The sequence below is a fragment of the Aythya marila genome (assembly GCF_965140915.1).
Source record: "Aythya marila genome assembly, contig: HAP1_HAP1_SCAFFOLD_182, whole genome shotgun sequence".
Lineage (NCBI taxonomy): Eukaryota > Metazoa > Chordata > Aves > Anseriformes > Anatidae > Aythya > Aythya marila.
Window position 1 is genome coordinate 438,763 of NW_028137536.1, and position 72,089 is coordinate 510,851.

Below are 72,089 nucleotides of genomic sequence, written 5' to 3' on the forward strand. Positions count from 1 at the left end.
TTAATGCGTCCTAACTGTGTTCTAGAGAAGTTATTTGTAGCCATAGTTGATTATTGACTTGCATGTATCATCAGGTGGTTTTTTAAGGAGTGACTCCGTTTTCAGGCTTCCAGATGTGCTCCAGGTCATATTATTGAGGATGTGGAAGAGAACGCTTGCTGACAAAGCTCCTGGCAGCTTTACAGAACTTTAATATTTAGTTAGTTCATGTAACAGCTGATTTCAAGGCTTTGCTCTCTTTGAGAGACTGATAACTTGATTTGATTAACTGAAGAAAGCTGGAAAAATGTTTGTTCCTCATTATTTTTCACTTGTTACTTTCTTTCGGGTTACTTTTAAAAAGAAGATTTCACTGATCACAAGCCAGTAGAAGACTTTCAGCCCAAGCAAGGGTGAAGACAGCTCTCTCCAAGAGCAGAGGAAGTCCCTGTGGAGAGAACCCGAGCTTGTTAGCAGAACTCGTCGGCATGTCTAAACAAGGAGACGATTGCTACTTCTATTTCTATTCTACCTGTAGCAAGGTATGGCTGGCTTTCCTTTACTTTGCTTTTTTTCCCCCTTTTTTTCAGGAAGGAGTAGATTAGGAGGAGGAAGCACACTGGTCTTTGGTTAACTTGAGAACCAGATAGATTGTGAATTCAGTTGTAGCACCATTAGGCAGCAGCATGGCCATTTTTGAGGCTGTACTCTATTTTCCTTGTTGGTTTCCTTTTGGTTCCAGGGAGACAAATGTGCCTACCGCCACTGCGAAGCTGCTCTGGGCAATGAGACGGTCTGCAAGCTGTGGCAGGAGGGTCGTTGTTTCAGGAATGTCTGCCGATTCAGACACATGGAAATTGACGTGAGTGCCTAACAATGTGTTCTCAAAATAAATCCACAAAAGCATTTTTCAGTGCCGTAGGTGTACTGATTGCGCTTTTGCAGGATAGATTTGTTTGCTTCAAAATCATACTGGTTTCTGTTACCAAGAGAGGGGGTGGGAGGAAGCAGAGGGAAATAAAATCAATGCCTTAGGTATGTCTTAGCAAGATATTTTTTTATTTTTTTTTTATTAGATGCTGACAGTTTTCTCAAGAGATGCAGAATAGCTGTTAAATAGACTGCTAAAACGTGCTGGAGCAGGGGGGTAATAAACAGGCTGTTCTATCCTCATGGGAGCAGGCTTGATAATGCACTATCAGGTGTCTTCTGACCCACAGTCCTTCAGATAACGCTGTTGTAGCTGCCTGGGGTAGGAAGTGGGGAAAGTTAAAGGTGCAGCAGAACTAAGTCTCCAAGAAGTAGTTCTAGACAGGGTTAACCTAGGCAATTTCAGATGTTCTTTTTCCCTCTGAATAATCCTAGTATAATCCTAGGTGTATTAGTTTAAGCCACCCTCAAGTGATGTCTGAGAGTGCCTGTCTTCTCAAACTGAGTGATGACCAAACTAAATGTGCATAGTGGTTACAGCTTATGCAAACTTTGTGAATATGCCCAGAAATACTACACTTAACTGAGAAACTGACCTTTGGAATGCTGTTTCAGCACTGTGTTGTGACAGCTGTCACGATCTGGAGCTGTGCATCTCTTTGCAAGCCTCAGGTGCATGTTATCACGAGCTTTTCTTTCTTTCTGTCTTCAGAAAAAGCGCAGTGAGATTCCTTGCTACTGGGAGAACCAGCCGGGAGGCTGTCAGAAAGCCAACTGTGCTTTTCATCATGCAAAGGGACGTTACATCGATGGACAATTCTTACCACCAAGCAAGAGTGAGTTTAGGTCCTTTTTCTTTAAGCGCTGAAGAATTAATTTTGAGTATTACTTAGTGGGTGCCAATCCTGTAGGGGGCGTCAGGTAACTGTTCATTTGTGAGGGCAGGAAAAGGTCTGCAGTCATAGGTGTACTGCACCGAGTGTACTGCTGGTGTTTGTTTTCTGCTTTCGTGCTCAGCTTCTCTTTGCTTTGTGTGATGTTTGCCTTGCAGTTTGCTTCCTGTTGTTTCCTCTTTTGCTGGGTGGTAGGGAGATGTGTTGTTGTTGGAAGGGAAATCATTGTTCACGGTGTAAGCAGTGATGGGATGGGCAAAAGGAGATGCTGAATTCGTTGTCTGTGCGGGTTATCTGCCTTTGCTACCATCTCTTTGCATTGTGGTCAAAGTTTTAAACTGCCATATTACCGATGATCCTCCTCTTCCTCTAGCTACACTGCCAAGTCCGCCTGAGTGCGCGGATGATGATCTGAAAGTGGCTCAGATGTCACTGCAGCAAAACAAACTTTCTGTCCAGTCAAATCCCTCTCCACAGCTAAGGGGGTGACGAAAGTGGAAAACTCTGAAAATGTCCCAAGCCCTACACACCCTCCAGTTGTAATCAATGCTGCAGATGATGATGAAGATGATGATGGTGAGCATGTTTTGGTTCTTGGAAGGAATTTGTGCTGTAAATGATTGTGTAAATCTTTGTTTCTTGAAGGAATTTGTGCTGTAAATGAATGTGTTAAATCTTTGGTTCTTGGAAGGAATCTGTGCTGTAAATGAGTGTATAAATCACAGATGACCTGAGGTCTGACTAGCGATAGGGCAGGCAGTCTGGCCAGGTCACTGGTGGCTTTGTCTGGCAGTCAGTGGACAGAAGCTGAAACGTTGGAGGAAAGCTTAGAACCACTCCTGGCTTTAGCTGGTCTTTTCTGTAAAATTCTATGTGAAACTAGGAAGGAAATTTCTTTTTTCTGTCTGAAGAGCAATGTGTTGTGTAGTAGTTAAAGCTGCAGAGAGAATCTAGAGTCCTAGATGTTTTGTCCTAGTGTATTCTACTTAGGAGTTCATCAGGTCAGTGTAGCTGTTTAAAAACAAACAAACAAACAAAAAAAAAAAAACAAAACAGCAACAAAGTTTTTTGTATGAACCATGGGCTGAAGTGTCACTGCATGAGCTACGTAATCATGACCAACCTGGTCTATGCATAACTGAATCGATTTTTCCCCTTCAGACCAACTTTCTGAGGAAGGAGAAGAAACTAAAACTCCCGTCCAGCATCCAGCTGCGGAAGGCAAAAATGGATTACGGGTGATTTCCACTCGGAAAGGCAGTTCTATTACTACTAAACAAGGTATGCCAGCACCTTAGTAGGATAAATCAGAAGAACTTGACAGTTAAGTCAAAAGCAGCGTGGTGTAAAAACACAACAAAATGTAGGGGTGCTGAATGGAGTCGGTTATTTCCATGATCTCATTTCTGCCATTAATACCATCATGTGCCCATTGGGTCAGAAAGGTGAACTCCTTTTCTTTACTTTTGGAGAACAAAACAGGGCCACAGCATGGAGTTTAAATGGCTGCACGTGCAGCCTTGCAACCACTGTTGATAAGCCATATCTAACGATAGAGGGATCTAATATTGTGTAAATGGATTAAAATTAAAACTACATTTTGAACCCTGAAGGATGAAAGGAGGGGCAAAATGCCATTGGTTCTATGGCTCTTTCACTTGTGAGGAGTGTTGACAGGCTTTATTCGAAATACTTCAGAAAGTTCCTGAGCGCTAAGAAGCCTGAGGATCTGTGGTCCTCAGTGAGTGCCTCTAAGCCTGTCTCATGAACTGTTTCCTGTTTTCAGAGGGCAATCTGAATTTTGGAATAAAAACACTTGAGGAAATCAAATGGCAGAAGATGAAGGAAAAAAATAAGAGACACGGTGGTGAGTTAATATTGCCTACTTTCTTATCCTGTTCACGGCAGGTGATGGTGACTGGGAGCTGCTTGAGGGACAGACTTCCATTTTTAGCTGGGGGCATAAAGCAACCTGATTCTCAGCCAGCTGGTATTCTAAATGGGAGTTCAAAGGGCAACCAGAGGCAAATTAGTCACCTCTCTTCTTTACATGCTCTGCTTGCTGTATTTTTGACAGTAACAAATCATTTAAAGTTTTTTGTTCTTTGTGATAGTTTTTTATGTTGGGTAAACTTCCTTATGTTTTGGTTGCTCTGAACAGAAGGTTCTTCAAGATCTTCTCTTCGTCCCGTTGATTCTATGATTTTTCCTGCTCCAGAAGAGGAAAATGTCCGGACAGTGGTGAGAACTGTGACAGTGTCTTCCAAGAAAGGTAATAATGAATGCTTTTGTTTTGATTTCATTACTCCTAAACTGGAGGGTTAAGCAATAATTAAAACAATTCACCCATGTTAGCCTTCTGGTGCTGCCTTCTGTTCAAAACGTGCTTTTATGCTTAAAGTCCCTGGTTGTACTGGAAAGATTTGGTGCTCAGGTTAAGTGCAGTGGCAGGAGAAAAAAAAAAGTGTCAGTATGCCAATAGGGGGGTAACTGAAAAACAGAAGAGTAACGAGAAGAGCGAGCTGTAGAAGCCAGTGCTATATAAGAAGCAATTTCTGAAGCATTAAAGAGGCGTACAGTGGCAGGTGTGGACACAGTATGACAGGAGTTTGTGTATAAATTGTTTAGAGCTGTGCAAATGCCTTTTAAAGGGAAAAAAGTGTGGAAGTACTTTTACTTGTAGACATTCACCTTAGAAAGGAATATTTCTCAGCATTTGCACCTAAGAATATTCTGCTTGCTTATGCAGCTTTGTTCTGCACAAAGTATAGGTGTCAAGCAGACTCAGATTCACTCTCTACTATCTCAGCTGGAATTTGAAGCAAGCACTGAGACTATTAATATTTTTTTTCCATGTTAATTATAGTTAAAATATGAGTTTGTGTGGTTTAGCTGTCAAAACAGTGTCTGACTAGGGTTTTTTGGACATGGGCTAACAGGATAATATTTCTGTTGGCTACTGGTTTCTGTGAAATAGAAAAAAAAATTCCCTTTTGTTTTAGGGGAGGAACCTGTGGTTCGAGTAGATCTTGCTGATAGACAAGGAAAACGGAAAGCCTCCGCAGGTGAGAACTTTTTACGCGCTGTTACGTAGGTGCTGCCTTCTATATATGACTGCATTAAAGAGTATTTGTGATGTATGAAAGGAAAATACATTGCAGTGGAGATCTGTGTTGACGGCAGAAATGGAAAAAAAAAAAAAAAATAAATCATTTAGCAGCTGAAAGGCAATTCTATGAAAATATGCTTGAAAAAGAGAAGCTTATTGTTGACTGTTCTCAAACCTTCCTGCAAAGAAAAGTTCTTACAATATTCCTTGTTTTCTCTGAAGATGATGTAGGCAGCCTTCCAGTGAAGCGCAGCCTTGCTGAAAGGCTGGGGAAGAAGGTAGAGGCTCCGGGAAATGCTGACAAGGCACCCAAGAGAGAGACAGGTACTAAACGGGCATCTGGATTGGATTCCTGGGTTTCGTATTTAGTCTTTCTGTTTGTCCTTTTCCAGTGATGTTTCTTTTTGCATGTTGGCTGAGGTCGTAATCACTGGGATTCAAAGTTACCTTTCCTGTCTTGTTTTGAAATGTGAACCTGAAGTTGACATTATGCAGCCTCCCTAATTCGTTCTTTTTCTGTTTTGCAGTTCGAGTTCCCAAGTCTCTGAAGGACAGGCTGGGATTACCTCCTAAACAGACCAGTACTGAGAGAGGTAACAGCTAGATCTTAAATATGCTTTCTCCTCCTTCCTTTCCACGAACTTGGACTGCTTTCATACATCCCTACAAACTAATTTAAACGAAAACAAAGAACTGACGCCTCTTGGTTGAGTGCTGAAGCTCTTCTGACAGCCACTATCAGAACTCTGGCTCTAGGTGTGTGTTTATTTTCTACTTGTGCCTTGTCGAGGTTTTTAGCTGCTTCTGTGAACCGTTACGTACAATTAGAATAGAACCACTGCCAGGAGCAGGAATTTGAAATGCAGTCTGAAAAAGTAATAAAGTAAAGCAGCATTTCTGTGTAGCAGTTCTCTCTGGATAGGGCTGGTCTTCAAAATACAAGTGGCTCAGAGGAGGAGGAGAATGTTGTTCTAAGGATATTGTTCTAAGATGCATTATTGGGAACGCTCAAGATGAGTTTTCCTTAGTGCTCTGACAAATTTTGGAGACTTAAAATATTGCTGGACTCTCTTTAAATGTTGGTGCTTCTCCTCATTTCTTGATGATGACAGGGAAGGCTGCTAAGCCGATGGGAGAGATCCATGTGAAAACACTGGAGGAAATCCGTCGTGAGAAAGCTCTTCAGAGACGCGAACCTCAAGCCAAAGCCGAGGCTGAAGGGCACGGTAAAACTGAAGATTCCAGCGCAGGGGCAAGAGCTGCTCGTGCAGGTCGCATGCAAACTTTCTCTGAAGCCTTGTCTGAAAAAAAGAATAATCGCTTGGTAGAAGAGAAGAAAAAAGCAGGAGAATGCCATAGCAAGAGCAAAATTCAGGGTGAGTCCAAGAAGCAGCTCGCTCTGTCCGGGCCCAGCAAAGGGCAGGCGAAGGAGCCGGCAGGAAAAGTCAAGCCAGAAGGAGAAGTGCGTGTTAAAACCTTGGAAGAAATAAAGCGTGAGAAAGCTCTGCGGATGCAGCAGAGTGAAGGAGATGTGCCAGCTCCCTCAGCACAACCCGGACCTGCCCCAGCAGAGCAGAAATCTTTATGGAGCACAAAACTAACAGGTAATAAGATGCTTTAATGCCTGCCCCAGTGAGGTGCTTCCCATATTGAGCAAGTTCAGTTTGCTCAGGATCTGCTTCATGGATAAATGCTGAATGGCTTGCACATTGTAGCCTTTCTCTCTCTCTCTCATGGGACACAAGGAAATAAATGCACAAAGGAAACAAGTACCCAGCTTTCTTTATTTCTGCCGTTGACAACACTTTTTTTTGTCTTTTTTTAAAGCACCTGAAAAAGAAGAAAAGAAGGCAGTGGAATTGAACCGGCCTTTTCCTAAACTTTCCTCTGGACCTGATGTACAGGTGAGTCCTCTGTGAAGACACACATACATTCGTACAATTTCTGATAATTCTGACAAGTTTTGTTACTCACCGTGTGCCACCCTCTTGAGTGTGTTCTTACCCTTCAGCAGCTGGTAGGAGCTGCAGTGCAGTCTAAATCCTATCGCCAGCAGCATTTCCAGACAACTCTGTAATCCTCAAACTTGGAATCAGTCTGTTTATACCACAGCAAGAAAGAAACCCTGTTAGCACCAGCTGAAATCTACACAGTTAACGTGGAGGGAATTCTTTTTGTTCTTACTGACTTGATCTGTCAGACATGAAGGATTTAATACAGAAGGCCAGAGTTCTGTGTTCAAGGAAATCAATCTGTCAGTGGATACTGTATAGGGGAACTTGTATGACTTTCTGCTGCTTAAAAAGAATGTGATAAATAGATGTACAGCAGAACACCCTAGCTGTTTAAAGAAGCTTGCCATAGTGGATATTGCAGATATGTGAGACTGCGTCCATAGTAAAGCATGGCTCTTGTTACAGGCAGAATTTTATGGGAAAACAAACAAACAAACAAACAAAGAAAAAAACCAACAGTAACCTGAACGAGATTAATATGCTGTTCCACATCAAGACCATTTTGGAGGGATTGCTGATCAGATTTTCTTAACGAAATCTCCACGGATTTTATTTATTTTTTTTTGTCCTATTCATGCACTACTTTTCTTTCCTTCTAGCCCACTCAGCAGAGTGGAACTCGTAAATGTCCAGAGAAGAGCTTTGAAGAGAGACGGTGGGAGAAGTGGCAACAGAGAGAACAACAAGAGAAGCTTCGGCAGGAGGAAGCTGCTGTCAAATCTACTGCTGGCTTCTTTAATACTGAACCAGCAGGGAAAGTGGCAGCTCAATTTCAGGGCCAGGAAGCTAAAAGTAAGTGTTGAAGGTTAAGAGTTACTTAGGTTGTCTTCTGAAATACAGACAGAAGATGACAATTCTCATGCTGTAACTCTGGCTGGGTGCATTTTGCCACGCAGTGCTACGAAGCGAAGGGTGTACTTTCTTTTTCTTAGTTTGTTTCTTTTCCTGCCAGCCAGATGTTAGGTAAGGAACGGGAGACTAGAAAATGCCACTACAAATGTGGACTTTGTAGAACAACTTAACTGTGGGACATCACTGCAAGGGAGAGGAAGCTGGTACAAGAGTTGCATACACTCTTGTCCTACTATAACTGCTGCTTTTTCCTTTCCTAGCGGGAGCAGGACTTTAAATATAAAAGCTGTCTATATTTGTGAACCTAGCTTGCACTTAGGATTGCTATGTGTCTGAGGTTTCCCTTGTCCTGGATTATTATTTACTGTAGCTCTTCGGTTTCTTTGTTCCTTTGTATGGCTTGTTGGTAGACAGAGTTTACTATGTGGAAAAGATTCCTGAGAATCCAGGCAATGGCGGTGTAATTGTGCTGGCCAAATGCATTTAAGTGTGTAGAAGGACTGTGGAAATGATTAAGAGAACCTGGATTTTTCCTGAGGCAGAGCAAGACTGTATCAGTTCTCTCTTCCTTTTACTCTAGCCAACTTTATGACATCTGCGAAGCCTTCGCGTGGGAAAGTCACTTTCCCCAAGAAGAAGGCACTGAAACGTAAGGCACCTGGGAGTTACCCGTCTGCCATAGCAGCTGTGGAACTACAGACTGCCTTTGATGCTGACATGATGGGACCTCCAGCCAGAAAAGCAGCCATGGTAAGGCCAGGGGCTAATGCAGCGATGGATCCCTTGTTAAATTTCTACCCTCCTCTATTTGAAAAGGTGGAAAACTCAAACGTTCTGCAGGCCTTCTGTTTCCTTTGAAATCCAGTAGCTGTCTCCAGGATGCTTGTAGAACCCTTCTGTATTTATGAGATGAATGGCACTCTTTAACCGGTACTCTGATGCTGTGATTTCTCTGGTGTGGGGGATTTTGTCCATTAATGCCATGTTCTTAAAAGACACCAGATCATGAGTAACCTCCAGGTGAATGTGAACTTTCTTCAGGAGCACCTTGGTTTTGTATTTTGGCCACGGCTCCGCAATGCCAGAGGAGAAGCAGTGTGGAGGAAAAAGCTATTAAGGAATCTTTTACCCATGTGTCATAAATACTGTTTTGCTGCTTTCTAGGGTGTTTCAGACGTGCCGGAGCACGTCCCAGCCATCAGACTTGAAGAAAATCCCCAAAACAGGTGACAACCCCAACTTGTTCTTTTTCTTAATCAGTGTATATCCCCAGGGAAACATAAGTTCTGTCACATGTGGGAAAAAATGAGGGTTCTGAGATAATTGAAGCCAAAATCCATCAAAGGAATAAGTCACCTGAAACCACTTTCTAGCAGCTAGCAGGATTGCTTAATTAGGCTTTCTTGAAATGCTGCAAGTCAGCACAGCTTTCCGGTGACTTCTTGGGTTGTCTGAATACCTGAACGAGGATGAGGTGAAGTTCTACTTCCTCGTGAGGTGATAGATGATGAGTAGTGTCCTCTGCCTTTTGGTCCTCAAGAATGCCACCTCAACTCCAGGTGCCCTGGCTTCACAGATAAACCCCCAGACTGAAAAATGTACCTGGTAACACATCGGGCTCTAAATGTAGCCCTGGGTTGATTGATAACAATCCCTGTGTAAGATTGAAGCATAGGAGGGCTTGCCTACAGTTTTAAGAGCCGGTTTGCAGGAAAAGGATTTCCCGTTAAGAAATGGCATATCCTGATTGTTCTTTCTTGCTCTCCCAAGACCTGAAGTGCGTCTTGGAAGCCCGGAACGATTTGAGGAGCAGATGGAGATGGATCTCGAGACCTCGACCTCAGCTTCTTCCCAGCCAGAAGAGGCACGGACACGCTGGCTGAGTTCCACAGGGAACGTGCCCTTATCTGCGGATGAAGATTTTGAGAAGCTACTTTGGGAAATCTCAGGAGGCAGACTGGAAGCCGAAATCGACTTAGACCCAGGGAAGGACGAGGATGACCTCCTCCTTGAACTCTCCGAGATGATTGACAGTTGAACTGCGTAGTCCTAGGGTATAATTAAAAAAAAAAAAAAAAATTAAAACTGTTCTTCTTGTTGGATACCCCGAGGTGATCCTTTTTCTAACTGAGGCTTTGCAATGAGACTTAAAGCACAGTCCGAAGTGGTAGAAATTGGCAGGATCTGCGCTCAGTTGTCCTAAATTTCCCTGCTGGTCAGAGTTAAGGTCTTGTGCATCCATTCTGTAACTATAGGTGGTTACCTTCGATATCGAGAGGACAAAGCACTTCTTTTGGCACAGAAAGATCTCCATTGGCACGCCATGGTGGCTGCAAATCGATCTTCTGATGGAGCGATGCTCTGAAGGCTTAAATGTAAAGCTTCTTCCTTCCTCTGCCCTTGGCACAACTCGATGTTGGGCACATTGTGAAGCTTCGGTGTTCTGATTTCTCGGACAGTTGATAGCCAAATCCTGGAGTTACTATGTCAACTCTTGACTTTTACTCGTGTATGCCATTGTTTTGACTGTACCCGTGTCAGATGATGAAGCTGTAGGGGTGGGAGGGAGCAGAATCGTTGTTCCAGTGTGTTGTGGACCAAACTTGCTGCCAGGAATGGGGGTGGGGGTCAGCCCACCCAGCCTTCCTTTCAATTATCAGGGAGGATCAAATGGTGAAAAGCAGCAGCTCTGCCATGCGGCTCCACTACCCCCACTCCCTTCTCTTGTGCTATACCAAAGTTCCCCCAGGCTTTGGTTGGTGCTTTTTGCCTGTGTGAGGACTCCGGGGCGAGCAGTCGGGACTCTGCCGCAGTCACAGGGTCGATGAAGGGTTGTTTAAGTGCCTCTTGGTTTTAAAACTTGCTCCCCTGAGCTGCTGGCTCTGCTGCCTGCTACAGCAAATGTTCGGGTGCCATCAGCATCGCACTTGGGCGTGGGCACTGACCCTGCGGAGGACAGAGCTGAGATTCGGGTGTATTGTGTACCCTGCCACCAGCCATCGTTTTTTTTCCCCTAGCAGATCAATTTTGAATTATTTTCTGAACTTTTCGCGGCACGGTAGGCACTTCCCGCTATGATTTGTGAAGCTGTGGGGGCCCTCAGGCATTTGCTGCTGGCAGAGGAAAAGCGCTTGTCGAATTTGTTGTAAATACTTAATGTTTGGACAAAACCACGCGTCTCTGTGTGTGTGTGTGTGTGTGTGTGCTGTGACGCCCCGGCCCCACCAGGGAAAACCTCCGCCAACGAAACTGCTGCTGGAGCTCACGCAGGCCTTCATCGTGCCGAAGGACTTCACGGGGACTTCTGGCGGCTCAGAAATGGGGGAGAAAAAGCAAACTCAGGAGGAGGAGAGCTCAGAGACTGCGCCCACCTGCCCTCGCTTTCCCTTCACCCCAAGAAGCCCTGTTCTACCATCAGCCTTCGCCTCTTCTGGCTGCGGTGCTGGGAGCGGGAGCGGCGAGGCGGCAGCAGCCATGGCGTACCGCGGGCAGGGCCAGAAGGTGCAGAAGGTGATGGTGCAGCCCATCGTATCCTTCCTGCGGCTGGGGGGTGCCGGGGAGGTGGGTGGGGGGCGGCTCGGACCTCAGGGGGCTCGGCCCGGGCCTTGAGGCCTTGTCGCGGGGCCCTGAGGCCTCGCTGTGGGGTTTGGGGCCTTGTCCCGAGCCCGGAACTGTCGTCCCCGTGCTGAGCCCTTAACGCAGCGCCCCAGAACCTCATCTTCCGCTACCTGCAGAACGTGAGTACCGCGGGGAGGGGGCGGGGATGGGGATTTGGGGAGTGTGGGGGGAGTGGGGAGGGTCTGGGGATTCCCCTCGGTGAGTTTTCGGCTCCTGGCTGTGTCCCGGGATGGGTTTGTGGGGGATGGAGAGCTGTGCGGTGTGCTGGTGGGCACAAGGAGCCCGGCATTTCCCCCTCGTGTAGCCGGGCGTGCAGGGGTGTTCCCTTGTGACTGGAAACGTGTTCTTCACCAAACGTGTAGTATTCACCCGATGGTATAACGCTCAAATGTCAGATTGCACATTGGAACTGCCCCTGAGAGTTGCTCCTCGGAGCGTTTGGGAGCTGTCGTGGCTGTGGCTAGCAGGTATTTCTGAACACATGAGAGAACAAAAGTGCTCAGTGTTTGTGGCCCGACTTACTCTCCTCCTTCGTTCTGCAGAGGTCGAGGATCCAGGTGTGGCTCTATGAGCAGGTGAACATGCGGATAGAAGGCTGCATCATCGTGAGTATCCGCACGTCCCCATGTTACATCTTTCATTTTGCCTCATTCACAGTCGTGTTTTTTGGTCAAGAAAAGTTATCACAAGGAAAAAGAGATTTGTACTTCTCTGCCTTTCCCCTCGCCCTGCCCTTCCCTCCCGCTCCTGAGCCCTTCGTCAGGCCTTGCTGGGCCCTCTGTCCGGCTGTCTGTCCGTCCATCCGAACCTCTGGCCATCTGTCCCACCACCCTGCCCCGTCCCTGCCCTCTCCCTAAGGAAGCAAAGAGTCCCCGGTCTGCCTTCATGGGGGGGGTTGGGGGGGGGGGGAGGGAGAGGGGAGGTTCTGCTGAGAAAAAAATGAAAGATTTCCCCCTTAACGGGCGCCTTGCTAGTTCTTTCGAGTTCCAACCTTCTGCCTTCCTTCCGTAGCAGTGCCTCTAAGGGGTGCGCTGTAAGGCAGCCCTCATCTGGCGCGTTGCTCCTCCGTTCCCCCAAGGAACTGCCTTCAGGATCTGACTAACTCTGGATGCACCCGGTTGTCGCCTTAATTTCTCCTTTAGCTTGCTGAAAACAAGCCGGTTGGGTGACCTTTTGCGTTTCTCGCTTAAAATTTGGATCGAGGAGGTCTGTGTTTCCTTACGCTGATGTCCACGCTGAAGGTGCAGAAGGGTTCCGTGCTGTTGCTTGGGTCAGCCTTGTTGCCAGGTTTGGAATGTTTAGCCTACCGGTGCTTCGGTGCTGTTGGGCTGCACTCAGAGTGTGAGCTCTGGGCGTTATTTCTCAAATACTGCGTTATTTGAGCGTACAGACCCGAGATATTCTGCGGAGAGGTGATTTAAGGCACGTCAGAACCACCGCTGCGGCGTGTGCCAGCGTCGGACGCCCGTTCGAGTGATCGGGCGGAGCAGGTGAGTTGAATTTGGTGCTGGGTGGCGAGGTGGTGTTGGGGGAAGAGCTAGGCTAAGGAGAGCTTCCTCTTGCTCTGCCCCTTCCCATCTCAAATGGCCGCTTCCTGGGGAGATGGGTTCGTTGGGAGGTTAACTACAACGTTACAGTGAGGATGAGGAATCACCTTTAGTCCCGTAGGTATTTGCTGCCAGGCCGCAGCGTTGATTTCAGAAATTGTATTTAAAAAAGGGAAAAGAAAGGAAAGATGTATTCTTTAACATACTCTCTTTTCTCGGAGAGTAGATGGAGGAGCTTCAGCCGTGCCCTTCCTCCGGAAACGATTCCCAGTGTCTGCTCAGACACTGAGGAGGAAAATGGAGGAGAGCCACCCGATAGAAATAAAGGAAAGAAGGGGTCATGGATTAAGGGAAAAGCACTACTTAAAAAATTGGTGCTCTCTAAAAACGGGTTAAGGGTTTGGGACCTGCAGGTGCTGCCTACACCTGTGTGCGTTGCAGTCGTGCCTGTTGCCACTGAGCAAAACGGGGAGAGCTGCTTTGTCGAACGCGGCGTGTTAAAGCACGTGCCACTGCCTGGAAGAAAAGCACGGACTTCCCTCGTGTGGGCCTTCTTCCCTAGCGATCTGTGGTTTACCTGATGGTTTCCCATAAGCTGAGAATGTTTAAAAGAAAAAAAAAAAAAAAACAAAAATCAAAAACCAACACCAACGTTGAGAGTGGTGAAGCAGATCCTCACGTGGGGACTCAGAATCAGCGGTGACATCACCATGCGAAGCATTGTGTGTGCTTCGGGTTGGGGCTGCTGCGAGCCTCGCAGCGGGGAGGGAGAGCGGATCCGGGGTGCCTCTGTGTCAGCCCTCTGCCCTGGTGGCTTTGTGAGCACTGAGAGTTTGACTCCTGTGTTCCCAGCTTTCGCTTCCGCACCTGCGGTGTGGCAGAGCCAGCGAGCTGCTTGCTCAGCTGGAGGAGGAAGAGGAGTGACCTCAACATTGCCGAGGTAAAGCACAATTATTGAAAAGATTTGGCAAAGATGTGGGTTGTACCAGCGCGGCTGCTGCAGCTGCAGCAGATCCTGGAGCATTGGAGAAGATAGAGAGGGTTTTCTTCATGAAAAGAATGCTGTTAAAAGTGTTTTCATGCCAGAAATTAGGATAAACGCCTCTGTTGTTTGACATCCTCTATTGAGCTGGCACATTGGCATTACAGCGTACCTGGCACGCTGTTTGTATTAAAAAAAAAAGGTATTTTATTCAGGGCAGGCCAGAAACCTGCCTTGGCACTTGCACATCGCAGCAATGCTTACAGACCCTGCATCCTGGCTGCCAGGCCAGGATCTAAATCCGATGGTGCTGTTGGTAAACTGAAGCTCAGGAAGCGCTTCTGGGTTTTTTTGTCCTTCCATGTGAATTTTTACCCTGTGAAGATGGTGTATTAAGCTATTTTCGTAACAACAAATAGGTTTAAAAGCAGTTTCAGTTTAACATCTACACGCTTGGGTGTTATTAACAGAGCTTTGTATACTGAGCTGGTGCTTGGTAGGAGAAAAACCATCAATCTTACCTGGGAAACCTGGACCCCCTCAGCTACATACTGCTATGAGGAAACTCAGATGTAAGAACACACTTAAATAACACCTCACCAGAGCTGTTGTGCTCCTGACCACCAAAGGCACCTTTTTCCAACACCGTCGTACTGGAAGTTGATGCAGCTGGTTCCATCCGTAACGTGTGACTGTACAGTGCTGTAAAAGAACTATTTTTTCACAGCTTTGGAGAAAGTGAAGCAGAGAAAACCACGCATAACCACTGATACCTGGACCCCAAACTGCCACAGGCTGACGGTGATGCCCACTGGATATCTCCTGATACCCTGCTGCCTTCTGACTGCTCCAGCAGAAGTCCTGTTTTAATTAGCCAGCAGGTCCCTCTGAGGGAGGGACTTTGCTAAAACTCCTGCCGTAGGAAGTATCCTACGGGAGCCAAGTTGCTAAACTGATGTGTGGTTTTCCCTTAACCCCCTCACCCCTGACTTTCCAGCTCCTGACAGCACTGCCCACGTGTGCAGTGTCACCGTGTGCCATCTAGGTGCCAGCTGCCATGGTTTATATATTGTAAAATTAGTGATTTGGGACTCGTGAGCACTGAGGAGAGGCTAGCAATTGCTTAAGAGCTTTCCTTGTGTCGCTCTGGGGCAGGGAGATGGGTGAAACATCTTAGGCTTGAAAGTGATTCCCTGCAGAGTGACGTGCTCAGATCTGCACAACAGATCTGTCGTTTTGGTCACCTTATTAGATCCCTGCTTGAGAGGTTGCTTGCAAGAATCGATTCCTCTTCACCTTGATGTGTCAAGCTAAAGACAAATCTGTGCCGAAGCACTGTTTGATCAGACGAGTGCCTCAGTTCAGGATTGTTCTTTGACAGCTACAGAAACAGCAGGACGATCAGCGCCTTCAGGAACAGATGAATTTGATCTTGAGGCTGTCGTAAAACAGGTCCCTGAAGTCTGAAGACTCTTCAAATAGTTTGGGCCAGCAAGGAGCAGCTGTACGTGGCGGCTGCGGTAACTCGGGGCTCCGAGTCTCAGAGAGCGTGGTGAAAGGTGACCCCCAGCTGGCTGCTGGAGGAAGCTGAGGCAGCGTTCAGCTCTAACCTTTGCCTTCTTGGCTGGCATCTTTGCACTCCTGCTGTCAGTGGGTGTTGAGTGTCCTTCCCGGCAGCCTCAGAACGTGCCCTCAGATGTAGGCAGCATTTAGCAGCTAGAATTCCCTCAAATAGAAAGAGTACAAATGATGCGTTTTCTGCTTTTGCTTTGGAACTCTTAGCTTGAGGTTTTCCTGCAGGCCATGAGGTTTCTTGCAGCAGCAGGGATGAGTTGTGTTAGCAAGAGGCTGTTCTGTGCTTCGACTGTGGGAAGATGAATGGTTACGTGTGCACCGTTAAATATAACTTGACACCTAGCACACCGCACTTGCAGCCTATGGGGTGCTTTAACAAGCAGGTAAATCAGCAGAGGCTGTTTTGCAGCCGGGGTGATGCTGGGTGATTAAAAAGCAGGGGCAGAACAAGGAGTTTCTAGTGTTTGTTCTTGCTTGTCATCCGACTCTCCACTTCCACTGTTCTTTAAAAAAAACAAAAACAAACAAACAAACAAATAAAAAAAAAAAAAACAAGCAAGGGGTAAGCATCTTAATATCTTTATTATAAATGGAAGGCACAAAAGAGGCCAGCAACAGAGACTGTCCAAGAGAAATGCTTTGTGCTTTATAAACAAACAAGGAAGTACCCTTAGGTGGGTGTGATAATCCTCCTCTAATGCGTTTTTGGGGTGCAAAAATAGATTTGTTCCTTTCTTGCTCTTCTCTGCAGGACAAAGGCAGAATAGGCACTGCAAAGTTAGACCAGGGAGGTCAGTTTGTTCCGTACTGAGAAAGACAAGCCTGTAAAACAAACTAGACAGATTTTCTTTGTACTATTCATCTTCCTTCAGCAAAGGCAAAGCTTATGACACTTGTTGGTGTGTATTTCCAGACCCCCAGCTACTGGCACTGTAGCGCATCTCTAATTCTTTGGTACAAAAGGTTCAAAATCTCTTAATGCAAAAATTTTACCAGCACCCTGGAGCAAAAAAAAAGAAATCTAAAACCCTTACCAACTTCTATTACAGACCTGCTGAGTGCACCAGAGTTACTCATTTTTATTCAGGCTTTCAGGGGCAACTTCAGTTGGTTTAGCGCTTGGATTGCTATGTTGGCAGATGTCAGTTTAAAAAAAAAAAAAGCTTTTGAGGTCCTTTTTAAAATGAGACTGCTTTTTTGGAATTTGGAATACTGCAAGGTATCGTTGGTTTTGCTTTCTTCCCATTCCTTAGACCAGATCCATTCAGATTCTGAACAGCGTTCCCGGTGTGTTCAGGAAAATGGAAGGCAACAAGCAAAATGATGAGCTCCTTGGGCAGTCAAAAGAGCTAAATCTGGAGAGTGTTTTGAGTCAAACTTCCATGCTAAGGAGCACCAGTAATTGTTAGAAGTAGCTGCAGAGGAACCTGCATGGCACTGGGTGTGTTTCTGAAGGTGCTAAAGGTCCGAAGTGACGATTCCTATCCATACTAAAGAAGAGAAGGAAACCTTGCACTTAACTACTGTTTTTATTCCCTTTGTCCAGCAGTCAAAAGCAGTAACTAATATGAGAACCCAACTTTTCCTCTCTTTATTTTAGATTTGGGAAAATTCCCTGCCAAAACAATATTTCCTGGAAAATTCACTAGTGTTTGTGTGAGTAAAAGCTTCCAACCTTTTATTATTAATTTGTAAGAACTATTTCATCCACTTTTGTCCAGAAGAGTCAGAAATAATTTGCACAGAAATGTGCAGCGTTTTAATGAAAGGATTCAGAATCACTCTGAATTGAACTTTATCTGGTCTGGTTGCAGGTTTTGTGACATTTAGTGTCTTTAAAAAAAAAAAAAAATCAAAATTTCTGACTTCATATCAGAAAAAAAGAAAAAAAAATGCTTGTGGCGAAATAAAATCTGTTGCAGCTCTGCTCATCGAAAACTCATTGGCTGTTAAATTGGACCTAAGTCGTCTTCTCTAACCTTTCATGATCCTGCAGCAATGGATGATGATGGATATATGGATTAGGGAACAGCACGTGATGGCAAACCTGTGGTATTTGCTACTGTACTGGGTCTGGCTGGAATGTTTACTTTCCCTGCAGCAGCCCATACAGTGCCGTACTCTGTACTTGTAGCTGGAACAGCAGTGTTATCACACCAGTGTTGTGTGTACTGCTGAGCAGCAGTGGCACAGCATTGGGCCTTTCTCTAACCCTCCTAGGGGGTGGGCAAAAAGGTGAGGAGAGAAACATCACTAGGGCAGCTGACCTAAACCAATCAAAGGGATATTCCATACCATGTGATGTCCCACTCAGCAATAAAAGGTGGAAACAGGAAGAAGAGGGGAGGGGTGGGCTCTCGTTGGGAAAACGTCGGTCCTCCTCTCGAACACCGGCTGCGTGCGTTGAGGCCTTGCTTCAAGGACGTGGTCAATCATGGCTCATTTGTGGGAAGTAGAGAGTAATTTCTTTCCTCTGCACTTCCATATAGCCTTCATTTATTTTGTTTGTTTGTTTTCCTCCCTTCTTTTTATTTTTCCTTTTCCCCTCCCTTTTCCCCTTTCCCTTTTTATTTCCCCTTAGTTAAATTGTTTAGTTCATGGTAGTCTTTATTTAATTATTATAATTTTTTCCCTTTAATTAAATTATCCTTATCTCAACCCGTGAGTTGTTCTTTGCTTTACTTCTCCCCCTCCTCATCTAAAGGAGGGGGAGTGAGAGAGCGGTTGTGGGGTTTAGCTGCCCAGCACGGTAAAACCACCACAGCTACAGCGCAGAAAGAAAAACCAAATTGCTTCCAAAAAATCAAAGTAATTCAAAATCCTTGGTATCATGCAGCCGTGCCACTGGCAAAGTGAGCATTCCCCTGCCTCTCAAAGCTTGCTGTACCCTTGATCTGCTGTCTTGCTGCTGTTAATTGATTGCAACTCTACATGTCTGATCAGGGCTACGAGTTGTTCTCGATATGGAGATCATACAACATCTACTGTGCACGCTTGTGTGTATAGATATGTTTATCCTGTATGCATGTACATCCGTATGCATATTTGTGTGCTGGCCCCCAGATCCCTCATGTTACAAAGCATCGGCCTCGAAGGCATACTCATCAAAATCTTTTGCAGAGCCTCCATTTTTTTCTAGTTCCCTCAAAATGAGAGAATTTTTACGCGCTCTCTGTGTCGAAAAGGCAAAAATTCTGATTTTCACTGTCGCTCTCGCTAACTTTCTCTCACTCCCTCCTCGTGTGTGTATAAACACAGATGTGTGTATGCGTATGCACATCTGTGGATTTAGATGCACTGGTATGTTTTTTGCTGTACAGGTAATAAAGACGGGGAAAGGTTTTTGTGTTTTCTTAATAGGTGAAGAAATCTTGAAGACCAGAGATTGGAACATGCTGAATTTTAAATTAAAAAAAAAAAAAAGAAAAAAAAAGTTAAATTGTCCGGCTGTGGAAGATGGAGCCTCATTTTTGCAGCCACTTTGAATCACGAGTTCATCTCTAAATGCGCTGTTTTTTTTTTGTTTTTGTTTTGTTTTGGTTTTTGTTTTTTATTTTTTTGAAGAGCTAACTAACCGTGGCTGCATCCAGTCTGAGAGAGCATTCAAATGGACTTGCTTCCTCTCTTAGTTATAAGCTGTTTAAAAGCGCATCCTATGTTTGAATTGTGGATGAGAGGTTCCCTTGGCAAAGTGAGGAGGAAAATTCTTCCTACCCCTTTATTATTAATTCACGGATTCAGTCTTGGTTCGGCCTACAGGAGCAGTTAACTGGAAGCCTTTGAAGATCGATAACTTTGCTGAGGTTGTCCAGGTAGGTGAAATCGAAGACCCACAGGGCCTGGAACGTGCTGTTTAATGCGTCCTAACTGTGTTCTAGAGAAGTTATTTGTAGCCATAGTTGATTATTGACTTGCATGTATCATCAGGTGGTTTTTTAAGGAGTGACTCTGTTTTCAGGCTTCCAGATGTGCTCCAGGTCATATTATTGAGGATGTGGAAGAGAACGCTTGCTGACAAAGCTCCTGGCAGCTTTACAGAACTTTAATATTTAGTTAGTTCATGTAACAGCTGATTTCAAGGCTTTGCTCTCTTTGAGAGACTGATAACTTGATTTGATTAACTGAAGAAAGCTGGAAAAATGTTTGTTCCTCATTATTTTTCACTTGTTACTTTCTTTCGGGTTACTTTTAAAAAGAAGATTTCACTGATCACAAGCCAGTAGAAGACTTTCAGCCCAAGCAAGGGTGAAGACAGCTCTCTCCAAGAGCAGAGGAAGTCCCTGTGGAGAGAACCCGAGCTTGTTAGCAGAACTCGTCGGCATGTCTAAACAAGGAGACGATTGCTACTTCTATTTCTATTCTACCTGTAGCAAGGTATGGCTGGCTTTCCTTTGCTTTGCTTTTTTTCCCCCTTTTTTTCAGGAAGGAGTAGATTAGGAGGAGGAAGCACACTGGTCTTTGGTTAACTTGAGAACCAGATAGATTGTGAATTCAGTTGTAGCACCATTAGGCAGCAGCATGGCCATTTTTGAGGCTGTACTCTATTTTCCTTGTTGGTTTCCTTTTGGTTCCAGGGAGACAAATGTGCCTACCGCCACTGCGAAGCTGCTCTGGGCAATGAGACGGTCTGCAAGCTGTGGCAGGAGGGTCGTTGTTTCAGGAATGTCTGCCGATTCAGACACATGGAAATTGACGTGAGTGCCTAACAATGTGTTCTCAAAATAAATCCACAAAAGCATTTTTCAGTGCCGTAGGTGTACTGATTGCGCTTTTGCAGGATAGATTTGTTTGCTTCAAAATCATACTGGTTTCTGTTACCAAGAGAGGGGGTGGGAGGAAGCAGAGGGAAATAAAATCAATGCCTTAGGTATGTCTTAGCAAGATATTTGTTTATTTTTTTTTATTAGATGCTGACAGTTTTCTCAAGAGATGCAGAATAGCTGTTAAATAGACTGCTAAAATGTGCTGGAGCAGGGGGGTAATAAACAGGCTGTTCTATCCTCATGGGAGCAGGCTTGATAATGAACTATCAGGTGTCTTCTGACCCACAGTCCTTCAGATAACGCTGTTGTAGCTGCCTGGGGTAGGAAGTGGGGAAAGTTAAAGGTGCAGCAGAACTAAGTCTCCAAGAAGTAGTTCTAGACAGGGTTAACCTAGGCAATTTCAGATGTTCTTTTTCCCTCTGAATAATCCTAGTATAATCCTAGGTGTATTAGTTTAAGCCACCCTCAAGTGATGTCTGAGAGTGCCTGTCTTCTCAAACTGAGTGATGACCAAACTAAATGTGCATAGTGGTTACAGCTTATGCAAACTTTGTGAATATGCCCAGAAATACTACACTTAACTGAGAAACTGACCTTTGGAATGCTGTTTCAGCACTGTGTTGTGACAGCTGTCACGATCTGGAGCTGTGCATCTCTTTGCAAGCCTCAGGTGCATGTTATCACGAGCTTTTCTTTCTTTCTGTCTTCAGAAAAAGCGCAGTGAGATTCCTTGCTACTGGGAGAACCAGCCGGGAGGCTGTCAGAAAGCCAACTGTGCTTTTCATCATGCAAAGGGACGTTACATCGATGGACAATTCTTACCACCAAGCAAGAGTGAGTTTAGGTCCTTTTTCTTTAAGCGCTGAAGAATTAATTTTGAGTATTACTTAGTGGGTGCCAATCCTGTAGGGGGCGTCAGGTAACTGTTCATTTGTGAGGGCAGGAAAAGGTCTGCAGTCATAGGTGTACTGCACCGAGTGTACTGCTGGTGTTTGTTTTCTGCTTTCGTGCTCAGCTTCTCTTTGCTTTGTGTGATGTTTGCCTTGCAGTTTGCTTCCTGTTGTTTCCTCTTTTGCTGGGTGGTAGGGAGATGTGTTGTTGTTGGAAGGGAAATCATTGTTCACGGTGTAAGCAGTGATGGGATGGGCAAAAGGAGATGCTGAATTCGTTGTCTGTGCGGGTTATCTGCCTTTGCTACCATCTCTTTGCATTGTGGTCAAAGTTTTAAACTGCCATATTACCGATGATCCTCCTCTTCCTCTAGCTACACTGCCAAGTCCGCCTGAGTGCGCGGACGATGATCTGAAAGTGGCTCAGATGTCACTGCAGCAAAACAAACTTTCTGTCCAGTCAAATCCCTCTCCACAGCTAAGGGGGTGACGAAAGTGGAAAACTCTGAAAATGTCCCAAGCCCTACACACCCTCCAGTTGTAATCAATGCTGCAGATGATGATGAAGATGATGATGGTGAGCATGTTTTGGTTCTTGGAAGGAATTTGTGCTGTAAATGATTGTGTAAATCTTTGTTTCTTGAAGGAATTTGTGCTGTAAATGAATGTGTTAAATCTTTGGTTCTTGAAGGAATTTGTGCTGTAAATGAATGTGTTAAATCTTTGGTTCTTGAAGGAATTTGTGCTGTAAATGAATGTGTTAAATCTTTGGTTCTTGGAAGGAATCTGTGCTGTAAATGAGTGTATAAATCACAGATGACCTGAGGTCTGACTAGCGATAGGGCAGGCAGTCTGGCCAGGTCACTGGTGGCTTTGTCTGGCAGTCAGTGGACAGAAGCTGAAACGTTGGAGGAAAGCTTAGAACCACTCCTGGCTTTAGCTGGTCTTTTGTGTAAAGTTCTATGTGAAACTAGGAAGGAAATTTCTTTTTTCTGTCTGAAGAGCAATGTGTTGTGTAGTAGTTAAAGCTGCAGAGAGAATCTAGAGTCCTAGATGTTTTGTCCTAGTGTATTCTACTTAGGAGTTCATCAGGTCAGTGTAGCTGTTTAAAAACAAACAAACAAACAAACAAAAAAAAACAAAACAGCAACAAAGTTTTTTGTATGAACCATGGGCTGAAGTGTCACTGCATGAGCTACGTAATCATGACCAACCTGGTCTATGCATAACTGAATCGATTTTTCCCCTTCAGACCAACTTTCTGAGGAAGGAGAAGAAACTAAAACTCCCGTCCAGCATCCAGCTGCGGAAGGCAAAAATGGATTACGGGTGATTTCCACTCGGAAAGGCAGTTCTATTACTACTAAACAAGGTATGCCAGCACCTTAGTAGGATAAATCAGAAGAACTTGACAGTTAAGTCAAAAGCAGCGTGGTGTAAAAACACAACAAAATGTAGGGGTGCTGAATGGAGTCGGTTATTTCCATGATCTCATTTCTGCCATTAATACCATCATGTGCCCATTGGGTCAGAAAGGTGAACTCCTTTTCTTTACTTTTGGAGAACAAAACAGGGCCACAGCATGGAGTTTAAATGGCTGCACGTGCAGCCTTGCAACCACTGTTGATAAGCCATATCTAACGATAGAGGGATCTAATATTGTGTAAATGGATTAAAATTAAAACTACATTTTGAACCCTGAAGGATGAAAGGAGGGGCAAAATGCCATTGGTTCTATGGCTCTTTCACTTGTGAGGAGTGTTGACAGGCTTTATTCGAAATACTTCAGAAAGTTCCTGAGCGCTAAGAAGCCTGAGGATCTGTGGTCCTCAGTGAGTGCCTCTAAGCCTGTCTCATGAACTGTTTCCTGTTTTCAGAGGGCAATCTGAATTTTGGAATAAAAACACTTGAGGAAATCAAATGGCAGAAGATGAAGGAAAAAAATAAGAGACACGGTGGTGAGTTAATATTGCCTACTTTCTTATCCTGTTCACGGCAGGTGATGGTGACTGGGAGCTGCTTGAGGGACAGACTTCCATTTTTAGCTGGGGGCATAAAGCAACCTGATTCTCAGCCAGCTGGTATTCTAAATGGGAGTTCAAAGGGCAACCAGAGGCAAATTAGTCACCTCTCTTCTTTACATGCTCTGCTTGCTGTATTTTTGACAGTAACAAATCATTTAAAGTTTTTTGTTCTTTGTGATAGTTTTTTATGTTGGGTAAACTTCCTTATGTTTTGGTTGCTCTGAACAGAAGGTTCTTCAAGATCTTCTCTTCGTCCCGTTGATTCTATGATTTTTCCTGCTCCAGAAGAGGAAAATGTCCGGACAGTGGTGAGAACTGTGACAGTGTCTTCCAAGAAAGGTAATAATGAATGCTTTTGTTTTGATTTCATTACTCCTAAACTGGAGGGTTAAGCAATAATTAAAACAATTCACCCATGTTAGCCTTCTGGTGCTGCCTTCTGTTCAAAACGTGCTTTTATGCTTAAAGTCCCTGGTTGTACTGGAAAGATTTGGTGCTCAGGTTAAGTGCAGTGGCAGGAGAAAAAAAAAAGTGTCAGTATGCCAATAGGGGGGTAACTGAAAAACAGAAGAGTAACGAGAAGAGCGAGCTGTAGAAGCCAGTGCTATATAAGAAGCAATTTCTGAAGCATTAAAGAGGCGTACAGTGGCAGGTGTGGACACAGTATGACAGGAGTTTGTGTATAAATTGTTTAGAGCTGTGCAAATGCCTTTTAAAGGGAAAAAAGTGTGGAAGTACTTTTACTCGTAGACATTCACCTTAGAAAGGAATATTTCTCAGCATTTGCACCTAAGAATATTCTGCTTGCTTATGCAGCTTTGTTCTGCACAAAGTATAGGTGTCAAGCAGACTCAGATTCACTCTCTACTATCTCAGCTGGAATTTGAAGCAAGCACTGAGACTATTAATATTTTTTTTCCATGTTAATTATAGTTAAAATATGAGTTTGTGTGGTTTAGCTGTCAAAACAGTGTCTGACTAGGGTTTTTTGGACATGGGCTAACAGGATAATATTTCTGTTGGCTACTGGTTTCTGTGAAATAGAAAAAAAAATTCCCTTTTGTTTTAGGGGAGGAACCTGTGGTTCGAGTAGATCTTGCTGATAGACAAGGAAAACGGAAAGCCTCCGCAGGTGAGAACTTTTTACGAGCTGTTACGTAGGTGCTGCCTTCTATATATGACTGCATTAAAGAGTATTTGTGATGTATGAAAGGAAAATACATTGCAGTGGAGATCTGTGTTGACGGCAGAAATGGAAAAAAAAAAAAAAATAAATCATTTAGCAGCTGAAAGGCAATTCTATGAAAATATGCTTGAAAAAGAGAAGCTTATTGTTGACTGTTCTCAAACCTTCCTGCAAAGAAAAGTTCTTACAATATTCCTTGTTTTCTCTGAAGATGATGTAGGCAGCCTTCCAGTGAAGCGCAGCCTTGCTGAAAGGCTGGGGAAGAAGGTAGAGGCTCCGGGAAATGCTGACAAAGCACCCAAGAGAGAGACAGGTACTAAACGGGCATCTGGATTGGATTCCTGGGTTTCGTTTTTAGTCTTTCTGTTTGTCCTTTTCCAGTGATGTTTCTTTTTGCATGTTGGCTGAGGTCGTAATCACTGGGATTCAAAGTTACCTTTCCTGTCTTGTTTTGAAATGTGAACCTGAAGTTGACATTATGCAGCCTCCCTAATTCCTTCTTTTTCTGTTTTGCAGTTCGAGTTCCCAAGTCTCTGAAGGACAGGCTGGGATTACCTCCTAAACAGACCAGTACTGAGAGAGGTAACAGCTAGATCTTAAATATGCTTTCTCCTCCTTCCTTTCCACAAACTTGGACTGCTTTCATACATCCCTACAAACTAATTTAAACGAAAACAAAGAACTGACGCCTCTTGGTTGAGTGCTGAAGCTCTTCTGACAGCCACTATCAGAACTCTGGCTCTAGGTGTGTGTTTATTTTCTACTTGTGCCTTGTCGAGGTTTTTAGCTGCTTCTGTGAACCGTTACGTACAATTAGAATAGAACCACTGCCAGGAGCAGGAATTTGAAATGCAGTCTGAAAAAGTAATAAAGTAAAGCAGCATTTCTGTGTAGCAGTTCTCTCTGGATAGGGCTGGTCTTCAAAATACAAGTGGCTCAGAGGAGGAGGAGAATGTTGTTCTAAGGATATTGTTCTAAGATGCATTATTGGGAACGCTCAAGATGAGTTTTCCTTAGTGCTCTGACAAATTTTGGAGACTTAAAATATTGCTGGACTCTCTTTAAATGTTGGTGCTTCTCCTCATTTCTTGATGATGACAGGGAAGGCTGCTAAGCCGATGGGAGAGATCCATGTGAAAACACTGGAGGAAATCCGTCGTGAGAAAGCTCTTCAGAGACGCGAACCTCAAGCCAAAGCCGAGGCTGAAGGGCACGGTAAAACTGAAGATTCCAGCGCAGGGGCAAGAGCTGCTCGTGCAGGTCGCATGCAAACTTTCTCTGAAGCCTTGTCTGAAAAAAAGAATAATCGCTTGGTAGAAGAGAAGAAAAAAGCAGGAGAATGCCATAGCAAGAGCAAAATTCAGGGTGAGTCCAAGAAGCAGCTCGCTCTGTCCGGGCCCAGCAAAGGGCAGGCGAAGGAGCCGGCAGGAAAAGTCAAGCCAGAAGGAGAAGTGCGTGTTAAAACCTTGGAAGAAATAAAGCGTGAGAAAGCTCTGCGGATGCAGCAGAGTGAAGGAGATGTGCCAGCTCCCTCAGCACAACCCGGACCTGCCCCAGCAGAGCAGAAATCTTTATGGAGCACAAAACTAACAGGTAATAAGATGCTTTAATGCCTGCCCCAGTGAGGTGCTTCCCATATTGAGCAAGTTCAGTTTGCTCAGGATCTGCTTCATGGATAAATGCTGAATGGCTTGCACATTGTAGCCTTTCTCTCTCTCTCTCATGGGACACAAGGAAATAAATGCACAAAGGAAACAAGTACCCAGCTTTCTTTATTTCTGCCGTTGACAACACTTTTTTTTGTCTTTTTTTAAAGCACCTGAAAAAGAAGAAAAGAAGGCAGTGGAATTGAACCGGCCTTTTCCTAAACTTTCCTCTGGACCTGATGTACAGGTGAGTCCTCTGTGAAGACACACATACATTCGTACAATTTCTGATAATTCTGACAAGTTTTGTTACTCACCGTGTGCCACCCTCTTGAGTGTGTTCTTACCCTTCAGCAGCTGGTAGGAGCTGCAGTGCAGTCTAAATCCTATCGCCAGCAGCATTTCCAGACAACTCTGTAATCCTCAAACTTGGAATCAGTCTGTTTATACCACAGCAAGAAAGAAACCCTGTTAGCACCAGCTGAAATCTACACAGTTAACGTGGAGGGAATTCTTTTTGTTCTTACTGACTTGATCTGTCAGACATGAAGGATTTAATACAGAAGGCCAGAGTTCTGTGTTCAAGGAAATCAGTCTGTCAGTGGATACTGTATAGGGGAACTTGTATGACTTTCTGCTGCTTAAAAAGAATGTGATAAATAGATGTACAGCAGAACACCCTAGCTGTTTAAAGAAGCTTGCCATAGTGGATATTGCAGATATGTGAGACTGCGTCCATAGTAAAGCATGGCTCTTGTTACAGGCAGAATTTTATGGGAAAACAAACAAACAAACAAACAAACAAAAAAAACAACAGTAACCTGAACGAGATTAATATGCTGTTCCACATCAAGACCATTTTGGAGGGATTGCTGATCAGATTTTCTTAACGAAATCTCCACGGATTTTATTTATTTTTTTTTGTCCTACTCATGCACTACTTTTCTTTCCTTCTAGCCCACTCAGCAGAGTGGAACTCGTAAATGTCCAGAGAAGAGCTTTGAAGAGAGACGGTGGGAGAAGTGGCAACAGAGAGAACAACAAGAGAAGCTTCGGCAGGAGGAAGCTGCTGTCAAATCTACTGCTGGCTTCTGTAATACTGAACCAGCAGGGAAAGTGGCAGCTCAATTTCAGGGCCAGGAAGCTAAAAGTAAGTGTTGAAGGTTAAGAGTTACTTAGGTTGTCTTCTGAAATACAGACAGAAGATGACAATTCTCATGCTGTAACTCTGGCTGGGTGCATTTTGCCACGCAGTGCTACGAAGCGAAGGGTGTACTTTCTTTTTCTTAGTTTGTTTCTTTTCCTGCCAGCCAGATGTTAGGTAAGGAACGGGAGACTAGAAAATGCCACTACAAATGTGGACTTTGTAGAACAACTTAACTGTGGGACATCACTGCAAGGGAGAGGAAGCTGGTACAAGAGTTGCATACACTCTTGTCCTACTATAACTGCTGCTTTTTCCTTTCCTAGCGGGAGCAGGACTTTAAATATAAAAGCTGTCTATATTTGTGAACCTAGCTTGCACTTAGGATTGCTATGTGTCTGAGGTTTCCCTTGTCCTGGATTATTATTTACTGTAGCTCTTCGGTTTCTTTGTTCCTTTGTATGGCTTGTTGGTAGACAGAGTTTACTATGTGGAAAAGATTCCTGAGAATCCAGGCAATGGCGGTGTAATTGTGCTGGCCAAATGCATTTAAGTGTGTAGAAGGACTGTGGAAATGATTAAGAGAACCTGGATTTTTCCTGAGGCAGAGCAAGACTGTATCAGTTCTCTCTTCCTTTTACTCTAGCCAACTTTATGACATCTGCGAAGCCTTCGCGTGGGAAAGTCACTTTCCCCAAGAAGAAGGCACTGAAACGTAAGGCACCTGGGAGTTACCCGTCTGCCATAGCAGCTGTGGAACTACAGACTGCCTTTGATGCTGACATGATGGGACCTCCAGCCAGAAAAGCAGCCATGGTAAGGCCAGGGGCTAATGCAGCGATGGATCCCTTGTTAAATTTCTACCCTCCTCTATTTGAAAAGGTGGAAAACTCAAACGTTCTGCAGGCCTTCTGTTTCCTTAGAAATCCAGTAGCTGTCTCCAGGATGCTTGTAGAACCCTTCTGTATTTATGAGATGAATGGCACTCTTTAACCGGTACTCTGATGCTGTGATTTCTCTGGTGTGGGGGATTTTGTCCATTAATGCCATGTTCTTAAAAGACACCAGATCGTGAGTAACCTCCAGGTGAATGTGAACTTTCTTCAGGAGCACCTTGGTTTTGTATTTTGGCCACGGCTCCGCAATGCCAGAGGAGAAGCAGTGTGGAGGAAAAAGCTATTAAGGAATCTTTTACCCATGTGTCATAAATACTGTTTTGCTGCTTTCTAGGGTGTTTCAGACGTGCCGGAGCACGTCCCAGCCATCAGACTTGAAGAAAATCCCCAAAACAGGTGACAACCCCAACTTGTTCTTTTTCTTAATCAGTGTATATCCCCAGGGAAACATAAGTTCTGTCACATGTGGGAAAAAATGAGGGTTCTGAGATAATTGAAGCCAAAATCCATCAAAGGAATAAGTCACCTGAAACCACTTTCTAGCAGCTAGCAGGATTGCTTAATTAGGCTTTCTTGAAATGCTGCAAGTCAGCACAGCTTTCCGGTGACTTCTTGGGTTGTCTGAATACCTGAACGAGGATGAGGTGAAGTTCTACTTCCTCGTGAGGTGATAGATGATGAGTAGTGTCCTCTGCCTTTTGGTCCTCAAGAATGCCACCTCAACTCCAGGTGCCCTGGCTTCACAGATAAACCCCCAGACTGAAAAATGTACCTGGTAACACATTGGGCTCTAAATGTAGCCCTGGGTTGATTGATAACAATCCCTGTGTAAGATTGAAGCATAGGAGGGCTTGCCTACAGTTTTAAGAGCCGGTTTGCAGGAAAAGGATTTCCCGTTAAGAAATGGCATATCCTGATTGTTCTTTCTTGCTCTCCCAAGACCTGAAGTGCGTCTTGGAAGCCCGGAAAGATTTGAGGAGCAGATGGAGATGGATCTCGAGACCTCGACCTCAGCTTCTTCCCAGCCAGAAGAGGCACGGACACGCTGGCTGAGTTCCACAGGGAACGTGCCCTTATCTGCGGATGAAGATTTTGAGAAGCTACTTTGGGAAATCTCAGGAGGCAGACTGGAAGCCGAAATCGACTTAGACCCAGGGAAGGACGAGGATGACCTCCTCCTTGAACTCTCCGAGATGATTGACAGTTGAACTGCGTAGTCCTAGGGTATAATTAAAAAAAAAAAAAATTAAAACTGTTCTTCTTGTTGGATACCCCGAGGTGATCCTTTTTCTAACTGAGGCTTTGCAATGAGACTTAAAGCACAGTCCGAAGTGGTAGAAATTGGCAGGATCTGCCCTCAGTTGTCCTAAATTTCCCTGCTGGTCAGAGTTAAGGTCTTGTGCATCCATTCTGTAACTATAGGTGGTTACCTTCGATATCGAGAGGACAAAGCACTTCTTTTGGCACAGAAAGATCTCCATTGGCACGCCATGGTGGCTGCAAATCGATCTTCTGATGGAGCGATGCTCTGAAGGCTTAAATGTAAAGCTTCTTCCTTCCTCCGCCCTTGGCACAACTCGATGTTGGGCACATTGTGAAGCTTCGGTGTTCTGATTTCTCGGACAGTTGATAGCCAAATCCTGGAGTTACTATGTCAACTCTTGACTTTTACTCGTGTATGCCATTGTTTTGACTGTACCCGTGTCAGATGATGAAGCTGTAGGGGTGGGAGGGAGCAGAATCGTTGTTCCAGTGTGTTGTGGACCAAACTTGCTGCCAGGAATGGGGGTGGGGGTCAGCCCACCCAGCCTTCCTTTCAATTATCAGGGAGGATCAAATGGTGAAAAGCAGCAGCTCTGCCATGCGGCTCCACTACCCCCACTCCCTTCTCTTGTGCTATACCAAAGTTCCCCCAGGCTTTGGTTGGTGCTTTTTGCCTGTGTGAGGACTCCGGGGCGAGCAGTCGGGACTCTGCCGCAGTCACAGGGTCGATGAAGGGTTGTTTAAGTGCCTCTTGGTTTTAAAACTTGCTCCCCTGAGCTGCTGGCTCTGCTGCCTGCTACAGCAAATGTTCGGGTGCCATCAGCATCGCACTTGGGCGTGGGCACTGACCCTGCGGAGGACAGAGCTGAGATTCGGGTGTATTGTGTACCCTGCCACCAGCCATCGTTTTTTTTCCCCTAGCAGATCAATTTTGAATTATTTTCCGAACTTTTCGCGGCACGGTAGGCACTTCCCGCTATGATTTGTGAAGCTGTGGGGGCCCTCAGGCATTTGCTGCTGGCAGAGGAAAAGCGCTTGTCGAATTTGTTGTAAATACTTAATGTTTGGACAAAACCACGCGTCTCTGTGTGTGTGTGTGTGTGTGTGTGCTGTGACGCCCCGGCCCCACCAGGGAAAACCTCCGCCAACGAAACTGCTGCTGGAGCTCACGCAGGCCTTCATCGTGCCGAAGGACTTCACGGGGACTTCTGCCGGCTCAGAAATGGGGGAGAAAAAGCAAACTCAGGAGGAGGAGAGCTCAGAGACTGCGCCCACCTGCCCTCGCTTTCCCTTCACCCCAAGAAGCCCTGTTCTACCATCAGCCTTCGCCTCTTCTGGCTGCGGTGCTGGGAGCGGGAGCGGCGAGGCGGCAGCAGCCATGGCGTACCGCGGGCAGGGCCAGAAGGTGCAGAAGGTGATGGTGCAGCCCATCGTATCCTTCCTGCGGCTGGGGGGTGCCGGGGAGGTGGGTGGGGGGCGGCTCGGACCTCAGGGGGCTCGGCCCGGGCCTTGAGGCCTTGTCGCGGGGCCCTGAGGCCTCGCTGTGGGGTTTGGGGCGTTGTCCCGAGCCCGGAACTGTCGTCCCCGTGCTGAGCCCTTAACGCAGCGCCCCAGAACCTCATCTTCCGCTACCTGCAGAACGTGAGTACCGCGGGGAGGGGGCGGGGATGGGGATTTGGGGAGTGTGGGGGGAGTGGGGAGGGTCTGGGGATTCCCCTCGGTGAGTTTTCGGCTCCTGGCTGTGTCCCGGGACGGGTTTGTGGGGGATGGAGAGCTGTGCGGTGTGCTGGTGGGCACAAGGAGCCCGGCATTTCCCCCTCGTGTAGCCGGGCGTGCAGGGGTGTTCCCTTGTGACTGGAAACGTGTTCTTCACCAAACGTGTAGTATTCACCCGATGGTATAACGCTCAAATGTCAGATTGCACATTGGAACTGCCCCTGAGAGTTGCTCCTCGGAGCGTTTGGGAGCTGTCGTGGCTGTGGCTAGCAGGTATTTCTGAACACATGAGAGAACAAAAGTGCTCAGTGTTTGTGGCCCGACTTACTCTCCTCCTTCGTTCTGCAGAGGTCGAGGATCCAGGTGTGGCTCTATGAGCAGGTGAACATGCGGATAGAAGGCTGCATCATCGTGAGTATCCGCACGTCCCCATGTTACATCTTTCATTTTGCCTCATTCACAGTCGTGTTTTTTGGTCAAGAAAAGTTATCACAAGGAAAAAGAGATTTGTACTTCTCTGCCTTTCCCCTCGCCCTGCCCTTCCCTCCCGCTCCTGAGCCCTTCGTCAGGCCTTGCTGGGCCCTCTGTCCGGCTGTCTGTCCGTCCATCCGAACCTCTGGCCATCTGTCCCACCACCCTGCCCCGTCCCTGCCCTCTCCCTAAGGAAGCAAAGAGTCCCCGGTCTGCCTTCATGGGGGGGGTTGGGGGGGGGGGGAGGGAGAGGGGAGGTTCTGCTGAGAAAAAAATGAAAGATTTCCCCCTTAACGGGCGCCTTGCTAGTTCTTTCGAGTTCCAACCTTCTGCCTTCCTTCCGTAGCAGTGCCTCTAAGGGGTGCGCTGTAAGGCAGCCCTCATCTGGCGCGTTGCTCCTCCGTTCCCCCAAGGAACTGCCTTCAGGATCTGACTAACTCTGGATGCACCCGGTTGTCGCCTTAATTTCTCCTTTAGCTTGCTGAAAACAAGCCGGTTGGGTGACCTTTTGCGTTTCTCGCTTAAAATTTGGATCGAGGAGGTCTGTGTTTCCTTACGCTGATGTCCACGCTGAAGGTGCAGAAGGGTTCCGTGCTGTTGCTTGGGTCAGCCTTGTTGCCAGGTTTGGAATGTTTAGCCTACCGGTGCTTCGGTGCTGTTGGGCTGCACTCAGAGTGTGAGCTCTGGGCGTTATTTCTCAAATACTGCGTTATTTGAGCGTACAGACCCGAGATATTCTGCGGAGAGGTGATTTAAGGCACGTCAGAACCACCGCTGCGGCGTGTGCCAGCGTCGGACGCCCGTTCGAGTGATCGGGCGGAGCAGGTGAGTTGAATTTGGTGCTGGGTGGCGAGGTGGTGTTGGGGGAAGAGCTAGGCTAAGGAGAGCTTCCTCTTGCTCTGCCCCTTCCCATCTCAAATGGCCGCTTCCTGGGGAGATGGGTTCGTTGGGAGGTTAACTACAACGTTACAGTGAGGATGAGGAATCACCTTTAGTCCCGTAGGTATTTGCTGCCAGGCCGCAGCGTTGATTTCAGAAATTGTATTTAAAAAAGGGAAAAGAAAGGAAAGATGTATTCTTTAACATACTCTCTTTTCTCGGAGAGTAGATGGAGGAGCTTCAGCCGTGCCCTTCCTCCGGAAACGATTCCCAGTGTCTGCTCAGACACTGAGGAGGAAAATGGAGGAGAGCCACCCGATAGAAATAAAGGAAAGAAGGGGTCATGGATTAAGGGAAAAGCACTACTTAAAAAATTGGTGCTCTCTAAAAACGGGTTAAGGGTTTGGGACCTGCAGGTGCTGCCTACACCTGTGTGCGTTGCAGTCGTGCCTGTTGCCACTGAGCAAAACGGGGAGAGCTGCTTTGTCGAACGCGGCGTGTTAAAGCACGTGCCACTGCCTGGAAGAAAAGCACGGACTTCCCTCGTGTGGGCCTTCTTCCCTAGCGATCTGTGGTTTACCTGATGGTTTCCCATAAGCTGAGAATGTTTAAAAGAAAAAAAAAAAAAAAACAAAAATCAAAAACCAACACCAACGTTGAGAGTGGTGAAGCAGATCCTCACGTGGGGACTCAGAATCAGCGGTGACATCACCATGCGAAGCATTGTGTGTGCTTCGGGTTGGGGCTGCTGCGAGCCTCGCAGCGGGGAGGGAGAGCGGATCCGGGGTGCCTCTGTGTCAGCCCTCTGCCCTGGTGGCTTTGTGAGCACTGAGAGTTTGACTCCTGTGTTCCCAGCTTTCGCTTCCGCACCTGCGGTGTGGCAGAGCCAGCGAGCTGCTTGCTCAGCTGGAGGAGGAAGAGGAGTGACCTCAACATTGCCGAGGTAAAGCACAATTATTGAAAAGATTTGGCAAAGATGTGGGTTGTACCAGCGCGGCTGCTGCAGCTGCAGCAGATCCTGGAGCATTGGAGAAGATAGAGAGGGTTTTCTTCATGAAAAGAATGCTGTTAAAAGTGTTTTCATGCCAGAAATTAGGATAAACGCCTCTGTTGTTTGACATCCTCTATTGAGCTGGCACATTGGCATTACAGCGTACCTGGCACGCTGTTTGTATTAAAAAAAAAAGGTATTTTATTCAGGGCAGGCCAGAAACCTGCCTTGGCACTTGCACATCGCAGCAATGCTTACAGACCCTGCATCCTGGCTGCCAGGCCAGGATCTAAATCCGATGGTGCTGTTGGTAAACTGAAGCTCAGGAAGCGCTTCTGGGTTTTTTTGTCCTTCCATGTGAATTTTTACCCTGTGAAGATGGTGTATTAAGCTATTTTCGTAACAACAAATAGGTTTAAAAGCAGTTTCAGTTTAACATCTACACGCTTGGGTGTTATTAACAGAGCTTTGTATACTGAGCTGGTGCTTGGTAGGAGAAAAAACATCAATCTTACCTGGGAAACCTGGACCCCCTCAGCTACATACTGCTATGAGGAAACTCAGATGTAAGAACACACTTAAATAACACCTCACCAGAGCTGTTGTGCTCCTGACCACCAAAGGCACCTTTTTCCAACACCGTCGTACTGGAAGTTGATGCAGCTGGTTCCATCCGTAACGTGTGACTGTACAGTGCTGTAAAAGAACTATTTTTTCACAGCTTTGGAGAAAGTGAAGCAGAGAAAACCACGCATAACCACTGATACCTGGACCCCAAACTGCCACAGGCTGACGGTGATGCCCACTGGATATCTCCTGATACCCTGCTGCCTTCTGACTGCTCCAGCAGAAGTCCTGTTTTAATTAGCCAGCAGGTCCCTCTGAGGGAGGGACTTTGCTAAAACTCCTGCCGTAGGAAGTATCCTACGGGAGCCAAGTTGCTAAACTGATGTGTGGTTTTCCCTTAACCCCCTCACCCCTGACTTTCCAGCTCCTGACAGCACTGCCCACGTGTGCAGTGTCACCGTGTGCCATCTAGGTGCCAGCTGCCATGGTTTATATATTGTAAAATTAGTGATTTGGGACTCGTGAGCACTGAGGAGAGGCTAGCAATTGCTTAAGAGCTTTCCTTGTGTCGCTCTGGGGCAGGGAGATGGGTGAAACATCTTAGGCTTGAAAGTGATTCCCTGCAGAGTGACGTGCTCAGATCTGCACAACAGATCTGTCGTTTTGGTCACCTTATTAGATCCCTGCTTGAGAGGTTGCTTGCAAGAATCGATTCCTCTTCACCTTGATGTGTCAAGCTAAAGACAAATCTGTGCCGAAGCACTGTTTGATCAGACGAGTGCCTCAGTTCAGGATTGTTCTTTGACAGCTACAGAAACAGCAGGACGATCAGCGCCTTCAGGAACAGATGAATTTGATCTTGAGGCTGTCGTAAAACAGGTCCCTGAAGTCTGAAGACTCTTCAAATAGTTTGGGCCAGCAAGGAGCAGCTGTACGTGGCGGCTGCGGTAACTCGGGGCTCCGAGTCTCAGAGAGCGTGGTGAAAGGTGACCCCCAGCTGGCTGCTGGAGGAAGCTGAGGCAGCGTTCAGCTCTAACCTTTGCCTTCTTGGCTGGCATCTTTGCACTCCTGCTGTCAGTGGGTGTTGAGTGTCCTTCCCGGCAGCCTCAGAACGTGCCCTCAGATGTAGGCAGCATTTAGCAGCTAGAATTCCCTCAAATAGAAAGAGTACAAATGATGCGTTTTCTGCTTTTGCTTTGGAACTCTTAGCTTGAGGTTTTCCTGCAGGCCATGAGGTTTCTTGCAGCAGCAGGGATGAGTTGTGTTAGCAAGAGGCTGTTCTGTGCTTCGACTGTGGGAAGATGAATGGTTACGTGTGCACCGTTAAATATAACTTGACACCTAGCACACCGCACTTGCAGCCTGTGGGGTGCTTTAACAAGCAGGTAAATCAGCAGAGGCTGTTTTGCAGCCGGGGTGATGCTGGGTGATTAAAAAGCAGGGGCAGAACAAGGAGTTTCTAGTGTTTGTTCTTGCTTGTCATCCGACTCTCCACTTCCACTGTTCTTTAAAAAAAACAAAAACAAACAAACAAACAAATAAAAAAAAAAAAAACAAGCAAGGGGTAAGCATCTTAATATCTTTATTATAAATGGAAGGCACAAAAGAGGCCAGCAACAGAGACTGTCCAAGAGAAATGCTTTGTGCTTTATAAACAAACAAGGAAGTACCCTTAGGTGGGTGTGATAATCCTCCTCTAATGCGTTTTTGGGGTGCAAAAATAGATTTGTTCCTTTCTTGCTCTTCTCTGCAGGACAAAGGCAGAATAGGCACTGCAAAGTTAGACCAGGGAGGTCAGTTTGTTCCGTACTGAGAAAGACAAGCCTGTAAAACAAACTAGACAGATTTTCTTTGTACTATTCATCTTCCTTCAGCAAAGGCAAAGCTTATGACACTTGTTGGTGTGTATTTCCAGACCCCCAGCTACTGGCACTGTAGCGCATCTCTAATTCTTTGGTACAAAAGGTTCAAAATCTCTTAATGCAAAAATTTTACCAGCACCCTGGAGCAAAAAAAAAGAAATCTAAAACCCTTACCAACTTCTATTACAGACCTGCTGAGTGCACCAGAGTTACTCATTTTTATTCAGGCTTTCAGGGGCAACTTCAGTTGGTTTAGCGCTTGGATTGCTATGTTGGCAGATGTCAGTTTAAAAAAAAAAAAAGCTTTTGAGGTCCTTTTTAAAATGAGACTGCTTTTTTGGAATTTGGAATACTGCAAGGTATCGTTGGTTTTGCTTTCTTCCCATTCCTTAGACCAGATCCATTCAGATTCTGAACAGCGTTCCCGGTGTGTTCAGGAAAATGGAAGGCAACAAGCAAAATGATGAGCTCCTTGGGCAGTCAAAAGAGCTAAATCTGGAGAGTGTTTTGAGTCAAACTTCCATGCTAAGGAGCACCAGTAATTGTTAGAAGTAGCTGCAGAGGAACCTGCATGGCACTGGGTGTGTTTCTGAAGGTGCTAAAGGTCCGAAGTGACGATTCCTATCCATACTAAAGAAGAGAAGGAAACCTTGCACTTAACTACTGTTTTTATTCCCTTTGTCCAGCAGTCAAAAGCAGTAACTAATATGAGAACCCAACTTTTCCTCTCTTTATTTTAGATTTGGGAAAATTCCCTGCCAAAACAATATTTCCTGGAAAATTCACTAGTGTTTGTGTGAGTAAAAGCTTCCAACCTTTTATTATTAATTTGTAAGAACTATTTCATCCACTTTTGTCCAGAAGAGTCAGAAATAATTTGCACAGAAATGTGCAGCGTTTTAATGAAAGGATTCAGAATCACTCTGAATTGAACTTTATCTGGTCTGGTTGCAGGTTTTGTGACATTTAGTGTCTTTAAAAAAAAAAAAAAATCAAAATTTCTGACTTCATATCAGAAAAAAAGAAAAAAAAATGCTTGTGGCGAAATAAAATCTGTTGCAGCTCTGCTCATCGAAAACTCATTGGCTGTTAAATTGGACCTAAGTCGTCTTCTCTAACCTTTCATGATCCTGCAGCAATGGCTGATGATGGATATATGGATTAGGGAACAGCACGTGATGGCAAACCTGTGGTATTTGCTACTGTACTGGGTCTGGCTGGAATGTTTACTTTCCCTGCAGCAGCCCATACAGTGCCGTACTCTGTACTTGTAGCTGGAACAGCAGTGTTATCACACCAGTGTTGTGTGTACTGCTGAGCAGCAGTGGCACAGCATTGGGCCTTTCTCTAACCCTCCTAGGGGGTGGGCAAAAAGGTGAGGAGAGAAACATCACTAGGGCAGCTGACCTAAACCAATCAAAGGGATATTCCATACCATGTGATGTCCCACTCAGCAATAAAAGGTGGAAACAGGAAGAAGAGGGGAGGGGTGGGCTCTCGTTGGGAAAACGTCGGTCCTCCTCTCGAACACCGGCTGCGTGCGTTGAGGCCTTGCTTCAAGGACGTGGTCAATCATGGCTCATTTGTGGGAAGTAGAGAGTAATTTCTTTCCTCTGCACTTCCATATAGCCTTCATTTATTTTGTTTGTTTGTTTTCCTCCCTTCTTTTTATTTTTCCTTTTCCCCTCCCTTTTCCCCTTTCCCTTTTTATTTCCCCTTAGTTAAATTGTTTAGTTCATGGTAGTCTTTATTTAATTATTATAATTTTTTCCCTTTAATTAAATTATCCTTATCTCAACCCGTGAGTTGTTCTTTGCTTTACTTCTCCCCCTCCTCATCTAAAGGAGGGGGAGTGAGAGAGCGGTTGTGGGGTTTAGCTGCCCAGCACGGTAAAACCACCACAGCTACAGCGCAGAAAGAAAAACCAAATTGCTTCCAAAAAATCAAAGTAATTCAAAATCCTTGGTATCATGCAGCCGTGCCACTGGCAAAGTGAGCATTCCCCTGCCTCTCAAAGCTTGCTGTACCCTTGATCTGCTGTCTTGCTGCTGTTAATTGATTGCAACTCTACATGTCTGATCAGGGCTACGAGTTGTTCTCGATATGGAGATCATACAACATCTACTGTGCACGCTTGTGTGTATAGATATGTTTATCCTGTATGCATGTACATCCGTATGCATATTTGTGTGCTGGCCCCCAGATCCCTCATGTTACAAAGCATCGGCCTCGAAGGCATACTCATCAAAATCTTTTGCAGAGCCTCCATTTTTTTCTAGTTCCCTCAAAATGAGAGAATTTTTACGCGCTCTCTGTGTCGAAAAGGCAAAAATTCTGATTTTCACTGTCGCTCTCGCTAACTTTCTCTCACTCCCTCCTCGTGTGTGTATAAACACAGATGTGTGTATGCGTATGCACATCTGTGGATTTAGATGCACTGGTATGTTTTTTGCTGTACAGGTAATAAAGACGGGGAAAGGTTTTTGTGTTTTCTTAATAGGTGAAGAAATCTTGAAGACCAGAGATTGGAACATGCTGAATTTTAAATTAAAAAAAAAAAAAAGAAAAAAAAAGTTAAATTGTCCGGCTGTGGAAGATGGAGCCTCATTTTTGCAGCCACTTTGAATCACGAGTTCATCTCTAAATGCGCTGTTTTTTTTTTGTTTTTGTTTTGTTTTGGTTTTTGTTTTTTATTTTTTTGAAGAGCTAACTAACCGTGGCTGCATCCAGTCTGAGAGAGCATTCAAATGGACTTGCTTCCTCTCTTAGTTATAAGCTGTTTAAAAGCGCATCCTATGTTTGAATTGTGGATGAGAGGTTCCCTTGGCAAAGTGAGGAGGAAAATTCTTCCTACCCCTTTATTATTAATTCACGGATTCAGTCTTGGTTCGGCCTACAGGAGCAGTTAACTGGAAGCCTTTGAAGATCGATAACTTTGCTGAGGTTGTCCAGGTAGGTGAAATCGAAGACCCACAGGGCCTGGAACGTGCTGTTTAATGCGTCCTAACTGTGTTCTAGAGAAGTTATTTGTAGCCATAGTTGATTATTGACTTGCATGTATCATCAGGTGGTTTTTTAAGGAGTGACTCTGTTTTCAGGCTTCCAGATGTGCTCCAGGTCATATTATTGAGGATGTGGAAGAGAACGCTTGCTGACAAAGCTCCTGGCAGCTTTACAGAACTTTAATATTTAGTTAGTTCATGTAACAGCTGATTTCAAGGCTTTGCTCTCTTTGAGAGACTGATAACTTGATTTGATTAACTGAAGAAAGCTGGAAAAATGTTTGTTCCTCATTATTTTTCACTTGTTACTTTCTTTCGGGTTACTTTTAAAAAGAAGATTTCACTGATCACAAGCCAGTAGAAGACTTTCAGCCCAAGCAAGGGTGAAGACAGCTCTCTCCAAGAGCAGAGGAAGTCCCTGTGGAGAGAACCCGAGCTTGTTAGCAGAACTCGTCGGCATGTCTAAACAAGGAGACGATTGCTACTTCTATTTCTATTCTACCTGTAGCAAGGTATGGCTGGCTTTCCTTTGCTTTGCTTTTTTTCCCCCTTTTTTTCAGGAAGGAGTAGATTAGGAGGAGGAAGCACACTGGTCTTTGGTTAACTTGAGAACCAGATAGATTGTGAATTCAGTTGTAGCACCATTAGGCAGCAGCATGGCCATTTTTGAGGCTGTACTCTATTTTCCTTGTTGGTTTCCTTTTGGTTCCAGGGAGACAAATGTGCCTACCGCCACTGCGAAGCTGCTCTGGGCAATGAGACGGTCTGCAAGCTGTGGCAGGAGGGTCGTTGTTTCAGGAATGTCTGCCGATTCAGACACATGGAAATTGACGTGAGTGCCTAACAATGTGTTCTCAAAATAAATCCACAAAAGCATTTTTCAGTGCCGTAGGTGTACTGATTGCGCTTTTGCAGGATAGATTTGTTTGCTTCAAAATCATACTGGTTTCTGTTACCAAGAGAGGGGGTGGGAGGAAGCAGAGGGAAATAAAATCAATGCCTTAGGTATGTCTTAGCAAGATATTTGTTTATTTTTTTTTATTAGATGCTGACAGTTTTCTCAAGAGATGCAGAATAGCTGTTAAATAGACTGCTAAAATGTGCTGGAGCAGGGGGGTAATAAACAGGCTGTTCTATCCTCATGGGAGCAGGCTTGATAATGAACTATCAGGTGTCTTCTGACCCACAGTCCTTCAGATAACGCTGTTGTAGCTGCCTGGGGTAGGAAGTGGGGAAAGTTAAAGGTGCAGCAGAACTAAGTCTCCAAGAAGTAGTTCTAGACAGGGTTAACCTAGGCAATTTCAGATGTTCTTTTTCCCTCTGAATAATCCTAGTATAATCCTAGGTGTATTAGTTTAAGCCACCCTCAAGTGATGTCTGAGAGTGCCTGTCTTCTCAAACTGAGTGATGACCAAACTAAATGTGCATAGTGGTTACAGCTTATGCAAACTTTGTGAATATGCCCAGAAATACTACACTTAACTGAGAAACTGACCTTTGGAATGCTGTTTCAGCACTGTGTTGTGACAGCTGTCACGATCTGGAGCTGTGCATCTCTTTGCAAGCCTCAGGTGCATGTTATCACGAGCTTTTCTTTCTTTCTGTCTTCAGAAAAAGCGCAGTGAGATTCCTTGCTACTGGGAGAACCAGCCGGGAGGCTGTCAGAAAGCCAACTGTGCTTTTCATCATGCAAAGGGACGTTACATCGATGGACAATTCTTACCACCAAGCAAGAGTGAGTTTAGGTCCTTTTTCTTTAAGCGCTGAAGAATTAATTTTGAGTATTACTTAGTGGGTGCCAATCCTGTAGGGGGCGTCAGGTAACTGTTCATTTGTGAGGGCAGGAAAAGGTCTGCAGTCATAGGTGTACTGCACCGAGTGTACTGCTGGTGTTTGTTTTCTGCTTTCGTGCTCAGCTTCTCTTTGCTTTGTGTGATGTTTGCCTTGCAGTTTGCTTCCTGTTGTTTCCTCTTTTGCTGGGTGGTAGGGAGATGTGTTGTTGTTGGAAGGGAAATCATTGTTCACGGTGTAAGCAGTGATGGGATGGGCAAAAGGAGATGCTGAATTCGTTGTCTGTGCGGGTTATCTGCCTTTGCTACCATCTCTTTGCATTGTGGTCAAAGTTTTAAACTGCCATATTACCGATGATCCTCCTCTTCCTCTAGCTACACTGCCAAGTCCGCCTGAGTGCGCGGATGATGATCTGAAAGTGGCTCAGATGTCACTGCAGCAAAACAAACTTTCTGTCCAGTCAAATCCCTCTCCACAGCTAAGGGGGTGACGAAAGTGGAAAACTCTGAAAATGTCCCAAGCCCTACACACCCTCCAGTTGTAATCAATGCTGCAGATGATGATGAAGATGATGATGGTGAGCATGTTTTGGTTCTTGGAAGGAATTTGTGCTGTAAATGATTGTGTAAATCTTTGTTTCTTGAAGGAATTTGTGCTGTAAATGAATGTGTTAAATCTTTGGTTCTTGAAGGAATTTGTGCTGTAAATGAATGTGTTAAATCTTTGGTTCTTGAAGGAATTTGTGCTGTAAATGAATGTGTTAAATCTTTGGTTCTTGGAAGGAATCTGTGCTGTAAATGAGTGTATAAATCACAGATGACCTGAGGTCTGACTAGCGATAGGGCAGGCAGTCTGGCCAGGTCACTGGTGGCTTTGTCTGGCAGTCAGTGGACAGAAGCTGAAACGTTGGAGGAAAGCTTAGAACCACTCCTGGCTTTAGCTGGTCTTTTGTGTAAAGTTCTATGTGAAACTAGGAAGGAAATTTCTTTTTTCTGTCTGAAGAGCAATGTGTTGTGTAGTAGTTAAAGCTGCAGAGAGAATCTAGAGTCCTAGATGTTTTGTCCTAGTGTATTCTACTTAGGAGTTCATCAGGTCAGTGTAGCTGTTTAAAAACAAACAAACAAACAAACAAAAAAAAACAAAACAGCAACAAAGTTTTTTGTATGAACCATGGGCTGAAGTGTCACTGCATGAGCTACGTAATCATGACCAACCTGGTCTATGCATAACTGAATCGATTTTTCCCCTTCAGACCAACTTTCTGAGGAAGGAGAAGAAACTAAAACTCCCGTCCAGCATCCAGCTGCGGAAGGCAAAAATGGATTACGGGTGATTTCCACTCGGAAAGGCAGTTCTATTACTACTAAACAAGGTATGCCAGCACCTTAGTAGGATAAATCAGAAGAACTTGACAGTTAAGTCAAAAGCAGCGTGGTGTAAAAACACAACAAAATGTAGGGGTGCTGAATGGAGTCGGTTATTTCCATGATCTCATTTCTGCCATTAATACCATCATGTGCCCATTGGGTCAGAAAGGTGAACTCCTTTTCTTTACTTTTGGAGAACAAAACAGGGCCACAGCATGGAGTTTAAATGGCTGCACGTGCAGCCTTGCAACCACTGTTGATAAGCCATATCTAACGATAGAGGGATCTAATATTGTGTAAATGGATTAAAATTAAAACTACATTTTGAACCCTGAAGGATGAAAGGAGGGGCAAAATGCCATTGGTTCTATGGCTCTTTCACTTGTGAGGAGTGTTGACAGGCTTTATTCGAAATACTTCAGAAAGTTCCTGAGCGCTAAGAAGCCTGAGGATCTGTGGTCCTCAGTGAGTGCCTCTAAGCCTGTCTCATGAACTGTTTCCTGTTTTCAGAGGGCAATCTGAATTTTGGAATAAAAACACTTGAGGAAATCAAATGGCAGAAGATGAAGGAAAAAAATAAGAGACACGGTGGTGAGTTAATATTGCCTACTTTCTTATCCTGTTCACGGCAGGTGATGGTGACTGGGAGCTGCTTGAGGGACAGACTTCCATTTTTAGCTGGGGGCATAAAGCAACCTGATTCTCAGCCAGCTGGTATTCTAAATGGGAGTTCAAAGGGCAACCAGAGGCAAATTAGTCACCTCTCTTCTTTACATGCTCTGCTTGCTGTATTTTTGACAGTAACAAATCATTTAAAGTTTTTTGTTCTTTGTGATAGTTTTTTATGTTGGGTAAACTTCCTTATGTTTTGGTTGCTCTGAACAGAAGGTTCTTCAAGATCTTCTCTTCGTCCCGTTGATTCTATGATTTTTCCTGCTCCAGAAGAGGAAAATGTCCGGACAGTGGTGAGAACTGTGACAGTGTCTTCCAAGAAAGGTAATAATGAATGCTTTTGTTTTGATTTCATTACTCCTAAACTGGAGGGTTAAGCAATAATTAAAACAATTCACCCATGTTAGCCTTCTGGTGCTGCCTTCTGTTCAAAACGTGCTTTTATGCTTAAAGTCCCTGGTTGTACTGGAAAGATTTGGTGCTCAGGTTAAGTGCAGTGGCAGGAGAAAAAAAAAAGTGTCAGTATGCCAATAGGGGGGTAACTGAAAAACAGAAGAGTAACGAGAAGAGCGAGCTGTAGAAGCCAGTGCTATATAAGAAGCAATTTCTGAAGCATTAAAGAGGCGTACAGTGGCAGGTGTGGACACAGTATGACAGGAGTTTGTGTATAAATTGTTTAGAGCTGTGCAAATGCCTTTTAAAGGGAAAAAAGTGTGGAAGTACTTTTACTCGTAGACATTCACCTTAGAAAGGAATATTTCTCAGCATTTGCACCTAAGAATATTCTGCTTGCTTATGCAGCTTTGTTCTGCACAAAGTATAGGTGTCAAGCAGACTCAGATTCACTCTCTACTATCTCAGCTGGAATTTGAAGCAAGCACTGAGACTATTAATATTTTTTTTCCATGTTAATTATAGTTAAAATATGAGTTTGTGTGGTTTAGCTGTCAAAACAGTGTCTGACTAGGGTTTTTTGGACATGGGCTAACAGGATAATATTTCTGTTGGCTACTGGTTTCTGTGAAATAGAAAAAAAAATTCCCTTTTGTTTTAGGGGAGGAACCTGTGGTTCGAGTAGATCTTGCTGATAGACAAGGAAAACGGAAAGCCTCCGCAGGTGAGAACTTTTTACGAGCTGTTACGTAGGTGCTGCCTTCTATATATGACTGCATTAAAGAGTATTTGTGATGTATGAAAGGAAAATACATTGCAGTGGAGATCTGTGTTGACGGCAGAAATGGAAAAAAAAAAAAAAAATAAATCATTTAGCAGCTGAAAGGCAATTCTATGAAAATATGCTTGAAAAAGAGAAGCTTATTGTTGACTGTTCTCAAACCTTCCTGCAAAGAAAAGTTCTTACAATATTCCTTGTTTTCTCTGAAGATGATGTAGGCAGCCTTCCAGTGAAGCGCAGCCTTGCTGAAAGGCTGGGGAAGAAGGTAGAGGCTCCGGGAAATGCTGACAAAGCACCCAAGAGAGAGACAGGTACTAAACGGGCATCTGGATTGGATTCCTGGGTTTCGTTTTTAGTCTTTCTGTTTGTCCTTTTCCAGTGATGTTTCTTTTTGCATGTTGGCTGAGGTCGTAATCACTGGGATTCAAAGTTACCTTTCCTGTCTTGTTTTGAAATGTGAACCTGAAGTTGACATTATGCAGCCTCCCTAATTCCTTCTTTTTCTGTTTTGCAGTTCGAGTTCCCAAGTCTCTGAAGGACAGGCTGGGATTACCTCCTAAACAGACCAGTACTGAGAGAGGTAACAGCTAGATCTTAAATATGCTTTCTCCTCCTTCCTTTCCACAAACTTGGACTGCTTTCATACATCCCTACAAACTAATTTAAACGAAAACAAAGAACTGACGCCTCTTGGTTGAGTGCTGAAGCTCTTCTGACAGCCACTATCAGAACTCTGGCTCTAGGTGTGTGTTTATTTTCTACTTGTGCCTTGTCGAGGTTTTTAGCTGCTTCTGTGAACCGTTACGTACAATTAGAATAGAACCACTGCCAGGAGCAGGAATTTGAAATGCAGTCTGAAAAAGTAATAAAGTAAAGCAGCATTTCTGTGTAGCAGTTCTCTCTGGATAGGGCTGGTCTTCAAAATACAAGTGGCTCAGAGGAGGAGGAGAATGTTGTTCTAAGGATATTGTTCTAAGATGCATTATTGGGAACGCTCAAGATGAGTTTTCCTTAGTGCTCTGACAAATTTTGGAGACTTAAAATATTGCTGGACTCTCTTTAAATGTTGGTGCTTCTCCTCATTTCTTGATGATGACAGGGAAGGCTGCTAAGCCGATGGGAGAGATCCATGTGAAAACACTGGAGGAAATCCGTCGTGAGAAAGCTCTTCAGAGACGCGAACCTCAAGCCAAAGCCGAGGCTGAAGGGCACGGTAAAACTGAAGATTCCAGCGCAGGGGCAAGAGCTGCTCGTGCAGGTCGCATGCAAACTTTCTCTGAAGCCTTGTCTGAAAAAAAGAATAATCGCTTGGTAGAAGAGAAGAAAAAAGCAGGAGAATGCCATAGCAAGAGCAAAATTCAGGGTGAGTCCAAGAAGCAGCTCGCTCTGTCCGGGCCCAGCAAAGGGCAGGCGAAGGAGCCGGCAGGAAAAGTCAAGCCAGAAGGAGAAGTGCGTGTTAAAACCTTGGAAGAAATAAAGCGTGAGAAAGCTCTGCGGATGCAGCAGAGTGAAGGAGATGTGCCAGCTCCCTCAGCACAACCCGGACCTGCCCCAGCAGAGCAGAAATCTTTATGGAGCACAAAACTAACAGGTAATAAGATGCTTTAATGCCTGCCCCAGTGAGGTGCTTCCCATATTGAGCAAGTTCAGTTTGCTCAGGATCTGCTTCATGGATAAATGCTGAATGGCTTGCACATTGTAGCCTTTCTCTCTCTCTCTCATGGGACACAAGGAAATAAATGCACAAAGGAAACAAGTACCCAGCTTTCTTTATTTCTGCCGTTGACAACACTTTTTTTTGTCTTTTTTTAAAGCACCTGAAAAAGAAGAAAAGAAGGCAGTGGAATTGAACCGGCCTTTTCCTAAACTTTCCTCTGGACCTGATGTACAGGTGAGTCCTCTGTGAAGACACACATACATTCGTACAATTTCTGATAATTCTGACAAGTTTTGTTACTCACCGTGTGCCACCCTCTTGAGTGTGTTCTTACCCTTCAGCAGCTGGTAGGAGCTGCAGTGCAGTCTAAATCCTATCGCCAGCAGCATTTCCAGACAACTCTGTAATCCTCAAACTTGGAATCAGTCTGTTTATACCACAGCAAGAAAGAAACCCTGTTAGCACCAGCTGAAATCTACACAGTTAACGTGGAGGGAATTCTTTTTGTTCTTACTGACTTGATCTGTCAGACATGAAGGATTTAATACAGAAGGCCAGAGTTCTGTGTTCAAGGAAATCAGTCTGTCAGTGGATACTGTATAGGGGAACTTGTATGACTTTCTGCTGCTTAAAAAGAATGTGATAAATAGATGTACAGCAGAACACCCTAGCTGTTTAAAGAAGCTTGCCATAGTGGATATTGCAGATATGTGAGACTGCGTCCATAGTAAAGCATGGCTCTTGTTACAGGCAGAATTTTATGGGAAAACAAACAAACAAACAAACAAACAAAAAAAACAACAGTAACCTGAACGAGATTAATATGCTGTTCCACATCAAGACCATTTTGGAGGGATTGCTGATCAGATTTTCTTAACGAAATCTCCACGGATTTTATTTATTTTTTTTTGTCCTACTCATGCACTACTTTTCTTTCCTTCTAGCCCACTCAGCAGAGTGGAACTCGTAAATGTCCAGAGAAGAGCTTTGAAGAGAGACGGTGGGAGAAGTGGCAACAGAGAGAACAACAAGAGAAGCTTCGGCAGGAGGAAGCTGCTGTCAAATCTACTGCTGGCTTCTGTAATACTGAACCAGCAGGGAAAGTGGCAGCTCAATTTCAGGGCCAGGAAGCTAAAAGTAAGTGTTGAAGGTTAAGAGTTACTTAGGTTGTCTTCTGAAATACAGACAGAAGATGACAATTCTCATGCTGTAACTCTGGCTGGGTGCATTTTGCCACGCAGTGCTACGAAGCGAAGGGTGTACTTTCTTTTTCTTAGTTTGTTTCTTTTCCTGCCAGCCAGATGTTAGGTAAGGAACGGGAGACTAGAAAATGCCACTACAAATGTGGACTTTGTAGAACAACTTAACTGTGGGACATCACTGCAAGGGAGAGGAAGCTGGTACAAGAGTTGCATACACTCTTGTCCTACTATAACTGCTGCTTTTTCCTTTCCTAGCGGGAGCAGGACTTTAAATATAAAAGCTGTCTATATTTGTGAACCTAGCTTGCACTTAGGATTGCTATGTGTCTGAGGTTTCCCTTGTCCTGGATTATTATTTACTGTAGCTCTTCGGTTTCTTTGTTCCTTTGTATGGCTTGTTGGTAGACAGAGTTTACTATGTGGAAAAGATTCCTGAGAATCCAGGCAATGGCGGTGTAATTGTGCTGGCCAAATGCATTTAAGTGTGTAGAAGGACTGTGGAAATGATTAAGAGAACCTGGATTTTTCCTGAGGCAGAGCAAGACTGTATCAGTTCTCTCTTCCTTTTACTCTAGCCAACTTTATGACATCTGCGAAGCCTTCGCGTGGGAAAGTCACTTTCCCCAAGAAGAAGGCACTGAAACGTAAGGCACCTGGGAGTTACCCGTCTGCCATAGCAGCTGTGGAACTACAGACTGCCTTTGATGCTGACATGATGGGACCTCCAGCCAGAAAAGCAGCCATGGTAAGGCCAGGGGCTAATGCAGCGATGGATCCCTTGTTAAATTTCTACCCTCCTCTATTTGAAAAGGTGGAAAACTCAAACGTTCTGCAGGCCTTCTGTTTCCTTTGAAATCCAGTAGCTGTCTCCAGGATGCTTGTAGAACCCTTCTGTATTTATGAGATGAATGGCACTCTTTAACCGGTACTCTGATGCTGTGATTTCTCTGGTGTGGGGGATTTTGTCCATTAATGCCATGTTCTTAAAAGACACCAGATCATGAGTAACCTCCAGGTGAATGTGAACTTTCTTCAGGAGCACCTTGGTTTTGTATTTTGGCCACGGCTCCGCAATGCCAGAGGAGAAGCAGTGTGGAGGAAAAAGCTATTAAGGAATCTTTTACCCATGTGTCATAAATACTGTTTTGCTGCTTTCTAGGGTGTTTCAGACGTGCCGGAGCACGTCCCAGCCATCAGACTTGAAGAAAATCCCCAAAACAGGTGACAACCCCAACTTGTTCTTTTTCTTAATCAGTGTATATCCCCAGGGAAACATAAGTTCTGTCACATGTGGGAAAAAATGAGGGTTCTGAGATAATTGAAGCCAAAATCCATCAAAGGAATAAGTCACCTGAAACCACTTTCTAGCAGCTAGCAGGATTGCTTAATTAGGCTTTCTTGAAATGCTGCAAGTCAGCACAGCTTTCCGGTGACTTCTTGGGTTGTCTGAATACCTGAACGAGGATGAGGTGAAGTTCTACTTCCTCGTGAGGTGATAGATGATGAGTAGTGTCCTCTGCCTTTTGGTCCTCAAGAATGCCACCTCAACTCCAGGTGCCCTGGCTTCACAGATAAACCCCCAGACTGAAAAATGTACCTGGTAACACATTGGGCTCTAAATGTAGCCCTGGGTTGATTGATAACAATCCCTGTGTAAGATTGAAGCATAGGAGGGCTTGCCTACAGTTTTAAGAGCCGGTTTGCAGGAAAAGGATTTCCCGTTAAGAAATGGCATATCCTGATTGTTCTTTCTTGCTCTCCCAAGACCTGAAGTGCGTCTTGGAAGCCCGGAACGATTTGAGGAGCAGATGGAGATGGATCTCGAGACCTCGACCTCAGCTTCTTCCCAGCCAGAAGAGGCACGGACACGCTGGCTGAGTTCCACAGGGAACGTGCCCTTATCTGCGGATGAAGATTTTGAGAAGCTACTTTGGGAAATCTCAGGAGGCAGACTGGAAGCCGAAATCGACTTAGACCCAGGGAAGGACGAGGATGACCTCCTCCTTGAACTCTCCGAGATGATTGACAGTTGAACTGCGTAGTCCTAGGGTATAATTAAAAAAAAAAAAAAAATTAAAACTGTTCTTCTTGTTGGATACCCCGAGGTGATCCTTTTTCTAACTGAGGCTTTGCAATGAGACTTAAAGCACAGTCCGAAGTGGTAGAAATTGGCAGGATCTGCGCTCAGTTGTCCTAAATTTCCCTGCTGGTCAGAGTTAAGGTCTTGTGCATCCATTCTGTAACTATAGGTGGTTACCTTCGATATCGAGAGGACAAAGCACTTCTTTTGGCACAGAAAGATCTCCATTGGCACGCCATGGTGGCTGCAAATCGATCTTCTGATGGAGCGATGCTCTGAAGGCTTAAATGTAAAGCTTCTTCCTTCCTCCGCCCTTGGCACAACTCGATGTTGGGCACATTGTGAAGCTTCGGTGTTCTGATTTCTCGGACAGTTGATAGCCAAATCCTGGAGTTACTATGTCAACTCTTGACTTTTACTCGTGTATGCCATTGTTTTGACTGTACCCGTGTCAGATGATGAAGCTGTAGGGGTGGGAGGGAGCAGAATCGTTATTCCAGTGTGTTGTGGACCAAACTTGCTGCCAGGAATGGGGGTGGGGGTCAGCCCACCCAGCCTTCCTTTCAGTTATCAGGGAGGATCAAATGGTGAAAAGCAGCAGCTCTGCCATGCGGCTCCACTACCCCCACTCCCTTCTCTTGTGCTATACCAAAGTTCCCCCAGGCTTTGGTTGGTGTCCTCCCAGGTTTTGCCTGTGTGAGGACTCCGGGGCGAGCAGTCGGGACTCTGCCGCAGTCACAGGGTCGATGAAGGGTTGTTTAAGTGCCTCTTGGTTTTAAAACTTGCTCCCCTGAGCTGCTGGCTCTGCTGCCTGCTACAGCAAATGTTCGGGTGCCATCAGCATCGCACTTGGGCGTGGGCACTGACCCTGCGGAGGACAGAGCTGAGATTCGGGTGTATTGTGTACCCTGCCACCAGCCATCGTTTTTTTTCCCCTAGCAGATCAATTTTGAATTATTTTCCGAACTTTTCGCGGCACGGTAGGCACTTCCCGCTATGATTTGTGAAGCTGTGGGGGCCCTCAGGCATTTGCTGCTGGCAGAGGAAAAGCGCTTGTCGAATTTGTTGTAAATACTTAATGTTTGGACAAAACCACGCGTCTCTGTGTGTGTGTGTGTGTGTGTGTGCTGTGACGCCCCGGCCCCACCAGGGAAAACCTCCGCCAACGAAACTGCTGCTGGAGCTCACGCAGGCCTTCATCGTGCCGAAGGACTTCACGGGGACTTCTGCCGGCTCAGAAATGGGGGAGAAAAAGCAAAATCAGGAGGAAGAGAGCTCAGAGACTGCGCCCACCTGCCCTCGCTTTCCCTTCACCCCAAGAAGCCCTGTTCTACCATCAGCCTTCGCCTCTTCTGGCTGCGGTGCTGGGAGCGGGAGCGGCGAGGCGGCAGCAGCCATGGCGTACCGCGGGCAGGGCCAGAAGGTGCAGAAGGTGATGGTGCAGCCCATCGTATCCTTCCTGCGGCTGGGGGGTGCCGGGGAGGTGGGTGGGGGGCGGCTCGGACCTCAGGGGGCTCGGCCCGGGCCTTGAGGCCTTGTCGCGGGGCCCTGAGGCCTCGCTGTGGGGTTTGGGGCCTTGTCCCGAGCCCGGAACTGTCGTCCCCGTGCTGAGCCCTTAACGCAGCGCCCCAGAACCTCATCTTCCGCTACCTGCAGAACGTGAGTACCGCGGGGAGGGGGCGGGGATGGGGATTTGGGGAGTGTGGGGGGAGTGGGGAGGGTCTGGGGATTCCCCTCGGTGAGTTTTCGGCTCCTGGCTGTGTCCCGGGACGGGTTTGTGGGGGATGGAGAGCTGTGCGGTGTGCTGGTGGGCACAAGGAGCCCGGCATTTCCCCCTCGTGTAGCCGGGCGTGCAGGGGTGTTCCCTTGTGACTGGAAACGTGTTCTTCACCAAACGTGTAGTATTCACCCGATGGTATAACGCTCAAATGTCAGATTGCACATTGGAACTGCCCCTGAGAGTTGCTCCTCGGAGCGTTTGGGAGCTGTCGTGGCTGTGGCTAGCAGATATTTCTGAACACATGAGAGAACAAAAGTGCTCAGTGTTTGTGGCCCGACTTACTCTCCTCCTTCGTTCTGCAGAGGTCGAGGATCCAGGTGTGGCTCTATGAGCAGGTGAACATGCGGATAGAAGGCTGCATCATCGTGAGTATCCGCACGTCCCCATGTTACATCTTTCATTTTGCCTCATTCACAATCGTGTTTTTTGGTCAAGAAAAGTTATCACAAGGAAAAAGAGATTTGTACTTCTCTGCCTTTCCCCTCGCCCTGCCCTTCCCTCCCGCTCCTGAGCCCTTCGTCAGGCCTTGCTGGGCCCTCTGTCCGGCTGTCTGTCCGTCCATCCGAACCTCTGGCCATCTGTCCCACCACCCTGCCCCGTCCCTGCCCTCTCCCTAAGGAAGCAAAGAGTCCCCGGGCTGCCTTCATGGGGGGGGCGGGGGGGGAGGGAGAGGGGAGGTTCTGCTGAGAAAAAAATGAAAGATTTCCCCCTTAACGGGCGCCTTGCGAGTTCTTTCGAGTTCCAGCCTTCTGCCTTCCTTCCGTAGCAGTGCTTCTAAGGGGTGCGCTGTAAGGCAGCCCTCATCTGGCGCGTTGCTCCTCCGTTCCCCCAAGGAACTGCCTTCAGGATCTGACTAACTCTGGATGCACCCGGTTGTCGCCTTAATTTCTCCTTTAGCTTGCTGAAAACAAGCCGGTTGGGTGACCTTTTGCGTTTCTCGCTTAAAATTTGGATCGAGGAGGTCTGTGTTTCCTTACGCTGATGTCCACGCTGAAGGTGCAGAAGGGTTCCGTGCTGTTGCTTGGGTCAGCCTTGTTGCCAGGTTTGGAATGTTTAGCCTACCGGTGCTTCGGTGCTGTTGGGCTGCACTCAGAGTGTGAGCTCTGGGCGTTATTTCTCAAATACTGCGTTATTTGAGCGTACAGACCCGAGATATTCTGCGGAGAGGTGATTTAAGGCACGTCAGAACCACCGCTGCGGCGTGTGCCAGCGTCGGACGCCCGTTCGAGTGATCGGGCGGAGCAGGTGAGTTGAATTTGGTGCTGGGTGGCGAGGTGGTGTTGGGGGAAGAGCTAGGCTAAGGAGAGCTTCCTCTTGCTCTGCCCCTTCCCATCTCAAATGGCCGCTTCCTGGGGAGATGGGTTCGTTGGGAGGTTAACTACAACGTTACAGTGAGGATGAGGAATCACCTTTAGTCCCGTAGGTATTTGCTGCCAGGCCGCAGCGTTGATTTCAGAAATTGTATTTAAAAAAGGGAAAAGAAAGGAAAGATGTATTCTTTAACATACTCTCTTTTCTCGGAGAGTAGATGGAGGAGCTTCAGCCGTGCCCTTCTTCCGGAAACGATTCCCAGTGTCTGCTCAGACACTGAGGAGGAAAATGGAGGAGAGCCACCCGATAGAAATAAAGGAAAGAAGGGGTCATGGATTAAGGGAAAAGCACTACTTAAAAAATTGGTGCTCTCTAAAAACGGGTTAAGGGTTTGGGACCTGCAGGTGCTGCCTACACCTGTGTGCGTTGCAGTCGTGCCTGTTGCCACTGAGCAAAACGGGGAGAGCTGCTTTGTCGAACGCGGCGTGTTAAAGCACGTGCCACTGCCTGGAAGAAAAGCACGGACTTCCCTCGTGTGGGCCTTCTTCCCTAGCGATCTGTGGTTTACCTGATGGTTTCCCATAAGCTGAGAATGTTTAAAAGAAAAAAAAAAAAACAAAAATCAAAAACCAACACCAACGTTGAGAGTGGTGAAGCAGATCCTCACGTGGGGACTCAGAATCAGCGGTGACATCACCATGCGAAGCATTGTGTGTGCTTCGGGTTGGGGCTGCTGCGAGCCTCGCAGCGGGGAGGGAGAGCGGATCCGGGGTGCCTCTGTGTCAGCCCTCTGCCCTGGTGGCTTTGTGAGCACTGAGAGTTTGACTCCTGTGTTCCCAGCTTTCGCTTCCGCACCTGCGGTGTGGCAGAGCCAGCGAGCTGCTTGCTCAGCTGGAGGAGGAAGAGGAGTGACCTCAACATTGCCGAGGTAAAGCACAATTACTGAAAAGATTTGGCAAAGATGTGGGTTGTACCAGCGTGGCTGCTGCAGCTGCAGCAGATCCTGGAGCATTGGAGAAGATAGAGAGGGTTTTCTTCATGAAAAGAATGCTGTTAAAAGTGTTTTCATGCCAGAAATTAGGATAAACGCCTCTGTTGTTTGACATCCTCTATTGAGCTGGCACATTGGCATTACAGCGTACCTGGCACGCTGTTTGTATTAAAAAAAAAAGGTATTTTATTCAGGGCAGGCCAGAAACCTGCCTTGGCACTTGCACATCGCAGCAATGCTTACAGACCCTGCATCCTGGCTGCCAGGCCAGGATCTAAATCCGATGGTGCTGTTGGTAAACTGAAGCTCAGGAAGCGCTTCTGGGTTTTTTTGTCCTTCCATGTGAATTTTTACCCTGTGAAGATGGTGTATTAAGCTATTTTCGTAACAACAAATAGGTTTAAAAGCAGTTTCAGTTTAACATCTACACGCTTGGGTGTTATTAACAGAGCTTTGTATACTGAGCTGGTGCTTGGTAGGAGAAAAAACATCAATCTTACCTGGGAAACCTGGACCCCCTCAGCTACATACTGCTATGAGGAAACTCAGATGTAAGAACACACTTAAATAACACCTCACCAGAGCTGTTGTGCTCCTGACCACCAAAGGCACCTTTTTCCAACACCGTCGTACTGGAAGTTGATGCAGCTGGTTCCATCCGTAACGTGTGACTGTACAGTGCTGTAAAAGAACTATTTTTTCACAGCTTTGGAGAAAGTGAAGCAGAGAAAACCACGCATAACCACTGATACCTGGACCCCAAACTGCCACAGGCTGACGGTGATGCCCACTGGATATCTCCTGATACCCTGCTGCCTTCTGACTGCTCCAGCAGAAGTCCCGTTTTAATTAGCCAGCAGGTCCCTCTGAGGGAGGGACTTTGCTAAAACTCCTGCCGTAGGAAGTATCCTACGGGAGCCAAGTTGCTAAACTGATGTGTGGTTTTCCCTTAACCCCCTCACCCCTGACTTTCCAGCTCCTGACAGCACTGCCCACGTGTGCAGTGTCACCGTGTGCCAACTAGGTGCCAGCTGCCATGGTTTATATATTGTAAAATTAGTGATTTGGGACTCGTGAGCACTGAGGAGAGGCTAGCAATTGCTTAAGAGCTTTCCTTGTGTCGCTCTGGGGCAGGGAGATGGGTGAAACATCTTAGGCTTGAAAGTGATTCCCTGCAGAGTGACGTGCTCAGATCTGCACAACAGATCTGTCGTTTTGGTCACCTTATTAGATCCCTGCTTGAGAGGTTGCTTGCAAGAATCGATTCCTCTTCACCTTGATGTGTCAAGCTAAAGACAAATCTGTGCCGAAGCACTGTTTGATCAGACGAGTGCCTCAGTTCAGGATTGTTCTTTGACAGCTACAGAAACAGCAGGACGATCAGCGCCTTCAGGAACAGATGAATTTGATCTTGAGGCTGTCGTAAAACAGGTCCCTGAAGTCTGAAGACTCTTCAAATAGTTTGGGCCAGCAAGGAGCAGCTGTACGTGGCGGCTGCGGTAACTCGGGGCTCCGAGTCTCAGAGAGCATGGTGAAAGGTGACCCCCAGCTGGCTGCTGGAGGAAGCTGAGGCAGCGTTCAGCTCTAACCTTTGCCTTCTTGGCTGGCATCTTTGCACTCCTGCTGTCAGTGGGTGTTGAGTGTCCTTCCCGGCAGCCTCAGAACGTGCCCTCAGATGTAGGCAGCATTTAGCAGCTAGAATTCCCTCAAATAGAAAGAGTACAAATGATGCGTTTTCTGCTTTTGCTTTGGAACTCCTAGCTTGAGGTTTTCCTGCAGGCCTTAGGGTTTCTTGCAGCAGCAGGGATGAGTTGTGTTAGCAAGAGGCTGTTCTGTGCTTCGACTGTGGGAAGATGAATGGTTACGTGTGCACCGTTAAATATAACTTGACACCTAGCACACCGCACTTGCAGCCTGTGGGGTGCTTTAACAAGCAGGTAAATCAGCAGAGGCTGTTTTGCAGCCGGGGTGATGCTGGGTGATTAAAAAGCAGGGGCAGAACAAGGAGTTTCTAGTGTTTGTTCTTGCTTGTCATCCGACTCTCCACTTCCACTGTTCTTTAAAAAAAAACAAAAACAAACAAACAAACAAATAAAAAAAAAAACAAGCAAGGGGTAAGCATCTTAATATCTTTATTATAAATGGAAGGCACAAAAGAGGCCAGCAACAGAGACTGTCCAAGAGAAATGCTTTGTGCTTTATAAACAAACAAGGAAGTACCCTTAGGTGGGTGTGATAATCCTCCTCTAATGCGTTTTTGGGGTGCAAAAATAGATTTGTTCCTTTCTTGCTCTTCTCTGCAGGACAAAGGCAGAATAGGCAACTGCAAAGTTAGACCAGGGAGGTCAGTTTGTTCCATACTGAGAAAGACAAGTCTGTAAAACAAACTAGACAGACTTTCTTTGTACTATTTATCTTCCGTCAGCAAAGGCAAAGCTTATGACACTTGTTGGTGTGTGTATATATATTTATCCAGTGCTCTCAGAACAAAATTTTGATTTGAAGAGGGCACACAGATCTGATTTTTTTATTCTTTTCCAGTAAATAGTATAATAAGCACTGGTATATTTGTATAAAATCAGAGAAATACAAAACAAAAGACTGAATATTATGTGGTATGCATGACATTAAAAAAAAATGGTGGTTTCAAAGCAATATGTACCCTGGTGTGTTTGCCATATACTAGAGTCCAGCTTAAAGTGCACGTGATGTGTAATGCATTTTGATATTAATCTCTATGTACAATGTTTTGCATGAAAATTATATGGTTCTTGGGAGAAAAAAAAAAAAAAAAAAAAAACAATAAAAAAAGAAAACCCCCAGAAACCATAGATCCACGCAAAAACCACCGTAAACCTACCTGATGTTCTCCAAATTCCACAATTTACCCTTTTCCATCACGATGACCACGGAAAACCCAACGAAACCCAATGGAGACCCCAAAACACGTCAAAAACACCCCTAAGAAAAACGACATCACCCCCAAAACTGGAAGAAAATCCCCAAAAAGCATGGATCCAATCCGAAAACCACCCTAAACTTACGTGATGTTCTCCAAATCCCAAAGTCCACTCCCAACCACCATAAAATCCATTAGGATCTCAACGAAACACAACGGAAACCCCAAAACACGTCAAAAACACCCCAAAAGTAAACTGGATCAGAAGAAAAAACGTGATTTAACCCCCCCAAACCCTTAAACCTACCTGATGTTCTCCTAAATGTACAATCCACTCCCAACCACGAGAAAATCCAATGGAAACCCAACAAAACCCAACGGAGACCCCAAAACACGTCAATAACAGCACAAAAATAAACAGGATCACACCAAAAAGGAAAGAAAACCAAAAAAGCCATAGATCCACCCCAAAAGGCCCCCTAAGCTACCTGATGTTCTCCAAAACCCACAGTTTACCCTTTTTCAACATGATGACCAACAAGAACCACACTAAAACCCAACGGAGACGTCAAAACACGTCAACAACACACCAAACAAGAACGGGATCACCACCAAAAATGAAAGAAAACCCCCAAAACCATAGATCAACCCCAAAACCACTCTAAACCTACCTGATCTTCTGCAAAACCCACAATTTAAACTTTTCCACCATGATGACCATGGAAAACCCAACAAAACCCAACAGAGACCCCAAAACACGTCAAAAACACCGCAAACAAGAACAGGATCACAAGCAAAAACGAAAGAAAACCCCCAAAACCATAGATCCACCTCAAAACCACACTAAACCTACCTGATGTTCTCCAAAACCCACAATTTACACTTTTCCACCATGATGACCACGGAAAACCCAACGAAACACAACAAAGACCCCAAAACACATCAAAAACACCCCAAAAAAGAACCGGATCAGAAGAAAAAACACCAAAAACTATGAATTTCCCCCCAAAACCACCCTAAACTCACCTGATCTTTTCTAAAACCCACAATCTACTCCCATTTACCTTAACGACAAACGAGAAACCAATGAAACCCAAAGGAGACCCCAAAACACGTCAAAAACACCCTAAAAAAGAACAGGATCATCCCAAAAAACAGAATAAAGGCCCAAATTCCATAGATCCACCCCAAAACCACCCCAAACCTACCTGATGTTCTCCAAAACCCACAATTGAACCTTTTCCACCATGATGACCAAGAAAAACCCAACGAAACACAACAGAGACCACAAAACACGTCTAAAACACCCCGAAAAAGAACGGGATCAGATGAAAAAACACCAAAAACTATGAATTGCCCCCCAAAACCACACTAAACTGACATGATCTTCTCCAAAACCCACAATCCGCTCCCATTTACATTAACGTCAAACGAGAACCCAATGAAGCCCAACAAAGACCGCAAAACACGTCAAAAACACCCCAAAAAAGAAAGGGATCACCCCAAAAAAAGAGAAGAAAACCCCAAATACCAAGAATCCACCCCCAAAGTCCCCCCAAACCTACCTGATGTTCTCCAAAACCCGCAACTTACCCTTTTCCACCATGATGACAAGGGAAAACCAAAAGAAACCCAACGGAGAACTCAAAACACGTCAAAAACAACGCAAACACGAACAGGATCACCCAAAAACTGGAAGAAAATCCCCCAAAACCATAGACCCACCCCAAAACCACCCTAAGCCTACCTGATCTTCTCCAAAACCCACAATTTACACTTTTCCACCATGATGACCACGGAAAACCCAACAAAACCCAATGGAGACCCCAAAACACGTCAAAAACACCCCAAACAAGAACGGGATCACCACCAAAACTGGAAGAAAATCCCCCAAAAGCACGGATCCAACCCCCAAACCACCCTAAACTCACCTGATCTTCTGCAAAACCCACCATCCACTCCCATTTAACTTAACGACCAACGAGAACCCAACGAAACCCAACGGAGACCCCAAAACACGTCAAAAACAATGCAAACAAGACCAGGATCATCCCAAAAAACAGAATAAAGGCCCAAATTCCATAGATCCACCCCAAAACCACCCTAAACCTACCTGATCTTCTCCAAAACCCACAATTGACCCTTTTCCACCATGATGACCACGGAAAACCCAACAAAACCCAACGGAGACCCCAAAACATGTCAAAATCACCCCAAACACGAACGGGATCACCCAAAAACTGGAAGAAAATCCCCCCAAACCATAGATCCACCCCAAAACCATCCTAAACCTACCTGATGTTCTGCAAAACCCACAATTTACACTTTTCCACCATGATGACCACGGAAAACCCAACGAAACAAAACAAAGACCCCAAATCACGTCAAAAACACCGCAAAGAAGAACAGGATCAACCCAAAAAACAGAATAAAGGCCCAAATTCCATAGATGCACCCCAAAACCACCCTAAACCTACCTGATCTTCTCCAAAACCCACAATTGACACTTTTCCAACATGATGACCAAGGAAAACCCAACGAAACACAACAGAGACCCCAAAACATGTCAAAAACACCCCAAACAAAAACGGGATCACCCCCAAAACTGGAAGAATATCCCCAAAAAGCACGGATCCAACCCCTAAACCACTCTAAACTCACCTGATCTTCTCCAAAACCCACAATCCACACCCATTTAAATTAACGATCAACGAGAAGCCAAGGAAACCCAACGGAGACCACAAAACACGTCTAAAACACCCCAAAAAAGAACGGGATCAGAAGAAAAAACACCAAAAACTATGAATTGCCCCCCAAAACCACACTAAACTCACATGATCTTCTCCAAAACCCACAATCCGCTCCCATTTACCTTAACGTCAAACGAGAACCCAATGAAACCCAACAAAGACCGCAAAACACGTCAAAAACACCCCAAAAAAGAAAGGGATCACCCCAAAACAACAGAAGTAAACCCCAAATACCAAGAATCCACCCCCAAAGTCCCCCCAAACCTACCTGATGTTCTCCAAAACCCGCAACTTACCCTTTTCCACCATGATGACCAGGGAAAACCAAACGAAACCCAACGGAGACCCCAAAACATGTCAAAATAACCGCAAACACGAATGGGATCACCCAAAAACTGGAAGAAAATCCCCCAAAACCATAGATCCACCCCAAAACCATCCTAAACATACCTGATGTTCTCCAAAACCCACCATTTATGCATTTCCACCATGATGACCACGGAAAACCCAACAAAACCCAATGGAGACCCCAAAACACGTCAAAAACACCCCAAACAAGAACGGGATCACCGCCAAAACTGGAAGAAAATCCCCAAAAAGTACGGATCCAACCCCCAAACCACTCTAAACTCACCTGATCTTCTGCAAAACCCACCATCCACTCCCATTTAACTTAACGACCAACGAGAACCCAACGAAACCCAACGGAGACCCCAAAACATGTCAAAAACACCGCAAACAAGAACAGGATCACACCCAAAAACGAAAGAAAACCCCCAAAGCCATAGATCAACCCCAAAACCACCCTAAACCTACCTGATCTTCTCCAAAACCCACAATTTACCCTTTTCCACCATGATGACCAAGGAAAACCCAACAAAACACAACAGAGACCCCAAAACACGTCAAAAACACCCCAGAAAGGAACAGGATCACCCCCCAAAACGAAATAAAACCCCCAAAACCATAGATCCACCCCAAAACCACCCTAAACCTACCTGATGTTCTCCAAAACCCACAATTTACCCTTTTCCACCATGATGACCACGGAAAACCCAACGAAACCCAACGGAGACCCAAAAACACGTCTAAAACACCCCAAAAAAGAACGGGATCAGAAGAAAAAACACCAAAAGCTATGAATTGCCCCCCAAAACCACACTAAACTGACATGATCTTCTCCAAAACCCACAATCCGCTCCCATTTACCTTAACGTCAAACGAGAACCCAATGAAACCCAACAAAGACCGCAAAACACGTCTAAAACATCCCAAAAAAGAAAGGGATCACCCGAAAAAAAGAAAAGAAAACCCCAAATACCAAGAATCCACCCCCAAAGTCCCCCCAAACCTACCTGATGTTCTCCAAAACCCGCAACTTACCCTTTTCCACCATGATGACCACGGAAAACCAAACGAAACCCAACGGAGACCCCAAAACACGTCAAAAACACCCCAAACAAGAACGGGATCACCCCCAAAACTGGAAGAAAATCCCCCAAAACCATAGATCCACCCCAAAAATCACCCTATACCTACCTGATGTTCTCCAAAACCCCCAACTTACCCTTTTCCACCATGATGACCACGGAAAACCAAACGAAACACAACGGAGACCCCAAAACACGTCAAAACCACCGCAAACACAAATGGGATCACCCAAAAACTGGAAGAAAGCCTGTCAAAACCATAGATCCACCTCAAAACCACCCTAATTCTACCTGATGTTCTTCAAAACCCACAATTTACCCTTTTCCACCATGATGACCACGGAACACCCAACGAAACCCAACGGAGACAGGAAAACACGTCTAAAACACCCCAAAAAAGAACGGGATCAGAAGAAAAAACACAAAAACTATGAATTGCCCCCCAAAACCACCCTAAACTTACCTGATCTTCTGCAAAACCCACCATCCACTCCCATTTAACTTAACGACCATCGAGAAGCCAACGAAACCCAACGGAGACCCCAAAACACGTCAAAAACACCGCAAACAAGAACGGGATCACCCCCAAATCTGGAAGAAAACCCCTCAAAACTATAGATGCACCTCAAAACCACCCTAAACCTACCTGATGTTCTCCAAAACCCACCATTTACCCTTTTCCACCATGATGACCATGGAAAACCCAACGAAACCCAACGGAGACCACAAAAAAAAGTCAAAAACACCCCAAAAAATAACGGGATCAGAAGAAAAAACACCAAAAACTATGCATTGTCCCCCAAAAAACACACTAAACTCACATGATCTTCTCCAAAACCCACAATCCGCTCCCATTTACCTTAACGTCAAACGAGAACCCAATGAAACCCAACAAAGACCACAAAACACGTCAAAAACACCCCAAAAAAGAAAGGGATCACCCCAATAAAAAGCAGAAGAAAACCCCAAGTACCAAGAATCCACCCCCAAAGTCCCCCCAAACCTACCTGATGTTCTCCAAAACCCGCAACTTACCCTTTTCCACCATGATGACCACGGAAAACCCAACGAAACCCAACGGAGACCCCAAAACACGTCTAAAACACCCCAAAAAAGAACGGGATCAGAAGAAAAAACACCAAAAACTATGAATTTCCCCCCCAAACCGTCGTAAACTAACCTGATCTTCTCCAAAACCCACAATCCACCCCCATTTACGTTGACGACCAACGAGAACCTAACGAAACCCAACAGAGACCGCAAAACACGCCAAAAACACCCAAAAAAGAACAGAATTAACCCAAAAAATAGAACAAAATGCCAAATACCACATATCCTCCCAAAAAGCACCCTAAACCTACCTGATGTTCTCCAAAACCCACAACTTACTCTTTTCCACTAGGATGACCACGGAAAACTAAACGAAACCCAACGGAGACCACAAAACACGTCAAAAACACCCAAACAAGAAAGGGATCAACAACAAAACTGGAAGAAAATCCCCAAAACCATATATCCAACCCAAAACCATCCTAAACCTACCTGATGTTCTCCAAAACCCACCATTTATGCATTTCCACCATGATGACCACGGAAAACCAACAAAACCCAATGGAGACCCCAAAACACGTCAAAAACACCCCAAACAAGAACAGGATCACAACCAAAACTGAAAGAAAATCCCCCAAAACCATAGATCCACCCCAAAAATCACCCTATACCTACCTGATGTTCTCCAAAACCCGCAACTTACCCTTTTCCACCATGATGAGCACGGAACACCCAACGAAACGCAACGGAGACAGGAAAACACGTCTAAAACACCCCCAAAAAGAACGGGATCAGAAGAAAAAACACCAAAAACTCTGAATTTCCCCCAAAAGCACACTAAACTCACCTGATCTTCTCCAAAACCCACAATCCACACCCATTTAAATTAACAACCAACGAGAAGCCAACGAAACCCAACGGAGACCCCTAAACACGTCAAAAACACCCCAAACATGAACGGGATCAACACCAAAACCTGAAGAAAATCCCCAAAAAGTACGGATCCAACCCCCAAACCACTCTAAACTCACCTGATCTTGGGCAAAACCCACCATCCCCTCCCATTTAACTTAACGACCAACGAGAACACAACGAAACCAAACGGAGACCCCAAAACACGTCAGAAACACCGCAAACAAGAACAGGATCACACCCAAAAACGAAAGAAAACCCCCAAAGCCATAGATCCACCCCAAAACCACCCTAAACCTACCTGATGTTCTCCAAAACCCACAATTTACCCTTTTTCACCATGATGACCACGGAAAACGCAACGAAACCCAACGGAGACCCCAAAACACGTCTAAAACACCCCAAACAAGAATGGGATCAGAAGAAAAAACACCAAAAACTATGAATTGCCCCCCAAAAACCACACTAAACTCACATGATCTTCTCCAAAACCCACAATCCGCTCCCATTTACCTTAATGTCAAACGAGAACCCAATGAAACCCAACAAAGACCGCAAAACACGTCAAAAACACCCTAAAAAAGAAAGGGATCACCCCAAAAAAAGAAAAGAAAACCCCAAATACCAAGAATCCACCCCCAAAGTCCCCCCAAACCTACCTGATGTTCTCCAAAACCCGCAACTTACCCTTTTCCACCATGATGACCAGGGAAAACCAAACGAAACCCAACGGAGACCCCAAAACATGTCAAAATAACCGCAAACACGAATGGGATCACCCAAAAACTGGAAGAAAATCCCCCAAAACCATAGATCCACCCCAAAACCATCCTAAACATACCTGATGTTCTCCAAAACCCACCATTTATGCATTTCCACCATGATGACCACGGAAAACCCAACAAAACCCAATGGAGACCCCAAAACACGTCAAAAACACCCCAAACAAGAACGGGATCACCGCCAAAACTGGAAGAAAATCCCCAAAAAGTACGGATCCAACCCCCAAACCACTCTAAACTCACCTGATCTTCTGCAAAACCCACCATCCACTCCCATTTAACTTAACGACCAACGAGAACCCAACGAAACCCAACGGAGACCCCAAAACATGTCAAAAACACCGCAAACAAGAACAGGATCACACCCAAAAACGAAAGAAAACCCCCAAAGCCATAGATCAACCCCAAAACCACCCTAAACCTACCTGATCTTCTCCAAAACCCACAATTTACCCTTTTCCACCATGATGACCAAGGAAAACCCAACAAAACACAACAGAGACCCCAAAACACGTCAAAAACACCCCAGAAAGGAACAGGATCACCCCCCAAAACGAAATAAAACCCCCAAAACCATAGATCCACCCCAAAACCACCCTAAACCTACCTGATGTTCTCCAAAACCCACAATTTACCCTTTTCCACCATGATGACCACGGAAAACCCAACGAAACCCAACGGAGACCCAAAAACACGTCTAAAACACCCCAAAAAAGAACGGGATCAGAAGAAAAAACACCAAAAGCTATGAATTGCCCCCCAAAACCACACTAAACTGACATGATCTTCTCCAAAACCCACAATCCGCTCCCATTTACCTTAACGTCAAACGAGAACCCAATGAAACCCAACAAAGACCGCAAAACACGTCTAAAACATCCCAAAAAAGAAAGGGATCACCCGAAAAAAAGAAAAGAAAACCCCAAATACCAAGAATCCACCCCCAAAGTCCCCCCAAACCTACCTGATGTTCTCCAAAACCCGCAACTTACCCTTTTCCACCATGATGACCACGGAAAACCAAACGAAACCCAACGGAGACCCCAAAACACGTCAAAAACACCCCAAACAAGAACGGGATCACCCCCAAAACTGGAAGAAAATCCCCCAAAACCATAGATCCACCCCAAAAATCACCCTATACCTACCTGATGTTCTCCAAAACCCCCAACTTACCCTTTTCCACCATGATGACCACGGAAAACCAAACGAAACACAACGGAGACCCCAAAACACGTCAAAACCACCGCAAACACAAATGGGATCACCCAAAAACTGGAAGAAAGCCTGTCAAAACCATAGATCCACCTCAAAACCACCCTAATTCTACCTGATGTTCTTCAAAACCCACAATTTACCCTTTTCCACCATGATGACCACGGAACACCCAACGAAACCCAACGGAGACAGGAAAACACGTCTAAAACACCCCAAAAAAGAACGGGATCAGAAGAAAAAACACAAAAACTATGAATTGCCCCCCAAAACCACCCTAAACTTACCTGATCTTCTGCAAAACCCACCATCCACTCCCATTTAACTTAACGACCATCGAGAAGCCAACGAAACCCAACGGAGACCCCAAAACACGTCAAAAACACCGCAAACAAGAACGGGATCACCCCCAAATCTGGAAGAAAACCCCTCAAAACTATAGATGCACCTCAAAACCACCCTAAACCTACCTGATGTTCTCCAAAACCCACCATTTACCCTTTTCCACCATGATGACCATGGAAAACCCAACGAAACCCAACGGAGACCACAAAAAAAAGTCAAAAACACCCAAAAAATAACGGGATCAGAAGAAAAAACACCAAAAACTATGCATTGTCCCCCAAAAAACACACTAAACTCACATGATCTTCTCCAAAACCCACAATCCGCTCCCATTTACCTTAACGTCAAACGAGAACCCAATGAAACCCAACAAGACCACAAAACACGTCAAAAACACCCCAAAAAAGAAAGGGATCACCCCAATAAAAAGCAGAAGAAAACCCCAAGTACCAAGAATCCACCCCCAAAGTCCCCCCAAACCTACCTGATGTTCTCCAAAACCCGCAACTTACCCTTTTCCACCATGATGACCACGGAAAACCCAACGAAACCCAACGGAGACCCCAAAACACGTCTAAAACACCCCAAAAAAGAACGGGATCAGAAGAAAAAACACCAAAAACTATGAATTTCCCCCCCAAACCGTCGTAAACTAACCTGATCTTCTCCAAAACCCACAATCCACCCCCATTTACGTTGACGACCAACGAGAACCTAACGAAACCCAACAGAGACCGCAAAACACGCCAAAAACACCCAAAAAAGAACAGAATTAACCCAAAAAATAGAACAAAATGCCAAATACCACATATCCTCCCAAAAAGCACCCTAAACCTACCTGATGTTCTCCAAAACCCACAACTTACTCTTTTCCACTAGGATGACCACGGAAAACTAAAACGAAACCCAACGGAGACCACAAAACACGTCAAAACACCCAAACAAGAAAGGGATCAACAACAAAACTGGAAGAAAATCCCCCAAAACCATATATCCAACCCAAAACCATCCTAAACCTACCTGATGTTCTCCAAAACCCACCATTTATGCATTTCCACCATGATGACCACGGAAAACCCAACAAAACCCAATGGAGACCCCAAAACACGTCAAAAACACCCCAAACAAGAACAGGATCACAACCAAAACTGAAAGAAAATCCCCCAAAACCATAGATCCACCCCAAAAATCACCCTATACCTACCTGATGTTCTCCAAAACCCGCAACTTACCCTTTTCCACCATGATGAGCACGGAACACCCAACGAAACGCAACGGAGACAGGAAAACACGTCTAAAACACCCCCAAAAAGAACGGGATCAGAAGAAAAACACCAAAACTCTGAAATTTCCCCCCAAAAGCACACTAAACTCACCTGATCTTCTCCAAAACCCACAATCCACACCCATTTAAATTAACAACCAACGAGAAGCCAACGAAACCCAACGGAGACCCCTAAACACGTCAAAAACACCCCAAACATGAACGGGATCAACACCAAAACCTGAAGAAAATCCCCAAAAAGTACGGATCCAACCCCCAAACCACTCTAAACTCACCTGATCTTGGGCAAAACCCACCATCCCCTCCCATTTAACTTAACGACCAACGAGAACACAACGAAACCAAACGGAGACCCCAAAACACGTCAGAAACACCGCAAACAAGAACAGGATCACACCCAAAAACGAAGAAAACCCCCAAAGCCATAGATCCACCCCAAAACCACCCTAAACCTACCTGATGTTCTCCAAAACCCACAATTTACCCTTTTTCACCATGATGACCACGGAAAACGCAACGAAACCCAACGGAGACCCCAAAACACGTCTAAAACACCCCAAACAAGAATGGGATCAGAAGAAAAAACACCAAAAACTATGAATTGCCCCCCAAAAACCACACTAAACTCACATGATCTTCTCCAAAACCCACAATCCGCTCCCATTTACCTTAATGTCAAACGAGAACCCAATGAAACCCAACAAAGACCGCAAAACACGTCAAAAACACCCTAAAAAAGAAAGGGATCACCCCAAAAAAAGAAAAGAAAACCCCAAATACCAAGAATCCACCCCCAAAGTCCCCCCAAACCTACCTGATGTTCTCCAAAACCCGCAACTTACCCTTTTCCACCATGATGACCAGGGAAAACCAAACGAAACCCAACGGAGACCCCAAAACATGTCAAAATAACCGCAAACACGAATGGGATCACCCAAAACTGGAAGAAAATCCCCCAAAACCATAGATCCACCCCCAAAACCATCCTAAACATACCTGATGTTCTCCAAAACCCACCATTTATGCATTTCCACCATGATGACCACGGAAAACCCAACAAAACCCAATGGAGACCCCAAAACACGTCAAAAACACCCCAAACAAGAACAGGATCACACCCAAAAACGAAAGAAAACCCCCAAAGCCATAGATCCACCCCAAAACCACCCTAAACCTACCTGATGTTCTCCAAAACCCACAATTTACACTTTTCCACCATGATGACCAAGGAAAACCCAACAAAACACAACAGAGACCCCAAAACACGTCAAAAACACCCCAGAAAGGAACAGGATCACCCCCCAAAACGAAATAAAAACCCCAACACCATAGATCCATCCCCAAACCACCCTAAACCTACCTGATGTTCTCCAAAACCCACAATTTACCCTTTTCCACCATGATGACCACGGAAAACCCAACGAAACCCAACGGAGACCCCAAAACACGTCTAAAACACCCCAAACAAGAATGGGATCAGAAGAAAAAACACCAAAACTATGAATTGCCCCCCAAAAACCACACTAAACTCACATGATCTTCTCCAAAACCCACAATCCGCTCCCATTTACCTTAATGTCAAACGAGAACCCAATGAAACCCAACAAAGACCGCAAAACACGTCAAAAACACCCCAAAAAGAAAGGGATCACCCCAAAAAAAGAAAAGAAAACCCCAAATACCAAGAATCCAACCCCAAAGTCCCCCAAACCTACCTGATGTTCTCCAAAACCCGCAACATACCCTTTTCCACCATGATGACCACGGAAAACCAAACGAAACACAACGGAGACCCCAAAACACGTCAAAACCACCGCAAACACAAATGGGATCACCCAAAAACTGGAAGAAAGCCTGTCAAAACATAGATCCACCTCAAAACCACCCTAATTCTACCTGATGTTCTGCAAAATCCACAATTTACCCTTTTCCACCATGATGACCACGGAACACCCAACGAAACGCAACGGAGACAGGAAAACACGTCTAAAACACCCCAAAAAAGAACGGGATCAGAAGAAAAAACACCAAAAACTATGAATTGCCCCCCAAAACCACACTAAACTCACCTGATCTTCTCCAAAACCCACAATCCACACCCATTTAAATTAACGACCAACGATAAGCCAACAAAACCCAACGGAGACCGCAAAACACGTCAAAAACACCCCAAACAAGAACGGGATCACCCCCAAAATCTGGAAGAAAACCCCTCAAAACTATAGATGCACCTCAAAACCACCCTAAACCTACCTGATGCTCTCCAAAACCCACCATTTACCCTTTTCCACCATGATGACCATGGAAAACCAAATGAAACCCAACGGAGACCACAAAACATGTCAAAATCACCGCAAACACGAACGGGATCACCCAAAAACTGGAAGAAAATCCCCCAAAACCATAGATCCACCCCAAAACCATCCTAAACATACCTGATCTTCTCCAAAACCCACCATTTATGCATTTCCACCATGATGACCATGGAAAACCCAACAAAACCCAATGGAGACCCAAAAACACGTCAAAAACACCCCAAACAAAAACGGGATCACCCCCAAAACTGGAAGAAAATCCCCCAAAAGCACGGATCCAACCCCCAAACCACTCTAAACTCACCTGATCTTCTGCAAAACCCACAATCCACACCAATTTAAATTAACGACCAACGAGAACCCAACGAAACCCAACGGAGACCCCAAAACACGTCAAAAACACCGCAAACAAGAACAGGATCACACCCAAAAACGAAAGAAAACCCCCAAAACCATAGATCCACCCCAAAACCACCCTAAACCTACCTGATCTTCTCCAAAACCCACAATTTACCGTTTTCCACCATGATGACCAGGGAAAACCCAACAAAACCCAACGGAGACCACAAACAAAAAAATTAAAAACACCCCAAAAAAGAACGGGATCACAACCAAAAATGAACGAAAATCCCCAAAAAGCACGGATCCAACCCCCAACCACCCTAAACTTACCTGATCTTCTGCAAAACCCACCATCCACTCCCATTTAACTTAACGACCATTGAGAACCCAGCGAAACCCAACGGAGACCCCAAAACACGTCAAAAACACCGCAAACAAGAACAGGATCACCCAAAAAAACAGAATAAAGGCCCGAATTCCATAGATCCACCCCAAAACCACCCTAAAGCACCCTGACCTTCTCCAAAACCCACAATTGACCTTTTTCCAACATGTTGACCACGCAAAACCCAACAAAACCCAACGGAGATCCCAAAACACGTCAAAAACACCGCAAAGAAGAACAGGATCAACCCAAAAAACAGAATAAAGGCCCAAGTTCCATAGATCCACCCCAAAACCACCCTAAAGCACCCTGATCTTCTCCAAAACCCACAATTTACCCTTTTCCACCATGATGACCATGGAAAACCCAACGAAACCCAACGGAGCCCCCAAAACACGTCAAAAACACCCCAGAAAGGAACAGGATCACCCCCAAAAACGAAAGAAAATCCCCAACACCATAGATCCACCCCAAAACCACCCTAAACCTACCTGATCTTCTCCAAAACCCACAATTTACCCTTTTCCACCATGATGACCAGGGAAAACCAAACGAAACCCAACGGAGACCCCAAAACACGTCAAAAACACCCCAAACAAGAACGGGATCACCCCCAAAACTGGAAGAAAATCCCCAAAAAGCACGGATCCAACCCCCAAAATACGCTAAACTCACCTGATCTTCTGCAAAACCCACAATCCACACCCATTTAAATTAACGACCAACGAGAACCCAACGAAACCCAACGGAGACCCCAAAACACGTCAAAAACACCGCAAACAAGAACAGGATCACACCCAAAAACGAAAGAAAACCCCCAAAACCATAGATCCACCCCAAAACCACCCTAAACCTACCTGATCTTCTCCAAAACCCACAATTTACCATTTTCCACCATGATGACCAGGGAAAACCCAACAAAACCCAACGGAGACCACAAACAAAAAATTAAAAACACCCCAAAAAAGAACGGGATCACAACCAAAAACGAACGAAAATCCCCAAAAAGCACGGATCTAACCCCCAAACCACCCTAAACTTACCTGATCTTCTGCAAAACCCACCATCCACTCCCATTTAACTTAACGACCATTGAGAACCCAGCGAAACCCAACGGAGACCCCAAAACACGTCAAAAACACCGCAAACAAGAACAGGATCACCCAAAAAAACAGAATAAAGGCCCGAATTCCATAGATCCACCCCAAAACCACCCTAAAGCACCCTGACCTTCTCCAAAACCCACAATTGACCTTTTTCCAACATGTTGACCACGCAAAACCCAACAAAACCCAACGGAGACCCCAAAACACGTCAAAAACACCGCAAAGAAGAACAGGATCAACCCAAAAAACAGAATAAAGGCCCAAGTTCCATAGATCCCACCCCAAAACCACCCTAAAGCACCCTGATCTTCTCCAAAACCCACAATTTACCCTTTTCCACCATGATGACCATGGAAAACCCAACGAAACCCAACGGAGCCCCCAAAACACGTCAAAAACACCCCAGAAAGGAACAGGATCACCCCCAAAAACGAAAGAAAACCCCCAACACCATAGATCCACCCCAAAACCACCCTAAACCTACCTGATCTTCTCCAAAACCCACAATTTACCCTTTTCCACCATGATGACCAGGGAAAACCCAACGAAACCCAACGGAGACCCCAAAACACGTCAAAAACACCCCAAACAAGAACGGGATCACCCCCAAAACTGGAAGAAAATCCCCAAAAAGCACGGATCCAACCCCCAAAATACGCTAAACTCACCTGATCTTCTGCAAAACCCACAATCCACACCCATTTAAATTAACGACCAACGAGAACCCAACGAAACCCAACGGAGACCCCAAAACACGTCAAAAACACCGCAAACAAGAACAGGATCACACCCAAAAACGAAAGAAAACCCCCAAAACCATAGATCCACCCCAAAACCACCCTAAACCTACCTGATCTTCTCCAAAACCCACAATTTACCATTTTCCACCATGATGACCAGGGAAAACCCAACAAAACCCAACGGAGACCACAAACAAAAAATTAAAAACACCCCAAAAAAGAACGGGATCACAACCAAAAACGAACGAAAATCCCCAAAAAGCACGGATCCAACCCCCAAACCACCCTAAACTTACCTGATCTTCTGCAAAACCCACCATCCACTCCCATTTAACTTAACGACCATCGAGAACAAAGCGAAACCCAACGGAGATCCCAAAACACGTCAAAAACACCCCAGAAAGGAACAGGATCACCCCCAAAAACGAAAGAAAACCCCCAAAACTATAGATCCACCTCAAAACCACCCTAAACCTACCTGATGTTCTCCAAAACCCACAATTTACCCTTTTCCACCATGATGACCACGGAAAACCCAACGAAACCCAACGCAGACCCCAAAACACGTCAAAAACACCCCAAAAAAGAACGGGATCAGAAGAAAAAACACCAAAAACTATGAATTGCCCCCCAAAAACCACACTAAACTCACATGATCTTCTCCAAAACCCACAATCCGCTCCCATTTACCTTAACGTCAAACCAGAACCCAATGAAACCCAACAAAGACCGCAAAAGACATCAAAAAAACTCCAAAAAAGAAAGGGATCACCCCAAAAAGAGAAAATAAAACCCCAAATACCAAGAATCCACCCCCAAAGTCCCCCCAAACCTACCTGATGTTCTCCAAAACCCGCAACTTACCCTTTTCCACCATGATGACCACGGAAAACCAAACGAAACCCAACGGAGACCCCAAAACACGTCAAAATCACCGCAAACACGAATGGGATCACTCAAAAACTGAAAGAAAACCCCTCAAAACTATAGATCCACCTCAAAACCACCCTAAACCTACCTGATGTTCTCCAAAACCCACAATTTACCCTTTTCCACCATGATGACCACGGAAAACCCAACGAAACCCAACGGAGACCCCAAAACATGTCTAAAACACCCCAAAAAAGAACGGGATCAGAAGAAAAAACACCAAAAACTATGAATTTCCCCCCCAAACCGCTGTAAACTAACCTGATCTTCTCCAAAACCCACAATCCACTCCCATTTACCTTGACGACCAACGAGAACCTAACGAAACCCAACAGAGACCGCAAAACACGCCAAAAACACCCAAAAAAGAACAGAATTAACCCAAAAAATAGAACAAAATGCCAAATACCACATATCCTCCCGAAAAGCACCCTAAACCTACCTGATGTTCTCCAAAACCCACAACTTACTCTTTTCCACTAGGATGACCACGGAAAACCAAACGAAACCCAACGGAGACCACAAAACACGTCAAAAACACCCAAACAAGAACGGGATCAAAAACAAAACTGGAAGAAAATCCCGCAAAACCACAGATCCACCCCAAAACCACCCTAAACCTACCTGATCTTCTCCAAAACCCACAATTTACACTTTTCCACCATGATGACCATGGAAAACCAACGAAACCCAACGGAGACCGCAAAAAAAAAACGACAAAAACACCCCAAACAAGAACGGGATCACAACCAAAAACGAACGAAAATCCCCAAAAAGC

At 45.4% G+C, this 72,089-nt stretch overlaps 1 pseudogene across 1 annotated transcript; it reads left to right on the forward strand.

Moving 5' to 3' along the window:
- The first annotated feature begins 19,820 nt into the window (after positions 1-19,820).
- Positions 19,821-25,956, forward strand: LOC309890736 (zinc finger CCCH domain-containing protein 11A-like; annotated as a pseudogene). Its single transcript has 9 exons — positions 19,821-19,874; positions 20,075-20,194; positions 20,974-21,097; positions 21,528-21,730; positions 22,406-22,525; positions 23,031-23,089; positions 24,604-24,676; positions 24,880-24,945; positions 25,465-25,956. The product of its transcript is annotated as a zinc finger CCCH domain-containing protein 11A-like (transcript).
- The last annotated feature ends 46,133 nt before the right edge of the window (positions 25,957-72,089 follow it).